Source organism: Pseudonaja textilis, chromosome 3 (genome assembly GCF_049901715.1).
Source record: "Pseudonaja textilis isolate UNSWEBS1 chromosome 3, rPseTex1.2, whole genome shotgun sequence".
NCBI classification, from domain to species: Eukaryota; Metazoa; Chordata; class Lepidosauria; order Squamata; family Elapidae; genus Pseudonaja; species Pseudonaja textilis.
Window position 1 is genome coordinate 39,210,628 of NC_141992.1, and position 72,089 is coordinate 39,282,716.

At 37.2% G+C, this 72,089-nt stretch overlaps 1 protein-coding gene across 1 annotated transcript; it reads right to left on the minus strand.

Annotated features, from left to right (window-relative positions):
* Positions 1–1,129: 1,129 nt before the first annotated feature.
* WNT2B (Wnt family member 2B) lies at positions 1,130–47,375 on the minus strand. The gene is made up of 5 exons (XM_026712967.2): positions 46,560–47,375; positions 10,631–10,851; positions 4,586–4,863; positions 3,210–3,474; positions 1,130–2,526 (listed from the first exon to the last, which is right to left on the minus strand). Exons 1-5 carry the CDS (start codon positions 46,715–46,717, stop codon positions 2,297–2,299), a joined length of 1,152 nt encoding a protein of 383 aa, XP_026568752.1. The 5' UTR covers positions 46,718–47,375; the 3' UTR covers positions 1,130–2,296.
* Positions 47,376–72,089: the final 24,714 nt, after the last annotated feature.

The following is a 72,089-nucleotide window of genomic DNA, read 5'->3' on the forward strand; positions in this document are numbered from 1 at the left end:
TGGAACTTGCTTCTTAACAGAAGTACACAGATTCATTTAGTCTGACTGTGGCTCTATTGTGTCCTGCCTGGGTAAATATATAACAAAACTTTTAACTAACTTCGATGTCCCTGTAAATGTTGAAGTAAGGAGGTTTAGCACATCTCCAGGACATTTGCATACACATGGGATTGGCAACAGAGGAGAAGCACTTTTACAAATATTTTGTATTGTCCTACTAAAATTGAGATGGGTAGTGCTTTAAAACAATTATTAGTAATGTGATGAAACAAATGGATTTTAAAATTCTGAGTTCTGTTACAGATTTGAAGTCAACATAGTACAGTTTCTTTCATAAATATTTTATAGCTAAAGGCTTTAATAATTTCCAAACAGATAATTTTTACCAGTGCATACCCTTATCTTACATGTTGGATGGGCAGAAGACTGGATAGAAACTCTTGTATCATCTGAATGATCAACATTTATAGGACATAAGTCAGTAGCTAGACCCAATGTAGTCAAATCCGGTCATAGAGTAGCATTTATTTATTTACAGGACTCATGTGCTTGCCCAGCTCATACAATGACTCTAGGTAACTTAAAACAATCCATAAGATGTAGTTAAAAAGAAAGATACCCTCCCTCATCAGTGGCAGACTAAATGTGTCAGCAGATCAACCCTATCCTACTACAATGACTGGAGGAAGAGCCGGGTCTTTGAAAGTCCTCCAGAAAGCTAAAAGGGAAGAGATCCCTCAGATCTCAAGTGGGAGGGTATTCCAAGGGGCTGGGGCAGCTTCTGAGAAGGTGCAGTTCCAAGGTCCCATCAAGTGGCAATATTTAAGGGAGGTGATCTGGATTGTGCCCACCTACCTAACTTAATAGAACAGGCAAATACCCTCAAGGAGACGTGGTCCCACAAATAACCTTTTCCTATGTCATGTAGGACTTTAAAAGCGATAACCAGAAAGCAACTAGAAGTCAGTGCATCTCATGCAGCGGTGGTGTTATTTGGATGAACTGTGGGACTGCATGCTGCTGAATTCTGGATCAATTGGTCCAAAGATAATCAGATTATATTTGGGTTTTTATGTGCTTTTGTGAGATATCCAAAGTAATAATGTTGGAGACTGATTTTTTTTTTTTTGTAGGATTCAACCTGGGATGGTCACCGGGATCGGAGGTTTAATCTTCTGAGCTGATTTTTTAAATTCCATTCCAAAGGTCCTAGAAGCAAAAGAAAGCTGAGGATATGATTATGGTTGTACATGATAAGCTTAGTGAAGGCCCAAACACAGCTTGTCAGGCTGTAGGAAAAGGTAGAATGGCCACAATGAGACATGGCGACAAAAAGAAAAGAGATTATAAAAACCATGATTGCAAATATTTGTCATTATCTTGAAGTTATCATGATGTCCTATTTCTCAAGAATGTTGCTTTGATTCAGTGGTTAAAAAAACACAGTTTACAGAGTTGAAACAATAATGAAGAACTAGTCGTATCTATCACTTACCCAATTAGCCATGAATGAACATAAGTGCAGAAATTCACCAAATCCAAGAGAATATTTTTCTCATAATACTTTTGTATGCTGTTTATCTGAAGTATTTAAAGCAATGCATATAATAAGATTTATTTTAAACAAATGTTATGTTAGCTTCTTTTAGAACCTACAACTTGTCCAGACACATACACATACTCTCAACTTTCTTTCACCCTTTTTATTCTGTCCTCTCTGAAGAATTGATTTTTTTTAAAAAAACAATTTTATATTTCCATAGTTTAATTTCAGTTAGAGAGGGAATATAATGAAAGTCCTTTTATACAAAGTTGCTCTTTTTCAGCTGGTGTCCATAATGGTGACCTCTGTTTGAAAGATGAAAATAATGTGTTTATTCCGGGTTGGATAAAATAACTGTGGTGGTTTTCTCCTACTTTTGGGTGCATATGGTATTTATAGTTTACTGTATAAACTTTTTTTAGAATGAGGCACTAAATCACAGCCTGATTCTTAGTGTCCTATGTTTATCATCAACTTCACTTTCCCATTTTGGAACAGTAATACCAAGTAGAGAAAGCTGCATAGTTCACTGTAATTTGCTAATTTGTTTTTTTTTTTAAATAGGGATATGAAAATCTGCTTGATGAGCAAAGTATCCCACTAATGCCCCTTGGGAAATATTATCTTCTCTTTGTTTTTCAGAATGAGTTAAATAAATGCAATGCAGTTGAACGATAACTCCCAGAATTCTCAGGCCCACAGGTGGCACAGCACCAGCTTTCCTTTCCTTTTCTGGATCTCTCCAGCACCGTCTCAAGTTTGATCAATCCATTCTGCACGCTTTGGTGCTTTACACGTATGAATGTCTATGGTGTCTTCACATTCTTTGCAGCGAACAGCGCAACACCAATGAAATTTGCACTCGCATTTAGTGACTCGAGTTACTTGAGTAGTATCATAACCTCTGCCACAACACATGACTTCACATCCATCAGTGCCACGTGATACCTTGTTGCACACACGACCAGCAGTTCCTAGTGAACCTGTAAGAGAAGAAGAATAGTTTTATTCAAGATTGCATGACATTGGATCTTGGGAAATATAGAGTTGAAGTCACTTTTTGAAATGAATTATGGAATTCATTTTTTATAAAATTTATAAGAGCAAATTCTAGAAATTCACTTAAATTAGTAGTAATACAATTAGGTTTGCTGAAAATCTGGCCTGAATAATTTCTAACTATTTCCAACTATAATTTCTAACAACAATTATACATACATAAGTGAATGTATAATTTTCTGCCTCAAGCAAGGTGTGAAATAAATATTGGTGAGTGATATTGGTAACATGATCATGTAGCAGGAGCAACAGAGTGATATCAATTCTCTTTCAACCACATTTTGAAAGTATAATTTTCCTCATAATTCAACGTTAACTGGAAGTAGAATTGGAATTTTTGGATATACACACTTCAGATACTAATTTCCATGGGGATTTTCATGTAGGTAGGAATTCTGAAGACAAGAAATCCTTCCTACTAGGTTAGTGTCCAAGTTATCCTTTCCTAAATGGGATAATCTCCAGATGTATGAATCTTAATTTCAAGAATTCCCCTACCATCATGATCAATGTTGAAAATTTGAGCAGTCGAAATCTGCCCTTCTGAAAGGTAAGTGCTAAAACTGGGGAAGACCAGTGTAAGCAAAATTACAAAATATTGTTTTACCTGCAGATTTATCCATCACACAATAATCAGGAGAGTTCTCAAAATATACAAGGTCAGTTTTTGTGGGCTTCCGGAAGTTCTTATTGGCCACAGTAAATCCAGAGCCATCTTGGTTCATAGTCACTTGAATGGCACCATTGTATTTTTTCCGAAGATAATCTCCCGTTTTGCGGAAATCTGACATTGCCAGCCAGCAAGTCCTTAAGGTGCAGGAACCACTGACACCATGACATTTGCATTCTAGTTTCAGGAAACGCTTCACAGCCTGAAATAGAAGGTTTAGTAGCAGATCTAAGGACAAAAATTGCTTTGATAATACTCAGAAAGGCTACTTCTGTTTCTGAGAGATACTGCTTTATTTCTTAGATTGGATATTTCTACTTAGATTTTGCTAGTTACAATAATGACCTTCCAGACCTATGAACAATACTTAAACCTGCTCTTTTGTGATATATCTTTATCTGGTCAATTAGAGCTGAGAATCATTCTAATTGAAAAAAAATAGAAGTGGCCTTTGGTAACCTCACAAAAATGCTTCTGCTGGAAGGTGTATCTATCAGTATTTGAATAAAAAGGGATTTTTTAAAAAAAATATAAGTGTCAGTATAAAATAAATACCTTATGTTGGTTTTACTGAAGTAGCAGCTATTGGTGCTACAAACTTCCTATTAGGTGTGTGCGTGTGTGAGAGACAGAGGGGGGAGATTAGAAAGCTGAATTATTGCCCTGAGCTGCCTCTTTCTCTTTCCCTGTTTTATTTATATTCTATTTAGACATTGATAGTACCAGACCTTTAATCAAAGATCTGAACATTTAATCAAAGTGAACTGCACATTCCTTGAATGTGGCTAAGAACCTGAGGAGGGTTCAAAGTCCCAGTTCCTAACAAATTCCTAGGCTTTTGTGAAGTTGATGCTGTTATTTCTTGTTGTCTAAAAAGTTTTCAGATTGATTATAAAATGCTACAAAGCATAAGATAATAATACGAATGGTTATATAACCCTAAGATTTCATTGGACAATTGGTTTATCTCTCAAAATATATTACCGTATTATCTCCACATTGTGCTAGTTGGTTTTAGCAGTAAAACTATTTTGGGGGCTTTCTTTTGTTTCGTTTTCACCTTTCCCACAAATTTCAGTGTTCCAATTATTCATTTTAAACCCATCAAATTAAAAAAAGTTCAGCCCAATCCATCTGCCAATGATGCTGACATGCCATCAGTCAAACCTTTTGTAGCTTTTAGGTGCCCCCCTCTTTCTATATTCATTCATTCATTCATTCATTCATTCATTCATTCATTCATTCATTCATTCATATTGTAGCCCTATCCTACAAAAATTGCTTCCTTGCAATCTAAGGTTGGCATTACTAACCGTTCTGCCACAACGATTGTTATGCAGATTCATTAAAGCACGGGCATCTTTCACGGTTTTCTCTTTGGCATCCACAAAGTCCTTTGCAAACTTTATGCCATAATTGATGTTGTCACTGCAGCCCCCCCAGTCAAAGTCCCCTCTGTCATCCTTTGAGCGGCCCCGCTTATGGGGGTCACAGTTGCAGGCTTTCAGCTCGCCTTGGCTGCAGGCCCGGGTGATGGCATATACAACTCCAGCTGAGGAGATTGCGTAGACAAAGGCTGCTTCTCTACTACCTGCCATATAGATAAAAGAAATAAACACGAGTGAGTCAGGAAATCGCTAGATGGTTTTGAAAAGAGCACATAGGTTTGTATATTGTTTGGGTATCTTATTGTATTTTTAATCCTCCTAATAACTTAATGGTTAGAAATCATTGGAACTATGGGTACATGCATGCTTTATCTTTACATGCCAAAATAAGAGATGTTAAGAGATGTGTTAAGAGAATAACAGATGATTCAATCAATCCTTTGGAAGATGTATCTAGCTCAACAATAGAATACATATTTGAAAAATAAAGCCTTTCCCATCCATGTTCAGTTCCTAACAGTTCCAAGTAAAAGGCTCTTGGGTAGCAAGAACAGAAAAAGATAATCTACTAACTGCAGAAAACATTTTTAAAGAACCTGAAAATATGACATAACAGTAACACTACAGATACTTATCTCATCCACTAAAGCACAATTGAGATAATGCTTGTATTGTCAATGAACAATCAGTTCATATTCTAGGAGAAGCTAAACTAAGGCATGCCAAGCAAATATTCTAAAATATTTTCTGGATCAAAAGAGGGATTAGAAGTGGATAAACCAAAGAAGAATTAAACTCAAGTTATTATAAAAATTCATCTGATGACAATGCCAGAAAAAATAGACTTCTTAGCTATGTACTATCTTACAAAAGTATAACATTCAAGGGTGTGAGTCCTAATTAGGAAAAAATGTTCTGGCCAAATAATTTAAAATATTATTTTCATTTTGTTTTTTATGCATTGGAATGGATAATTTAGATATTTCAGTTTGTACTGTCTCTATATCAGTGCCTTTGGTAGGATGGGAGGACTTTATAAATTCCAGAACTGTAATCTGAACACAGCTGAAGGACATTATATGGAAAAAAAACTATCGTGGGTTCTGTGTTACAGTTTTCAAGTTTTTCCCTTGCTTATCTATCATCACTGTAGAAGCTGCTTGATTTTAGACTATTCTTTGAATATAGTGAGCAACTATTATCCCAATTCATTCACATCTGGGACTGGGGAGGGGGGAGATGTTTGGTTGGAAAGACAGAGTTCTTCTTCCCAGAAACATTAAATTGTTTGGCAAGTCCCCATATACCACAGACTACTAACTAATATTTTATAGATCTTCTCTAAATTTGCACCTGGTTTTACAATGGTTGTAAAAGCAAGAGCAAATCAAAAACATACCACTGTATTCTACAAGAACAGCCTATATACAATCACTTTTATGCAAAGCAAACAATGCATTTTATTTGCCTTAAGGGAAACCAGGGAGGTCTCTTTGCAGAAGATTTGGCTATCTCCCCATTTCTCCAACCCAAGCATCCCGAATCCAGGTAGCTAATTTGGATGTTATGCCTGGGGAATTCTGGGAGTTGAAGTCCACATAAATTCAAGATGCCAAATTTGAGAAAAGCTGCCTTACAGAATATTCCCTGACCTTTGATACCGGTACACTCTAACTAAAGCAAAATTCTATGATTAGTAGCAGAAACACCAGAAAAACGTATATTAACATATATTCTTTCAAAGGCGGATCACTTGTTAAAACATATCTATGCTATTTTGTATTATGCAACATCCAAAAGCAGTTTACAATAATTCCAAAAGAGATTTCAGGCTTAAACAAAGTAAAACTAAATTAAAAACAAGTTGAAGAAAACCCCTTAAAATCAAAATTTCAGTGGGAATTATGGCTGGAGAAGGACTGCAATAAAAAGCAAGCTTTTGAAAGGGATATAAAATGTGTTGGCACTAAAGGGGAGGTTGCATTAGACATTACCATGGAAAAGCTCATTTGGTACTGCTGCTAGGATCCTAACTGCCTAAGAGACTTACATACTTGGAAAAATTGTAAGGTCCCAGAACTGTTTAGAGATTTATGTACTAACAGCAACACTTTTTACGTAACTCAATAAGCAGATTGACAGCCAGTGGAAGCTCTTTTAGCACAGATGAAATATTGATACCATAACAACTCTGTTCTGGAACCCAGTTTTTGTATTCTATATTATTGTAGGTTCCAGATAAGTCCAAAAAGCAGACCTTTTGCGATCTTTAAAATGCTAATGTATGAATAATCATAGCAAATTATTTATGTCCAGAAATAGTGCAGCTGATCTATAGCCTAAGCTTGAAAGGATTGTAGGAACACCTCCTAAAGCAGGGGTGTCAAACTCAAATTCATTGGGGGCTGCATCAGGGCTGTGGTTGACTTTGGGGGGGCGGGCATGACTGGGTAGGTGTGGTCAACTGGTTGGGTGTGGCCAGCTTGACACCACTTCCCAAACTCCTAGTGTCGGGATTCAAAGAGTTGACCGGTTTATCTCCTGAAGTGAATCCCGACACATTATCTTGATTGGGGAATGAAAGTCCGATCCTGCCGTTTACAATATATCAACTTGATCAGAAAACGTCTCTTACTTTTGAAGATCCCATCCCAGTTCGACTTATCTCGTATCAGTACGAACATGCAGACAAGATGGGGTGGGAGAAGATTTATTACTCCAACTCCTCTCATTACCCGAAACGAAACACAATCATTGGGGAAGTTGCGGCACAACCTGGGAATTGAACCCACATTCTGTTTGGTAATTAGTTGCATTTAAAGTTGTGGGGTGGAGGCATGTAGGACTAATGGGGAGGGCAGATGTTAGTTAGCTGCATAGGGTGGGGCTGCATGATAAATTGCACTGAGAGACGAATGATCTCAGTGCTGACTTTATCCAGTATATCTGTTGTTGCCATGTTTGAAGGAAAACGAGCAAAAATAAACATACCTATTCACAACAAAGCCTGTAAGTAATATAGTTTATTGCTAGAATTCCAATGTGTACAAATGAAGGCTTACACCTATCATGTTTCTTCTTTGCATTGGGTAAACTGGGCGGAAGTTACACTGGCTTGCTCTTTTCTCTTTATACTGGGTAGACTGGGCTGAAACTACACTGGCCTGATCTTTCTTCGCACTGGGTAGACTGGGCTGATCTTTCCTCTTTGCATTGGGTAGACCAGGATGGCCCCATGACCCAACCACATTGCAGGCCGGATCTGACCCGCGGGCCTTGAATTTGACACCCCTGCCCTAAAGTGTGAAATTCCAAGCATAGCAGGGAACACCTTTGTTTTTGGATTTAGAAACTTTCCTTCTTTCATCTTTTTATGCTTTCCACCCCTACCTCACCCAACCTGGTGTGTTCAAGTTGTTTTGATCTAGAGATATTTAGCTTGGTGTCATCCATACAAATGATGTGTTGCTTCAGATCCCCGCCATGACCACACTCAAGTGTGTCTTCGTACTAAGCCTGATAGAAAACAATTCTATGATTTTTCAATGCTATTCTCTCAGACAGGGGCAGAAGCTGTTTCACAGCTGCCATGATTGATGGTATTAGCAGCTGCTAAACTATCAAGCAAGTATTCCTTCTTCATCAGCACAGTCAAGTTGGATTCTATCCCATAACTCAGACTGGAGAAATAATCATCATTTTCCCCAAATGCTTAGAGTTGACTCAGTAGCTGCTTTTTTAATCACCTTGTGTCAAATGGGATGATTTTCATTGGTGCAAGTGTTATTCTGTTTTTAATTAAGCATTAAAAACAGATTTTTTTTAAAAAAAATTAAAAATATAAAGCAATGTTGTAAAAATACAAAAGATGAAGAGTTCCAAGATGGGGAGGTTAGCAGTTGTTAATACAGACGGGTGGGGATTTCTCATGGGACAGCCAGTCACACAGTTTTGTGAGCCCCTGTGTACCAAGAGATTGGGAGCATGTTTTCCATTGAAAAGTTGACTATATAAAAACATGTCTATGGAAATTCTCAGTAATCCAGATCATAGTTTTCTCAAAGGTGCTTTTTTTTTTTAAAGGCAACTGGACTGTTTTTGAGAAGTAAAAACTTCTTATCCAAGAAGTTTCATCAATTGAAAACATAAAGACATAAAAACACATATGCACACCTTTTCAGGCGTGAAAGAAGGATAATCTCAAGCTGTGAAAGAAGGATAATTCAAAGTATGCTCATTCTCCATGTTTTGAAGTGATTTTTTTCCCTGCACATGACCCCAATGTGTATTCTAAAATAAAAATAAGAAAACTATGTTAACACTGATTAAATTCCTCCATTACAGGGAGATCAACTCTGTGACATGGGCTTTTTGTTTGGTGGCAGTGCAGCAAGCCTTCATATTTCCACTTCTCTTAAATTTCTAATCAGGTTTTTATCTCTCTTCATTCTGGTTTTAATTCATTTTTAAAGTGAATTAGAATTTTAGTTGCCATTTTTGCCTGGTTTGTTTTCAATCATAAAGAAAATAGAATGGAAAATGTTCTCTGTTTTAAGACTAGCTCCTTTCTGGACTTTTAAATTTAATATTTGCATTTGTTTGTAGTTTTCATTTGTAGTCTATATTTTAATTACTGTCAGTTATCTTGGGGGCTGAGCTGAGTAGAAAGGTGGACCACCAATCAAAATAATGAATAAAAACCTATTTAATGAATTGGAACAAATTTGCACATACTACTTTTCTTCCCAAACCTGAGGCATTCCAGGTATCTTGGGATCAGAATTCAGAATTGAATTTGTCCAATTATTAAAATTGTCTTGATCTCAAATATTAAAATTTAGGTTCTTGCAATCAAATAATCAAATTTACTAAATAAAGAAAACACCGTATTTTAATTTTGAAGAACTACTCCAAGCTCTGTTGTTTACAATTTCAAGAGGGCAAACTTTAAACTCTGTAAGCTTGTAAACAAGTGATAAAACTTGGTGCCAATCCTGTATTTTATGCAGTGAGAAAAGCAATTTCTTCAAAAGGGTTGGGTCATTTCTGATTAAAAGAAGGTTACAGTTCTTCATGGAAATAAATCTCACTGAATATAACAGGACTTCTGAGTAAATAGAGTAAAGAATTCCTCATTACAACATTTCCACCATACTGCAAACTTTTCCTTAAAGTTCAAAAGCATGATAAAATGATAAAACATAATCAGCTCCAGTGAATTTATTTTCCATTTAAACCTAAATATGCCAGTTGTGCCTTAAGAACTGTAACAAGTCACCATCTGAATCTATCATTACCAACCTTTTCTAACTAGAAGCAACTGTAACTAAGTCTTACAGTTTGCTGATTTTAACTAATGGCTAAAGAGTTTGGAGTGAACAATCAGTATTTCAAAGCTGTTCTATAAAAGCTGTGATTAAGAGAGGCTTTCTCCTCTAATGATCACCAGCTTCGAGGGCTTTCTAAAAAGGTTAAAATTCAAAAGTACAAATTTATCAACAGATGAGAGCTACATCTTCTGCAGACATAGACCTTAACAGATGTTAAGAGAAGAAAGCAGGGAAGGGTAGTTCCCATCATAACATGTTTGTGAGGCTATCCACGGCATCTGGATGAACACTGATGGAAAAGAATTCTGAGAAAGTCTAGCTCAGAAAGCAATTTTATCAGTGGGAAAAAAACAGGAAGAGGAGGAAGAGGGACTAGTTGTTTTACTACAACACTTGATATTAAATTTTTGTGCCCAAGAACAAAATTAAAGCAATGCAGCATCCCCACATTTTTATTTCAAATGTAAAATCAAAGCAACATTGAAGAAAGATAATGATCTATTTATTTAGTATATAGCAGAAGAGAGAGAACGATAATGCATATACAAACAGAGAGGGGGGGAAGGGAAGGGAAGCGAAGGGAAGGGAAGAGAGGGAAATTCATACTGCCTTATCTCTCTAAACTGATAAAGGGACTTACTTCGAAGCATGACTCTGCCAAAAACGGTGTGGTCTCTGTCCAAAGTGCTGCAGTTCCAACGATGGTGACGGAATTGATGCTGGCATTCCCGAATCCACTCTTTAGCTCCTTCCCCTATGGATTGCATGATATCTGGGTAACTCTGGCACAGGTGCCGCTGTTTATTGACTAGTCCTGGTATGTTATCACAGATCACTCTTGTGCCCAGGGCCCCAATATACCTGTAGGGATATAAATAATGTCTGTGAAATTATCAGAACTCAATAAAACAGTTAATGCTATTAACGAATGAAATGAATAGGTAGCTACAGACTTCCTTAATACTTCCATTTTCTTTCTCAGTCTGGCACAAACTGCTCATAGTTTCCTGTCAAAACACATTTCTCTAATGCTATGTATCCCACTTTTTTTCACTGCATAAAGATAAATTTAAATATACCAACACTGAAGCAGTTAAAATTTTATGAATATAGTTGCATGTAGGAGACACATTTATCTAGTTAACAAGACAATAATCAACAACAAAATGTTTTGCAATGGCAATACAGAAAACTTTAAAAAGGTAATATTTTGAAATCCATTTGTAGGCTTATATCTTCAAATATTTGTTAACAAGATTATTCACGATTATGTCAATCTTTAATTCCACGTAATATTATCATTGCCAGGCTGAAAGTCTGATAGTACTGTCATAACATGGATCCATAAATAATTGGCTAACCAAATGCTCAGAAAGTCAACATTCATGGCTCTATATCAGGATGCAAAGCATTAATAGTGGGTTTCTGCTAGGATTTTTCTTTTTTTAAAAAAAAAAACAAGTTTTATTGATTTTACAAACAAACAAACAAACAAACAAAACAAAACATCATTAAACATTAAAAACATAAAACCTCTTTCTATTGTAGATCTTTACAAGGCAGGTAACATATTGCTTTATATCACGTACTTATAATTTATCCCATTTCCATATACACACGTAAATTCCCTTTACCAAATTCCACATTGTTTCTCTTTAATCATTATTCAATCATATTTCCTTTCTAATTTATCTGGTATTCAGTCATCACATTTATATTTTCCTCTGGCTTGTTTATAATTATTCTCATCTAGTCTTCCTCCGAGATTTTATTATTTAATTCTTAATTAAACACACACACATAATACATAAACATAAAAACATAAAACTTTCTTCTAGAAAGTAACTTGGCCCCAGATTACCTCTTTTTGTATGGACTTCAATTGAATTCATGCTCTTCTTATATACCATTACCCTTCTTATTTACCATTCTATATCTATTATATAACTCCTCTCCACTTTTGCCTCATCTTAATTCTGTTTTATATATTTAATCTTGCTTTAAAGAAAAATATTTTTATATCTTTTGTCCATTTCTCCATTTACATCTGTCTCATTTCCAATTTAAAAAAGAATAGTTTCCCCTGGAATCACTAATCAGAGTATGATGCCTTTCTATCATTCCCTGAATTAAAATTTAAAATAACACCTAAATCCCAATCAGATTCTGCTTAGTACATTCTACTATTTCAGAAACCAATACTACAATAATAAATCCATAACAGTCAACACATATTTAAACTATATTTAAACTAATATTTTAAACATTCCCTTTAGTATTTTATTAAAACTTAATATCATTCATTATTAAACCTTTTAAAGTTATACCTTGATATTTTAGTCTTTTATTAGATCTTAAAAAGTTCTGATTATCTACTTATAATACAAATACCACTATTACAATACTCATGTGTACTTTGCAGAATCCCCCTTTTTTTTAAAAAAAAAATCCCATATATTACCCATTATCCCTAAAAAAAATTTCCTTTTCTCTATCTTGTTTTATACCTTTGTAACTTTTTTCCCCCTTTTCCCTTTCCTTCTTAGCCCGCCTAAACTTTTTACCCCCTCCTCTCCAAACCTCTGCCTTCTTGATTTCCCCTTTCTGTTGCATTCCTCTTTCCTTTTGCTTTCTAGCATTCTGTTGTTTTTGCATCTTCTTTTTCTCTTTCATAAACATTTTTTTTATTTCTTAAGTCCTTCCTTTTCGCTCCTCTCTTTCTCCTTTCTTTCTTAGTCACACCGTTTAGTTAATTAAAAATGGCTTCTTCTTCCTCGGCTTCTTCCAGCTGTTGTTTAATTTGCTGACACATGACAAGCGCCATATCTAGGAAACAAAGGGCTTCTCCCATAACATCTTTGCCTTCTTTCTTTATTTTTAAATATTGTTTTTTTAGTTCATCAAGAGATAGAGCCATTTTAGACTGTTTCTTCTTCTCTTTCTGTATCCTCTTCTTATTATTAAACCAATCAGTTATTTCCAAACTTAAAACAGTTCCCAAAAGTCCCAAAATCCCACAGTTATCAAACAGTCCAGGCAGAGTACAAGCTTCTTCTTTTTACAATTTCTCTTCTAGGGGTGAAGTCAAATTAGGGAAAGAAAAAATGTCCAATCTGTGCTTTAAGTCTTTCTTAGAATTAATTTCTATTCTCTTTATCTTCAAGGCATCTCCTCCAGCAAAGTCTTAGAGTAAAAATTTATTTTCCCAAGCCTCTCCCTTCCCACTTATAACAAAGGAGTTTAGGTTTTACCTTCTATCAAAAGGCTGGTTTCCCTTGTCCATTTGTTAATTCCATAAGGGAGGGAGAGTAACTTCCCCTTTTCGTCACTTTTCTTCGCAGCTGAAAACATCAATCGGGAACATTATAACTTCCAAGCCAATAGTTCCTAGGTGTTAAATATGTCCTTAAGGTCCCAGTTCGACCAAGAAAAAACTTTCGTTTTAAAACTCCTTCTTCCTCCTGCGTATTCTTTATCCAGTTGCCGGCTTCTTTATGGTGGCCATAAAGACCACCGCTCCACCGTCTTGAGAGAAGGGGGTTATTGCCGGCTGGGGAGGGTTGCGATAGCCCACACCCCCTGTCCGGATCCCCCCTTTCTTCAGCTGCCCCAACAGGGCAGCCTTAGCCTCCAAATCCATCAGGATCGGAGGCACCAAGGCGGCTAGCACAGCAGGGATCGCAGAGAAGGCGAATCCCTGCTGTCACCGAAGCCGACAAACCGGAATTTTTGCTAGGATTTTTCTTGAGGGCAGTATTATTCAATAGTTTTAATAATGACCTGGAAACTGGAACTAATGAGCTGCTTCTCAAACTTGCAATTCTACAAAAAGATGGAGGAAATTGGTTTTCTGCACATTCCAGGTTGGGCAAGATGATCCTTGTAGTCTCTTCTCATTCTATGATTATGGGATTAAAAATTGAGGAAATAAACCTGAAGGAGAGTGGGAAAAATGTATCTGATCTTTAAAGAATTATGGCCTTACACTTAGATATAATTTTGTGGCAATGACAGCGGGGCACTTTCTGATACAATCACGATATTAAGTTTCACCAAGAACTCTTCTGAAGTATAATAACAAGAAGAAACATGCAAATAATTATTGGGCTCATTTTTAATGAAACAGTTAAATCTATTGATATTTGAAAAGGAAATGAGATCAATTATCTTAGACTTATCTTCTCTTCCCAGAGAATATATGGCTTTTGTCCTTAATAAGCAAATGTATTGTATTATGTTATGATGTTATATAGTGGTGAGATTCAATTTTTTTTACTACTGATTCTGTGGTCATGCTGGGTGATTATATGACTGAGTGGGCATGGCCAACTCAATGTCACTCACATCAAGGGGTGCCTCACCTGGCCTCTCCCTGCTCCTCCCTCTCCCCGCCACACCTTGCTTCATATTGCATGTTATGATGAGAGAGGAAGCTTTTTGAAAGTCTTCCCTTTGATACTAGCCAATAAGATGAGATCTTGCTATCAGAAGACTGATGTACATTTCCAAATAGTGTTTATCGCCATTCTCTTGGTAACACTAAGTGGAGATATTTATAAAGAATAACAGAGTTGGAAGGGACCTTGGAGTTTTTCTAGTCCAACCCCTGTTAAAGCATGAGACCCTATACTATTATGGACAAATTTCTTCTTAAAAACCTCCAGTGATGGTATACCCACAATTTCAGAGGAATTATTGAGTCTATCATCTGCACCTCTATTACTGTCTGGTTTGGTTCTACAACCCAACAGGACAGACATAGACTTCAGAGGATAATTAGGACTGCAGAAAAAACAATTACTACCAACCTGCCTTCAATCGAGGACCTGTATACTGCACAAGTCAAAAAGAAGGCTGTGAAAATATTTGCAGACCCCTCACATCCCGGACATAAACTGTTTCAACTCCTTTCCTCAAAACGACACTATAGAGCATTGCACACAGAAGAACTAGAAACAAGAACAGTTTTTTCCCAAAAGCTATCACTCTGCTAAACAAATAATTCCCTTAACATTGTTCAACTATTACAAAGTCTGCACTACTATTACTGTTAATCTTCTCATCACTCCTTATCACCCATCCCCTCCCACTTGTGACTGTATGACTGTAACTTTGCTGCTTGTATTCTTACGATTTATATTGACTGTTTCCTAGTATGATTTGATTGCTTATTGTATCCTATGACTATCATTAAGTGTTGTACCTTATGATTCTTGACAAATGTATCTTTTCTTTTATGTATACTGAGAGTATTTGCACCAAGACAAATTCCTTGTGTGACCAACCACTCTTGGCCAATAAAGAATTCTATAAAGAATTCTATTCTATTCTATTCTATTCTATTCTATTCTATTCTATTCTATTCTATTCTATTCTATTCTATTCTGGACAAATTTCATCTTAAAAACCTCCAGTGATGGTATACCCACAATTTCTGAAGGCATTCCATTTCTCTGATTAATTGTTCTCACTGTCAGGAAATTTCTTCTTGTTTCTAGATTGGATCTGTTTGATAAGTTTCCATCTCACAGATCCGTCTCACAGCTACTTCCACTTGAGCCAGGCACCAAATATTCTATACATTTTTTCTTGCCTGTGTAAAATCTTACTTTGCTCCCCATTAAATTGCATTTTTGGTGAGAAGTGATGTTCTCCAATGGTATTCCGTTTACCATAATGATTTTTGCAAAATGCATTACAGCTTGAAGAATACATCTCTGCTTATACTGATAAAGATTATTCTTTTTGAACATTAAAACATACAGTCAAGCAAATATTTCCAATCCTACAACTGAAAACACATTTGAAAGGCATTTTAGCGGGTCTCTTCTCCTTTAATTAAATCTGCTTTATAATCCTTTTTCTTGGACCTTATTGCAATATTCCAAAATTTTCACAGATCCTTCACGAAGAACCACTTCTAATTTAACTGGAATACATTGTTTTCATTCTCAGTTTTTCTGGTTACTGAAGTTACCATTTCTCCCTTTAATGATGTTTGTATGCACTTGCAAGAAAAGGAAGCATTTAACTTTGGAGCCTAGCTGCATCCCCTGAGCAGTGATCCTAGCACCGGCAGCCAAAGCTGCCTCATGAGACAGCCAAACCCGAGCCTACCAGGTGCTCCTTGACAGTCTCCCAAAGACAGTGCATGAAGGGATGATCGCGCTTGGCCCACGTTGCCCAGAAACGGCAGTGGGGTGATGGTAGAACTTCATCCTCTCCCTCTTTTGGGGAGATTTACAAACAAAGGGATGGGAGATTCCAGCCAGGATTGCCCTGCAGCCTTGCCCAGCCCCGCCAGCAGCTCTTGCCTGGGCAGAAGTTTGGCTTTACCTTGCCCTTACCTTCCTCCTGCTGCTGGTGGTAAAGGGGAAGGCCAGCCCCTTGAGCTTCAGCAATGCCCTGTGATACTTGCCAATGGCTTCCTGGTGCTTCTTCTCTTAATAGCACTGAGCTCCTTGGCTTTTGAAATCCAGCACTCTTGGATTTCAAGAGTGCTCTGGCTCTGCACCCAGAGAAATGGCACTGGATTTCAAAAGCCAAGCAGCTCAGTGCTACAAGGAGAAGAAGTGCCAGGAAGCCATTGGCAAGGTGGAGAGCATTCAAGGCTCAGAAGCAAGTGTCCAGTAAGTGCGGGAAGCAGTGCAGACAAGTGGCCTGCCTCCCGGACAGCGTGGAATGGTGGGAAACGGCATGGGTGAAGGAAAGTCCACGCACGGCTGGCCTTGCTTGGTGGCAGAAGAGAGTGTGACGTGATGGGGCTGTTTTGTTCCTCTTTACCTTGTGTTGGCCTCTCTGTTGCCCATTTCGCCTGCTATGTCCTGGGCCACACCATGGAACTTTCCCATGCACCATTGCCCAGATGCCCTCGTTTCTCCCAAGCAATTCTTTGCCTACCTGATGTCCAGCTCGTCCAGGGGTGGGATTCAAATTTTTTAACAACTGCTTCTGTGGACGTGGCTTAGTTGGTGGGTGTGGCTTGGTGGTCATGTAACTGGGTGGACATGTTATTGGCTGGGCGTGGCCAATTCAATGTCACTCATATCGAGGCACGCATATCCTCTCCTGGCCTCTCAAGACTGTGGAGATGCTGCAACAGTCATAACTGTGAAAAATGGTCATAAGTCACTTTTTTCAATGGTCACTCCACACAAGCAAAGTACCAGTAAAGGAGGGGGAAAAAACTCCAGAGAAGTTCCAGAGACAGGAAGTCTAGTCCTGCCAAGAATGTAATAAGGGTTAACGGAGAGGCAGTTTCTATAAGCAATATCAGAATGTTTCCTTCCTGCCTTCCTTGCAGGATTAGGCCAGTAATTTCTTCTAACAACTGGTTCTCCGAACTGCTTAGAATGTTAACAACCAGTTCTAGCAAATAGGTACGAACTGGTAGAATCCCACCCCTGAGCTCGTCCCGTTTCTCACCATCATGTACAGGGAAACGAAAGTCTGTGTGGGGCTAAAAAAAAAATCACTCAATCAATTCCAACTTCACAAGATCTTTTTTGTTTTGCAAGAAGTTATAATTGATTGATTAAACATTTTTTTAGCCCCACACAAACTTTCCTTTCTCTGCACATGATGGCAAGAAATGCGACAGAGCTGGACATCAGGTAGGCAAATAATTGCTTAGGGAATTTTGGGAAAACAAGGGCATCTCTGGGCAGTGGTAGGTGGGGAAAACTCTTCTGTCCACAAAGAGAAGAAGAGAAGGATGAAGAGAAGAGATGGCTGGAGGTGCTCTGTCTTGTTCCATGCACCCCAATGAAAGGCAGTGGCAGCCCAGTCACTTCCCTTCCCCACAAAGAAGGCAGGCAAGCATTGTGGGGCCACGGGCTATGTGGAAGGGAGTAGGGAAGTCAGGCAAGTGAGCCTGGCCAAGGGGACCACCAGGAAGGCTGTGGGGAAGGCAGGGAAGCATGGTGGGGCTGCGTGCTGTGTGGAGGGGAGTAGGGAAGGCAGGCAGCAATGAAAGTTGGGGCAGCTAGCTAGGCCATGACTCACAGGCTTACTTACCCAGACAGGCAGATCAGGGCCACTCAGTTGGGCCGAGGCATCCTGTGGGAGTACAGGCAAGCCGCAGAGACTGTGTGGTCAATGCAAACAAGGCAAGATGAGGAGTGACTGGGTGGGGTGGGGTAAGCAGGTGAGTGGGCAGGGTGAGCAGTGAGGATGCAAGTGGGCAAGTGGGGAGGCAGGGCGAGCAGGCAGAGCCAGCCAGAGGTGGTATTTGCCCATTCTCCAAATTACTCAGAATTTCTGCTACTGCTACGCCAGAACCAGTCCAATCCACCTCTGATGTTAGGTTATGTCATTTCTGTGATAAATTAATACTGTAAAATCTAACTCTCATATTCTGCATTTCTTAAAGAACAATATTTTAGTTTTTAGTTCCAGAGCATTATATGATCAACCTTGCTTCAGACCTCACTTTTTCTAGCTGACAGTGTAGCAAGTAGAACAGACAAATATTTTCATATGTTAAGTATCTGAATGATTCTTCCAACAGGAACAGAACCTTTGTGTGTGTCAAGATATGTTCTGATTTGGATTAAATTTGAATTGCTAACATGTTGATCTTATACCGAATGGTTAAAGAACAGGACATGGCTAATAATTTTGTACAGCTTAGACACAAAATTATCCTAGGTCAAAACAACATGTATCTTTTGATAAATTGATGTTGGAAATTAAAGGGCAACATTTCTCAACAGGATTAAAAAGCAAAGTATTCTGGACTATAACGGTGGGTTTTAAATGCATGATTTTGTTCTCTGTGCTTAAGATTCTGCAAATTCATTGTAGGTATCAGCTTAAGAAATTCCAAAATTATGAGCCAACCATACCAATATTAGATTTTTAAAACCCTTATGTATTTAATGGGTTGCTTCAATTTGAGTATTCTGGCTGCATTGCTGAAAATGTGGTTTTTATTTTACATAAAAATAAGATGAAATGTTCTTACATGTGACAGAAACGGGACCCCCAAATAAAATATAATAAGTCTCACAATGTATTATCACATTGCTCCATAAGTTTGTCTACACATGGAAAGGACTTGCTTACATCGCCTATTGCTTCATGGCATTGCATGGAAATTGCCTCAATGTTTCTTGCCAGCAATTCTGAAAGATACTCTACATTTCAGTTAGGGTTTGAAACTGAACCAAGAGTTTCTTGCCACTTTGCCAGATACGTATTTCATTCAGGGACTATCATCTTTCCAGTAGTTCTTAAGAAATTGTGACACATTGTACATGTATAACACAGTCTTAGGAAAAGTTATTTGGCATTAAAAACCTGATTTCATTAGGATTTTTTCCCAAGATATTGTACATATGATTCCTGCTTTAGATTAATAAATCTTCATTGTTTTGTTTATTGTATGTATTCTCTGGGCTTCCATAGAAAAGATGAGAATGTCTCCCGCTGAGGATTTAAAAATTGTTAATAAATAAATAAACAGTTGTGTCAAGTATGGAATTCTCCACATCGATCAAACAACTTCTTTTTTCACACCAGACAGAAAGTAATATTGTTATAATATTTTTTTAATGTGTAAGGCTATCATACACCATATCTCTAAAGCTGTGTTTCTGGCTGAAAAAAATGAAAGTCTTGGGTAGAGTTCAAATGTTTTGAGTTCCTAGACTGGAATTAAGACTCTCCCTTTAATGATAATAATAATATAAAGGGCTATATGGCTGTATTTCACTGTCTCCCACACCATCTGAAATCATTTGTATTAGTCATGAAGATAGCTCACATCCTTATGAAAGATCTGTGAATACAGACAAAGTCCCATTATTTTTCTCCTCTTAAAATATTTTGTTTCAACTCTTGATGAAACGTTGAGGTCATCTAGGGCTGGCATGGTGGATAATAAACATTGCTCCCCACATCCTTGGCAAATGAGATCTGTTTTGGCTAACATGTATTATTTTCACAAGCAGGCTGATCAATTGCTCAAGAGAAAAGACAGGACACAAGAGGCTTTAGAAGGCAGTCTGTTGTCAAATGTGAAGCAAAACTTTGGAGTGGGGACCATGGAATTCAGTCATGACCTTAGGAAAAGAAGCTTAATGCAACAACTCCATAGTTTCTTTGGACCAAGCTCTGTTGTGTAATGGTAGAAACCAAATGTTTTCTTGATTCTTTGGCTCCAGGTCAGTAAAAGCTAGACTGACCCTATTTTACCATGCACTTAGTGGGAGCTTACCACAAAGTGTGTATGAAAACCACTTGAAAAGAAGATTGCCTATGATATCCTGCCAAGTGATATGGAGAATTTTGTTATTCCCTAGCTTCTGGACTGCCTGTAAACGTGCGGTAAAATTCTCACCACTTAGAAGAATGTCAGACTCACATGGTTACATGTGTGCTATGGAAAACTATTCTGGTGAATGGATGTTTTCAGCCAAATGCAGCCATGGCTAAAATTGCAGAAACCCTTGTTCTTCTATGACTAGAAAAACCAGAATGGAACTCCTGATTCCATCCATAAACCAGAGTAAAGATTAGTTTTAATTTAAACAAGAGAGAAGAACCCTGGAAATTATGAGGCAATACTCTGCAAATAAAAGTGCTCTTCCTCTAATATTTCTAATTATTTTATAAATAATTAAGATATGGAATAAGTTGCTTCTTTACTAATACTTTTTTTCCCCAGCTATTCATTTTCAGAAATCCAGATGACATCATTAAGGAATACAAAACCATTGTCTTGAAATGATGGAACCAGCAATCTTTCCAATAATTTTCTAATGCAAAGAAAATAGATCTAGAAACTTGTAAAGTTCAAAACTGTCCCCTAGAAAGTAAGCTTAAACTCTGAAAATACAACCAGCAGTGCTGCTCCTACAGTTATTTATTTATTATTTGCTTCATTTTGCTTTACCTGTTTAGGTTTCTGTATTTTTAGAATTGTGTTTAAATATTGTTTAAATAATTTCATAATAAGGTGCATATACATGTAGCCATTTTTATTTTTAAAACTTTTTTTAAATTTTAACCTGAGGGAGAGAAACTATGTTTAACTTTGCAGGCCGCTTTTCATTCCCTTTGAAAATAAAAATGAAAAAAATCCATTGTTCTGGCATTAAAGGATGGCTATTCTTCTTCTTTTGAACGATTATCAAGCTATTGAAACAAGATTTTGGTTTGTCAGGTCCCTTTGCTCCGTGCAGTCTATAGATTTAGAAGCCTATGGGAAAAATGCATAGTTTAACCCAATATTTCTCAACTTTGGCAACCTTAAGATGTGGGAATTCCTGAGACAGCATGGCATGATGGCAGCTGTTTGTCATTTGGCAACTCTGAATTTTCTCTTGTGTGTAAGCACATTTTTCTCCTATCCAAGATTTCTTGATTTATCTTACAATAGATTTTACCAGCGTCTCCTCAGCGTCTTTTGTCCCTTCGATTTCTCAGTTCTTTGTTTACACTAATTTGTTTTATGCCTGGCATTTTTCAGTCATTCTGACTTTCATATCTATTTTTTTTTTCAGCTTTCTTCAGTTTCAGTTTGCTTTCCTTCTCCATCTTCACTTTTCCTTTTAATGACAAGGCATCTCAAAACAATAGTTCTTTAATTGTCTTCCTTCCCTTCTGTTCCCCTGCAGCCAAATATACTTTCCATGCTACAATATGCTGCAGCAGATACACGCAAAATCTAAAACCAAAGAATCCTTGCTCAATCATGTGCAAGTGAACACTTATTTCACTAATAATTTTACTGGTTTATTTAGAACCAATCTGACTGAATTCTTTAAGCAGGTAACAATTTTAAACTGTGAATGAAATTTCCAAGTACTGAAATAATTCATTTGGTAGATGCATTTGGACATTTTTTTCTCTTTATGCAATGTTCATTATAAATAACACTTGTAATATTTATTCTGCTCTTACTTGCAGAATATTAGAATATTCTGCCATATTTGTGTTCTTCAGCTAACTTTCTCCCTTGAAATAGATATTCCCACATCTAGAAGTATAGTACATATGTTTACATGTGACACACCTCTTAGAAATATTTAATTTGTGCCTTTGTAATAGTACATATGAACATATCTGTTCATATATCAGTTCAAAATGTCATATCCAGGAGAACAATATTTTCACCTAAGCTTGTGCTGAGGGACCCACAAATCTGAATTGATTCAGTCCTAGAAATGCTTAAAATTCTAGGTGTGTGGAATTCAAACATTTTGCTTTGTTTCTTCAATGAATCCAGAATCATTAAACACATGTCCTTTCTACCCATTCATCAGGTTGATCTTGGGATCATCAGGTTAATTTGACTGGAGTTTCTGGGGAAGCAGAGTAAACCAGTAGCAACCCTGAGTGTATCAGGTTTACTATAAAAATATGACGAAGCCATGATGGACACATCTTTTTCTCATTGAGAATATAAACAATTCAGGATCTTTCTCTTTGACTATAATAGTTCATTTCTGAATGCTAGATAATATTAACTGAGTAATTAATGCAGACTGCCACCAATAAAGCTCACTTTTTTTTTTTTGTCTAGTTCATGGTGTAATGCAGAGCTGTCAAACTTGATTTCAATTAAGGGCTGCATCAGGGTTGTATTTGACCTTGGGGGCCAGGGTGGGCATGGCCAGGACAGGTATGGCCAGCTTGATGTCACTCATGTTGGGGGTGTCTGTAGTGGCCCAACAGCTTTGCCAGAGAAAAAGGGTTCCCAAACTCTGTTTTCAGCTGTGATGGCCTCCTACTTCCCTCTGCCAGTGAAAACTGAGCTCAGGGAATACACGGGCCTCCTCCCAAGCTCCGTTTTCACTGCCAGAGGCATCATGGGCCAGTCCTTTCCTGTTTCTAGTGCGGTCCCGCAGGCCAGATTTAAGCATCCCATCTGGCCCCCAGGCCTTGAATTTGACACCCCCAATATAATGGATGTTACAGAGGTAATGTTAAATGCAATGTTAGAAGATCATATTAACAATCTCAGTCTGTCTAGCTGGCAAGAAAAAACAACAACAATGACCATCATTCCCTGTACCAAATGCTGATGGCTTAAATGACTTCTTCCAACTTGTATTATTCTTTGATCTTTTCAAGCTCTTTGTTTTATAATTGGCTATCTCTATAGCACCAATTCAACTCCTCATCTCATTCTGGATGGCTTGTTTATCAAGCAGAAATCTTGACACAGAAGCATCTGTGCCATTCAAAAACTGTTTGACACAAGTGGGTGAATGCCAACTTTGAAAGATATTTTAAAGTTTGGGAAATGACATCCACAGTTTATTGACAGTATGTTACAGGGAGAACTGTTTCCTTTGCTGAAACATGAGCATATGAGGTTCAGAGGCAGAACCTCCCAATGGCACAATTTTAAATCATACTATTATTATCATCATCTACATTGTACCTACAGAGCCAATGATTTAAACATTTGTTCGCTTTTCTTGCCAAGGGTCTCAATTGAGGCAAATATTATTTTAAGGATAAAGCTGAGAAAGAGAATACAGAAAGGTCATGGATTGCTTTCTTTTCCTCCAGTCCACTGTGCCAACAAAGCCCTACTTCCAAAGCGCCAGCTTCATGCTGTGTGAGATGATTACTGTCTGCAGTGACAGGCCAAAATAACTTAAAAGACCTGTTCAGGCATTGCTTTGTATTAGAAGACCTGTTCCATATCTGCCTGTATGTGGGCATAAAGACCCAATCAAGAATTAGAAACACTACCAGTTCCTTGCATATGGCACAGTGCATAAATGTACAAAAAGAGGAAATATAAAAACTACTGAATAATTTTTCCTGAGCTAAATAATATATATATATATATATATATATATAACACCAGACCCAAAACAACACAGGACATCACCACCAATCCCCTCATCAGACCCAGGCCCAAGCCCATATATATATGATGGGCTTGGGCCTGGGCTGAGGGGATTGGTGGTGATGTCCTGTGTTGTTTTGGGTCTGGTGTTGGTTTTCGTGGCTGGGACTCATTTGTTGGTGAGGGCTAGCTTCCAGATGTCTGGTAGGCGGGAGGTATCATCCTGTCTATTCAGGTTATGGGGGTGTTTCTCTATCTCAATGGCTTCCCTGAATATTCTCTTGCTGGAGTGTTCAGTGTTGAAGCCCAAGCCCATCCTATAAACGAAGAACAACTACCATCCAGAAAACAGATCACGGCTGCTTCACCAGCTGTCACACCCCCCAACCCCAAAACCAAATAAGCTGACACACGAATCACACGAAACAAGCTGACACATGAATCAAGACACAAAAAGAGCCACAAAAGAGACAGAAGATATTAGAAACACCAATCAAGCAGAACACAGAAAACTCCAAGACCAATAAACACAGACCAAGACTCCCAACCAATCAGGATGAAGAAAAAAGCTATTCTGGCACAGCAGTAGGCTAGACCTAAATTTAAAACTGAAACCACTGTAAAAGTCTGACTCACAGACGAACATAATACAGAAGACAGGCGGATGAACACAAAAATGCAGTCAAAAAGCTGGAACACACTTCCTCACTAGTCCAACACATGGAAGCCACAGGTCATAGCATCAACTTCAATGGCACCAAAACCCTAGCCACTATAGGAAACCCCAGCCACAGAATCATCAGAGAAGCCATAGAGATTGAAAAAAGACCAGAAAGCATGAATAGAAGAGATGATTCCACCAGACTGTCAATCATTTGGAAGCCTGCACTCACAAACAAAAAAATCTCCACACCACAAGCCAGACAAACACCTGGGCACAGACAGATCCCCCCTGATACCTCCAGCTCAAACACACCCCAACCAGGCACCCAGATGAAACCCAGCTTCCTAACTAATGATAGCCATCCATTTACCCGGAGCCAAGCTGCACTAAAGGCCTCCAATAAAGTAACACAATGTTGCCAGCCAATCAAGAGCCAAAAAGAGCCAAAAAACAGACAGAAGATATTAGAAACACCATTCAAGCAGAACACAGCAAACTCCAAGACCAATAAACACAGACCAAGACTCCCAACCAATCAGGGTGAAGAAAAAACCATTCTGGCACAGCAATAGGCTGCCTCAAATTTAAATCTGAAACCACTATAAAAGCCTGACTCACAGATGAACACTATACAGAAGCCTGATGATGGCAGATGAGATTCTTCTGAAACGTTGCTACAACTTTAAAAGCATAACTACAATGACATGGGAAAATACCTGAACAAAGCTGAATGCCATACATGTAAGTACCCGCAAAAACTTAAGAGAAAATATATATATTCTTAAGTTTTCGCTGGTATTTATATATATGGTATTCAGCTTTGTTCGGGTATTTTCCCACATCATTATAGTTGTGCTATAATTATAATGATGTGGGAAAATACCCAAACAAAGCTGAATACCATACATATAAATACCAGCGAAAACTTAAGAAAACAAATATATATATACATACATTTACATATATATGTATATATATATATATGTGTGTGTGTGTGTGTGTGTGTGTGTGTGTGTGTGTGTGTGTGTATATATATATATATATATATATATATATATATATATATATATATATATATATATATATATATATGTTATATATATATGTGTTTTATATATATATGTTATACATATATATATATGCACCAATAATAATTATATTTAAGTTATAATAAATATGCCCAATATAAGGCCTATAAATTGATCAAGGCCATTGGAGGAATTCTAGTATCCATGGATTATCAACGTTTTCAATTCCTGTGTGAGAAACCAAGTCAATCAAAAGCAGGAGTTGGAATGGAGAATATCATGTGCGTTCCTCACTTTCCGAGCCTTTTCCCTTGCATTCAGAAAGTTCTGATGGAGCTGGCTTCTCTTTGCCTTGCTGCTAATGCATCCAAACATCTCTCAGTATGTGATTGTTAGAGAAAGTAGGCGACCTGTACTCCTAATTTTGGCAAGAAAGAACAAATCTAAAAATGGAGACAGGAGGACAAAACAGACCAAATAGAAAGGGAACTGAAAGAATAGAAAGCATGCCTAATATTTTACAATTCCTGCTTTCTGGAATGATCTCCCCTCCCTCCCCGAAAAGATTTGTACAGCTCTGACACTTTCCTATTCAGGAAACTACTGAAGACTCTCCATTATGAGGGAAAACATAACTTTTCAGGCCAATTTTTGTTCTTTTGCTTGTTTTGTTTTGAATTCTCTCTCTGTCCCTCTTTTTGTTTTAATTCTCCCCATTCCACCCGCCATTCTGTCTATCATGCATCTAATAATCTCCTTCGCTATATATTTATATTCTTAATTGTAAGCTGCCCAGTCGTTTTGGAGTCAGGAGCCTTATAAATTAATAATTTAAGACAGTAAAATAAAACGTGAAATTTGAGGGGGTGAAGAATAATTGCGGTAGGAGCTGAAGAAAATGTGAAGAATTAGAGACAGCAACCATGTATAAGAATGAATAGAAAATGATAAATTGAAAAGTTCTTTTTTAATGATTACCATAATCCTCTGGGGTCAATTTATATAAAAAAGTGATCCCTTATGAATTTTCTGATTAAAGTCATCAGTGAAAACTTGTGGTTGATGATACTTACCCAAGGGTAAGAGTTTTAGAGAACTATAGAGCCCTTGCTCAAACACAGATTCAAGCACTCCTTTTGAAACTGCTCCAAACTCTGAAGACTTTTCCCAAACCAATCATGTAAGCAATGCTTGTATTGCATCAAAGAAAACCGCACCTCATAACTATAAGGAACTATGCTTATAGAACTATTTTATTTTATTTTAAAAAATAAAATAAGATAAGATAGGAAAAGCACAAAAGGCACAGCTTCTGGAATTTCTTTTCATCCCTCAATAGCTCTCCTCAGAATGATGAAACTGCTAAGAAAGGAATGGAGGCATAAGAACAGAGAAGACCACAATATTTAGAGGTCCTGCCAAACTGTCCCTCTTATAAGATGCATTTGGTCCCTTCCTGATTTCGAAGTGTAATTGATGGACAGAATTCTGGGTTCTGAGTTCTTCACACAATTCCTTTCCAACATTCTGTGCTCTGCAAACCCCAATGGAACAATAGGATCAGCATGTTTAGCTGAATTCCTGGTGCTCCAGCTAAATACTGTTTAAGCAGTGGGACATTCTTAATGAAGTTGAAATGGTTTGGGAGAAATTTCTATATCATACATGCATTTGACTTTGTTTTGTTACTATTTATACTAAATTTATACTAAATGTTGCAAAATACCTGTTTGCCAGGAATAAAATGGGATGGGAAAAGGGGAGGGAAGGGAAAACAGCTGGAATTATTGTCATTCATGGCTTTAATTAGTCAAATATTTTTTAAAAAATAATAATGCCCAGAAATGTTCTCTGTTCTTTATTACTATTTTTGTTTTTGGACTGGACTCATTACTGAGTGGTTTCAGGGTTGAATTCAAAATAAACATTACACACAAATCATGAATCTTGCATCTCAGCAAATAGCCTAGCATTTACAGCTTTCATTTGACAAAGATGTTGGCTATAGAATGGTTATTTAGCCAAACAGTCTGAACCAGCAAAGAAATTGATTGGTAGAACTCAGAATGGCTACATTCCTGTCAGATGCATCAATTCAAACTGACATGACGTGTGCATGATAAAGTTATCATAGAATATTGGACAAAAATTGCAACATTTGCATCATTACATTATTCATTTGCTTCCCCTTCTCTTCGTAGACTGTTATTTACATATTAGATTTGTATAGCCACACTTCTTATTTAGGAGACCCTGGGCAGCACAGAACAAGTAAAAACTACAGTCAGAATACAACTATAAATAAATGCAATAAATATACAACCATATTAAAACCATTACTAAAAGCTCAGTTAAACACAAAACATAGTCATAGCAGTGAATACAATCATACATCCCATTCAGTACAACTACTGAAAAGGCTCTACTACCAGAGTCCCCAGCATGATGACACTGTTATTCCTTAGAGGACAGGGCCCATAACATGCTTCTCCTTTTGGACCTGATGGGATGGGTAGATGTAAATGGAAAGAAATGAGGCCAGGATGTTCTTTAAAAATCCTGGCCTCATAGAATGTAGAGCTTTATAGATCATTACCAGCACTTTAATTGCATCTGGAAGCATGCTGGAAGTCAATACAACTCAAAGAGTGCATATAACTGCCCACATTGCTGAATTTTAGTCCAGATGCAGACTCTAAATTCTTATCAAGTCCAGTCCCATTAGTGCACATTAAGTGATCCATTCAGGAGGCAACCTACACATGAGGGACAGAAAGCAGAGCCTCCTGATCCAGGAAAGGGTGCAGCTGGTGCACAACATGAAATTGTACAAAGGCCCTCCTGGTCAGGGTTTTTGCCTACTCTTTAAGCAAGAGTCCCAGATTCCACACACAATCTATCTGAGGCAGAGCTACCCCATTCATAACCGAAAATGATAAATCCCTGGTAGTCCCCAAACCTAAACCCACTCAATTTTGCTAGAATTGGACTTCCGGTTTGGGTTTCTTCAGCAACACACCGGAATCCGCAATCGTGTGCATTTCCGATCTGTGCTTGCCCCTGGAGTGCCCCGATCCTTTCAATTTGGGGCTGAAGCTACCCTGTAGAGGTGGTGAAGCGGGGGCAGATTGCTAGCTGAGTAGAGGGGAGCTGCATCTCTCCTCCTTGCTTGGTCTAAACTCCCTTTCCTGAAGGCCATTGCAGCAGTGGTCAGAAATGGCCACCTCAAAGAAGAACCTGACTGGATAAGGTTATGCAGGAGGAAGACAAAGAGGAAAGCAGGACAGACTTGGCTAAACAACAGAGAACATCTAAGCAAGGTACCCTGAATCTAAAAGTACCTAGAGGGATACTTCTGAAAGAAGATTTGTAAGCGGCGAAGGAGAGAGAAAAGGAGGTTAAAACCCCTTTTTAAATCTTTATATTGACAATTACAAATGGTATGGAAAGAAATTTATATTAATCTATTTTGACACTAATAGGCAACCTTAGGCTGAAATCTAAGTGTCAAAAGGAGAATAAAGATTTTTTCTTCGTCATTTTAAAGCTCTAAAAAGGAGAAGAGTGGAGGCAACAGGGTGGGACTTGGAAGAATGGAAAAATGGAGAGCCACCTGGAAAGATAAAGAAGATTAACAGTGAAACTTTGAAAAGACTCCCGAGGATACATTGTAACTGAAATCTTATTAGAAGATACAGTAACCCACGGAAAGGAAAAGTAAAGGAAAGAAACAAGAAGGAACAGTCTGGGATCATTTGGTGATTTTTTTAAAAAAAGGTTTTGGCATTGTTTTTTTCTTTCTTTTTCTGTTTTTACTTAAAGTCAATCAGGTGGTTGTTCAAAAGTGTTTAAAATGGCATCACTCCTGGAGGAACTGAAGATGAGTCTTAGAAAACAGAAAGAAGATGCGGAAAGGGGAGGAAGATCCTTTGGCTTCGTATTTCAATTTTTTTGAAATGGAGATCCTGAAACTATGAAAAGCAAAAGGAAAAGCTTCAAGAGCAAGAAGAAGGTCAGGACAAAGAAGAAGCCATTTTCAATGATCAAATAATACAAAATATGGTAAAAAGGGGGAAAGGGGGGAAAGGAGTTAAAAGTTTGAGATCAAAGGGAACAGCCAAAAAGAAAAATAGTCTGAAAAAGAAGTATAACAGCAAGGAGAAGCAGAAAAGAAAACTACAGAAGGGAAAATTAGAGAGAGAAGGGTATAAAAAAGGGGATGAGAAAAAGGGGGAAAGATAGAAAGGGAAAGAACTTATGAGGGACAAAAGCAAGAAATAAAGAAAAAGGGGAAACGTACTAGGATTAAAGGTATTTGCTCAATTAGAAAACACAGAGACAATGGCTAAATTAAGTTAAAAGTGAGGATTCTGCAAAGGTACAAAAGATAGTGTTGTGACAGTAGAATATTGTAATGAGTTAGAAATGAAATAAGTAAATAATCTATGAGATAAAACTGTATTGTTATGTAATGGTATGTTTATTTATAATTATTGCAATAATAAAGAAGGGAGGGAAACATTGTAATTGTTTCTAAAGATTGATAAAATATTGAAAAGAAATGTGAAAGATTTATAAGGAAATTTTTACCAGTTATTAGAATGAATTTGAATAATTATTTTGCTTATTAATAGTAAATAATTTATAAGAAAAAACTGTATGACTATCCAATAGTATGTTTATTAATAATTAATGTAATAATGAAGAAGGGAGGGAAACATTTCAATTGTTCTCAAAGATAGATAAATATTAAAAAGAAATGTGAAAGATTTACAAAGCTCATACCAGTACTAGAATGAATTTGAATAACTATTTTGTTTACCTATATAGATATAGATATAGATATATAGACATATAGATATTATTTTTGCTATGTTTTTAGAATTTTTCTTTTTACATTTTCAAGGGGAAGTACCAAGCAGAGTCTGAATGATGAGATTTACGTGATGTAAAATAGATATTAGAAATTTGAATGTTATAATTTTAGAATGCACAAATTTAATGTTTAATGAGATTTCATATGATAATAACAATAAGACTTAAAGGTATTGCACTCCGATTGGCAATCATAGGGGGAATTTTGCTTTTTAAGAATGCTGGAAGAGAACATATGAAATTATAATCAAGACAGACAAAAGTATAAGTATAATGAATAAAAAGATATAGAAATTTAGGTAAAAGAAATACAATTGAATAAGAAGAAAATGAGATAACCCTAGAAGAAAATTAAGAGAAGTAAAGGGAGAATAGTGAGAATTTAGAAAAAATAATAAGATATGAAGTTGAATACATAAGTTGAATATGCATATGAAATTGTGTCTGTATGGAAATGTGATAACCCAGAACCATGCTCTCAAATAAGATGTTTTATTTGTTTTGTTAAAACTCTTTGTTAAAAAAGAAAAATTCCCAGAGTTGAGCTGAAGTCTGTTGTTCCCTATCCAACACTCTACAGCTTTCAGAGACCAAGACAGAATACAGCAACATTGCTTAGTTTGCTGGGGATGTAGATGTAAAGCTAGGAAACATCAATGTTGATGTTATCTTGCTCAGTGATGATAGAAGGTCTCACCCAGCACCTTCATGTAGATATTAAACAGTGACTGAAGTAATTGCTCTATAAGCTTGCTTGTTTTCATTTTGATGTTTCATTATCCAAACTAAGTAACATCATCATTGCTAGACAGCACACAAATGGAAAAAATTGCCTGCTGTCACACTTCCAGCAAAGAACAACTTTTCTTCCTGTATGAATGCTTACAACAGCATGTCCTACCTACCAGTGTCAAATACAAATCTCCAATCAACTGTACAACTGGATGGAAAATAGCTCAAGAAAGTGGGTGAAAAAGGATTAACACTGATGATGTTACCTAGTTTGGGTAATGAAACATCTGCAAGGAAACAAGCAAGCTAAGAGAGCACAAAGGATCCCTCGTTTTAACCTTGAGCTACAAATATTCTCCTTTATTGGATTAAACAGGAGTGGAGAGAGTACCAAACCGTGCAGAACCCTGAAAAGCATTCTCACCTTCCCATTAACACCTATTGGAACTGGCCTCAGAGCAAGAAGGAGTACTAGAAAATTAGAGTTGCCACACACTCTCAACTCCAAGCCGATTCAGAAGGATATCATGGTTGATGATACCAGAGACAGCTGAAAAATTAAGAACAAGGATGGATGCATTGCCTACTTGTCATCCTGCTTCCATCAGAAGTCAAAGCATGACCAATGTTGTTTCAGTCCTAGGCCCAGAGTTGAAACTGAATTGAAAGGGATCCACATAATCCTCTTCATTGAGAGGAAAGCATAAAAATTGTTTAGTAATTTCTTGAGAAGGAAACAAACCCTATTTCCCTAAGAGGTGGAGGGATCATTCCCTCTTTCAAGGAAGAATTCACCACTGTCAGAATCCAGCCACATGGGAAACCTTCACCAGCCATGAGGGGTATATTGTATATCTAATACTGTTCACATAGATGAGCTCCATTTTGATAGAGAGTCAGTTTATGCTTTTACATGTCTATAAATGTCAAAGGTATATGCAAGAAACAAGATTACAAGGGTAAGTTTTGTCTGGCCCATTTGGTTCAACATGTAGTTTGTGCTTCAACTAAGCCCAAAAAGTACTTTTTACTCATTTCATGTGAAATTTCTAACTTACTATATCCCAAACTCAAAATATTTTGTAAAATCCCACCTCTGATGCATAGATGTACTGTCAAAGATGGAACCAATATGGCGGGGAAATTAAAAGTGTTTAGTTAAGTAGGGCCAGTGTAGTGTTTAAGGCACCAGGGTAGAAACTGAGAGACTACATGTCATCCTCAGCCAGCCACTTTTTTTCAGCCCTAGGAAGGAGGATCTCAGTCTCTACTGGACTTTCTACTTGAATGCATCTGTGTGAGGCAGAATTCTCTCTTATGAATGACTAACTCAGTCTTCCTATTCTTACATCATTTGTTTCCCAGTGAACCTTCTTTCCTTCTACCAGAGTTACTGAAATCTTTTGTTTAAAGACAAGGTTTTAATTACAGATAGTCCTCGACTTATGACCACAAGTGAGCCCAAAATTTCTGTTGCTGAGTGAGACATTTGTGATTTTTTCCCCATTTTATGAACTTTCTTGTCACAGCTATTAAGTAAATCACTGCAGTTGTTAAGTTAGTAACATACCATAGTTGTTAAGTGAATCTGACTTCCCCATTGACTTTGCTTGTCAGAAGGTCGCAAAAGGGGATCGCATGACCCTGGGACACCGTAATGGTCATAAGTATGAGTCAGTTGCCAAGCGTCTGAATTTTGATCACGTAACCATGGGGATGCTGCAATGGTTGTGTGAAAAATGGTCATAAGGCACTTCTTTTTTAGTGCTGTTGTAACTTTTAATGGTCGCTAAATGAATGGTTGTAAGTCAAGGACTACCTGCGTACTTTTACTTAGTCCTTTTATTTATTTATCTCTCATGGAACAACAATGACAGGGCAAGCTACTATTAGAACATAAACAGAGAGCAAACCCCACTCCTTACTAGCACTGATGATGTTACCTAGTTTGGGTAATGAAATATCTGTAAGAAAACAAGCAAGCTCAGAGAACAGCAAGGAGCCCTCATTTCAAACCTGAACTACAAATATTCTCCTTTATTGCTATCTCTTGGAAATACTTCACTATTTTTTTTAAAAAAAAATACGATCATGTTAGTCTTTTTCTTATTTTTGTCCTCTTAAGCAAAGTCACATACCATGTGCAGGTCTAGCCCTAATGATAGAAATACCTCTTGTACATCTCCCTCCCTCTTTTTCTCCCCCAATATTCACCTTTTGTTTTTCATGTACTCAAACATTAATTGGGTGGCATAAGGAGTTGTTGGAGAAAGTGAGAAAAAATGGGACTGTAACTCAGCAAAGCATTTCTGGGAACTTTGAGAACTGTGATTTTTTTTTCTGATGAGAATAGAGCTGAGTTTTTCTGAAATGGAAATACAGAATAAAACTTTGAGTTGGACCATTTCCAGTTTGAAACAAGTTGGGTAGTTGGAGAGTTAACACAGACCAGGGAGCCAAAAGATATACTGTGGACCCTTCCTTCCTTCCTTCCTTCCTTCCTTCCTTCCTTCCTTCCTTCCTTCCCTCCCTCCCTCAATCCCTCTCAAAGTAATAAGATAGAAAGTTGATATTCTACCATGTATCAGGTTTCAAGTTGCCTCCCTTTTTAATAGAACAAACAGTACTCTACAAAAGAAATAATAATTGTTGGCAGTTACAGATTATAAAGAACAAAAGAGCTGCCTTTAGGAAAAAACTGTGATGGAAAAAACTCTCTGGGTAGCAATCTTACCACACCTGCCACAGCAACCATTTTATGACTGCATAATACACTTTTATAACAGCTGTAAACTGAAAAACTTGAATATGCTCACTGGTGATGCCCACTTGTTTATCCCTGCTAAATATAAATCTTTTTTTTTGTATACTCAAATTAGAATCTAACACATTGTTATGAATTAATTGTTTGCCCTTTAACAACCAGTAAGAGGTAGAAATCAGCAGGTAGGTTCCAGGTTGGTTCTCTCCTTGATTAGTTTCCACCCATTGTTTTTTGTCTTGCTTTCTGGTGCTTTGGAAAAGAGGTTGCCCACACTCCTTCTTCTTAGAGGCAATCCCTCAAATATTGAAATATTGCTATCATGTCATCCACAGTCCTTCTTTTCACTAGACTAGACATACCCAATTGCTTCTATTTTGTCCATATGGTTTAACCTCCAGCTAAATTAAATGGCTGAAAGTAGAGAAAGAAGAAATATTATTTCATATAATCGTTGTTGTTCTTTTTATTTCATATAATCTTTGTTGTTCTTTTCTGCAGTCTTTCCAAAGTCTCAACATATTTTTTATAATATGGTGATAATATTATTATCTGAATCCTGTTCCTGATGTTTTCATTCTATATGATATCCCATTCCCATTCCATACCACTGGCAAGGAATTAAATAGCTGAAAGTATAGAAAGAAGACCTGATATGGAAAAAACATTATTAGAGGTAACTCAGTTTTATAATACTGTAGTACATTCTTCACTTAATCTAAATATAATGTATGAAACCCAGAGGTACAAAAAATATAGAAAACATATCCAGCATTATACAGGAATGATTATTTGCAGCTGAATAACAGAACTGGGGCTTTATACATGGTTTTGAATGCCGAATTAGACATGAAATACTGTTTGCATTTAACCTATCTAATTTCTCTGCTCTATATAGCAGCCATGGGGGAAAAGGATAAGAATTCAGATTCTAATGCACAGGAAAGATTGGTTAAACTTCATCCCAAATGAAAATTGTGCCTCTTTCCAGTGAAAATTCTAGTTGCGATTTTAAACAGGATTGCTACAGGATTGCTACGTGCATGAAAGGGTTAATTTGCATACCAGAGTCTGAGTTGTAATCTTCTCCCTGCCATGATTTCTATTTTAAATCAATAAAAATAGATGTTTAACACAACACATTTATTACATTGTGAAGTTTGATTTTGAGATTACAGGAAAGCACTTAAAAGTTATTTCAAAACAATTGCTCTTCTTTTTCCCTGTCTGCTTAGCACTTCATAAAGGAATCTACATTAGATAGATCTAGATATGGGAAATGCTTCATTTTTCCTTTCCTTTCCTTTTTCCATGAGTGAAGCTATTATCAATACAAATCTGGATAGACTGGATAGCCAAGAACTTTTGTATGGTCCCTTAATGCAGGCTGCCCCTAATGCAACCCTTAAGATAACAGGAGAAAATTGTTACATGTCACCACAGTTGTTGGGTTTTTAAAGAAATTTTTTGTTGTAAGAATCTTCTGGGTCTTCTTCCAATAAACAGAGGGAATCCTAAATTGCCTCTTACATAAACAAAACAATCAGCCATAGCCACATCTATTTACTCAGCAACATACGTTTCATTTTAAACCTCAGCAAGCATAGATTCCTGGAAAGCACACATGTTCTTATGAGATGAGTAGTCAGAATCTCAAAAGATTTCAGCCATTCAACCACCCAAAGTACTTGTTATCCATTCCAGTTTATGGGACAGTAAGGAGTTTTGGGATCCTCCTCATCTCAAAACTTTGTAATATCATTTATGCAGTTCTGCTGGTTTAAGAATGAACAACAGAATGAAAGGAAGTAAGTCAAATATGCTTCAATGAAAGTGGCAGTAAGAAAGCAGATAATTCATATGCTGCATTTTTCTACACTCAGGAAGTTCTTGTTCTTTGTCCCAGAGAACAGCAGAGTTAATGGCATACTCTTGGATAGAGATGCATCAGTCAGGTTGAGGGCCACCCTTGGTTTTTCAGAGAAGGCTTCACTCCAAAGAGGGAAAATAAATGTGATTACATTCAAGTCTAATTAAAATTAGAATAGTTTTTTAAAATGACTATGTTTGCTTCACATAGGTTTAACTTTTATTCTACTTAAGTTTAATAATGTACCTCTTATGACACATCAACAATTACAATAGGAACCTTTGGAAGGTAAGGCTATTAGGGCCACATGCACTCTTGAGTCTATATTCACCTATACTACAGCAAAAAGCGACACTTGTGGCAGGGATCTTCCACAATTCAGACTTCCATTCCATACATGTTATTTCTGAGTAATTGTGAATTGAACATTTTAATACTATGCCGTTCTCTGTTCTTTTCATAGAACAAAACCAGAAGTCTATGGTTATGGTAAGAAATCATGGCAGAAAGTTTCAGAACAAGCTTAGATTCAAAGCCATCTCCAGGAATATATAGCAGTGCAGTCCACTGTATTCAGAAGCCAAGGACAATGTAGTATCTCATCCTTCTTCACATGAAGAAGCAAATTTAATTTCCATTTTGATCTTACTTCAATATTGGTATTGAAGGATGTTAACTTCCCTCATACTTGAGAGTAAAAATTGAGTTTAGATTATCATGATAAACCAGTAGTGCACACAGCATTGCTATCATAGTGAAGGTCTCAAGGTTTTGGAAGAATAGTCAAAATATTGTTAGTTACTAATGACTTCTATCTAGAGTTAGAGTCAGATCTGACAGTTGGAGTTAGCTCATTGAATCTACAAAAAAAGAAAAAAATATAATTCTGGAGAAGGTATTTGTCATAAGCTTAGCACTGAACCATTAAGAAACCATTAATCATCACAGAATGATCTCTTTGGCCCCGTAAAAGGCATGTCTAAGTTGCCAGCTATGCGCAGCTAGATACAATTAAAGAAATATTCTTAAACTTGGAGTCAGAAGATTATTTATGATTCTTGTTGCATTTTCAGAATCTTGCTGAAACCTCAATGAAAACAAATGCAGCTAAGTCGATTTTCAGTGTAAACATTTTAAAAATGGAAAACAAAACTTTTCAATTTGGATATGGGAGGAAATCTTTTTCTAAGCTGTCAACTTCTGGTTGGTGGTAATGATCATGATGGTTTGTCTTCCTGAATTACAAATAGATTATTGCACTTGGAAGACCTATATGGTTTATTAAATATAAAATAATATCTTTAATGGGGTATCTATCTCTTTTGTGAATTGTTTTGTTTCTGGTTGTAGAACTAAGTGTGTTTGCCAATGCAGGATGGTCAGTATGTGATGTGGAATGGTGTGATTGCACAATCCTGTTACAGTACTATCATAGCTGAAATCAGCCTACACTGAGTCAATCCTGTTTTAAGTAACCTTTCAGTAAAATCAAGAATGCCTTACTGATACAATGAATTGCTTCCATGTACCAAAATTCCTTTCTTCTTATCCTCCCACATTCTGCTAATCTAGTGTTGGATAAGACTAATTTTACATATACATACTTTTTAAAATGTCAGTGGTATTGCTCTTTGCCAGAGTTAGAACAGAGAATGACTGCCTGTGGTATTTTGTGATCTATATTCTGACCCACCACTCATAGTGTTCTGTAGCAGAAATGTTAAACATATAATCACATCATAGTGAAATGTTGATACATTTCAGCTTTATCCACTGATTTAGTATTAGTAAAGTCCAAGAGGATATATAGGATTTTTTCTAATGGGTGGTTAAACAGGTTGGCAGGAAGTTATTTAGAGGCTTAAAGTTAGTTAAATATCTCACATATGAAATGAGTTATTTTTTTAATGCATTATGCTAAGAAGATCACATCTGCAAAACTCAGAAACCCCTTGTAATTTTTAGCTATCAAGCCAAATTCATGGCTTTGCTGTTGACATAGAAGGCATTAAACGATTTGGAACCAGAATTCCTACAAGACCACTTTGCATTACTTGGTTGATCATTAAGACCCTCAAATGCAGATTGTGTATGTTGAGATTAATAGTGTTACTTTGGGCTCAAGACCACAAGATTAGAAGCAGGATAATTCTCCCTTCCCAGAATTTGTCACCTGAAGCACAATGGTTTCATCTTGCTTCTAATAATTTTGCTATGTTGTCTGATCATGTCACTTTGATACCAAACACATTGGCTGGGTTCACACATCATACCACAGTTGTTTAACCATACTGAATAAATCACAAGCAGCTGGCTTCACTCAATACATGAAATCAAAACCAAGGAAACTCTATTATGGTTTAGTTTGACTTGTGAAGTGATCCACTATCTATACTGAAATCCCCATAAAGTAAGTGCTTGAAATGGTAATCTTATAGTAATCAAGGCATTTTCAAGGGAAAATAATTGTCTTGGCAAAGGAAGGGACCCCATTCAGAATTTGCCTCAGTACTTCAAATGATTAACTTGATATTGTAAACCATACCAAGTTCCTTGTGGTAAAATGGGCAGTCAATACATTTAATAAAATAAAGAAATGGATTGATATTTTTCATGAGATACAGAAAAGTTAATTACAATATGATCCCAAATGTCTTTTTCCAAGACTTTCTCCACATATTTTTGTTTATTGGGCCATTTTAATCTTTTGTTTATTTATTTATTTGTATCCTGCCTGTATTATTTTTATGAACAACTCAAGGCAATGAATATATTCAGACCCCTTCCTTCTCCTATTTTCCTTACAACAACAATCCTGTGAGGTGAGTTGGGTTTAGAGAGGGTGACTGACCCAAAGTCACTCAGCTGTCTTTCATGCCTAAGGTGGAGCTATAACCCACAGCCTTCCAGTTTCTAGCCTGATGCCTTAACCATTAGACCAAACTGGATAACAACATGTTGTGGGAAGAAAATAGTCATGGTGGTGAAACTGAAATCATTCTGCCTCTGAACCCTGGTAATAGAATGCTCAGGAAATCTTAAAGTGCTTTTCCTCACATTGCACAATAAACATGAGTAAGAAATGTGTTAATAAATAGTTATTTTAAAATAACACATTTCATTTACTCAATTTAGTAAAAGCTTCTTTGGGTTTTTTTTAAATGTCCAAATTCATGTTGGTTTTGACTGTTTTTTAGCCCCTTGGCAGATGACCAAAGTTGACATGGGGACCATAGAACTGGAGAAAACACTCATCAATTGCTAGGCAATGGGTCACATTTTTCTTAGTTTCCCTGTCCATTGACTTGGAAAGGGCAACATGTTAATATTATAGCAGTGGAGTTCTGGGTAACTGAATCATTCAGTTGCTTATAGCTGCTAGTCCTAGACTAACTGGAGAAAAGACACAATGTATTCTGCAATCTGCATGAGAAACCCTGCAAAGCAACTAAATGCTTTCTGAGCTTTCAATGTCCATTTTAAATAGCATTCTGAAATACAAAGTATTCTATAAAAGCAGTAGTAGTCTACTGCATCAAACTCTTACTATTTTGTTAAGCCTTTATAGAAATGGGGCTATTTTAGCCTGCTACTATTTGGAATGTTAATTTACTCATGAATAGTTACAGTTCAGAAGTGATGCTGCTGCAGGGTCACATACTGGAATCACCTGGTTTAATTTCAGTGAGGGGTACATTTGTTTCTTCTTCCTTCATTCTATAACAGTTTTAAACATACTTAGAATTAGTTATTTTTATAAGACTGAAAGCATTCCCAAATCATCCTGTCAAAGTAATCCCCGAAGCCAGAATTGTTTGTGAATTTTCTATAACAATATGCCTACATAGGAAAAGAAGATATTCACAGTTAGCTAATTTCTAAATGACTCCAAATGAACTCTGCACCTGGAGGTGATTTTAAAACTATTTCAAATAATTCCAAGAAAACACAAATGTAATATATCTCTCCTTGTGCTCTGGAGGCCTGCAATTTATTGTATATGAAAATTTAAAAGCACGATAGCTGCTGCTAGACTGTTATATAGGATTCATCACATATACAGGATTATCTATAAATTTTATTCAGTCTACATTGTCTGCAACCTGCTACTAGGACCAGGATCTCTAAATGACTCTTGCATTTTAAAATCAAGAATAATAAAGGTAAAGACAACCTAAGGCATTGAGTAACTACCCTATGACAAAGTTTGGGAGAATATTCATGTTTTCAAAGACTTTTCAGAACATCACCATAAAAAAAGAATCTAATTCAGTTTATATCAAGAATATATCCTCCTATTCCACCTGTCCTTTCTTTTGTAGTTAGGTAAATCAGATGGGAAAATGTAAGGGACAGGAGGAACCTCTTAAATTTCAACAACAGAATCCAGGAACTCAGGAAGGGTTGGTGATGAGTAACAGGGACTGTACCAGCAACCTCACTTTCAACTTTCAACTGGTTACCAGCAGAGCAGAGGCTCTGAAAGCCGATAATGACTCATGAATGACAACTACCACCCCACCTCCCCTGCCCTCCTTTGATCTCTTGGCTGGTACCAGATCCAAAATGCACAGGTCTTGGAATTCAAGCCAAGTTGGCCACCTCATCCACAATTGTGGTTAAAGGCATATTTATTGCAGGCTGACCTGACATTCAATAGCAGCAACTGGACTTCAATGCTACTAACAAACTGATAAGTTGGACCCAAGGGAGGATCACTCTAAACCAGAGAATCCAATGTCCCCAATTACAGCCATATAATCTTCAGATTCTGCCATATATACCTGTCGTAATTGTGATGCTCCTGCCCACCTCCTCTGTTTGCCACCAGAATTGTTAATAGTTCTAGGGATTAGATGGATGGATGGACAGACAGAGATAAATGATTTGAAGTTATCAAGAACTTTGAAATTCCAAATAAACTTTATAATTTAGGGAATTCACTTATCTTTTCGAAACAACTTTTTTTAAATAAAGCAATCAGAAAACTAAAACAATAAAGATAATAAACTGTAACCATACGCTCTTTTGGTCGTAACTTTTCTCTTCCATTTAGCATAAAAGTAGGGTGTCTTATCTGTCCCTGGGTATCTTCCTCTGATAGGTGTGGCAATATCAGTAGCCAAGAGCAGCCTTCTCCAGTCCTAAAGAATGAAGGGCATGCTAGCGTAGAGAAAGCTAGCCAAAAGCATAGCAGGTTTGTTCCCTTTTTCTATCTGTCTTTGTTACCCCTTCAGACTGTGAATCTTATTAGTTCTCTCTTCCGTTTTGTGATGATCACTGGACATGATTTCCTTCCTGTAAATAACAACCCTATATTTTTTACCACACTTCATCTGAGCCTTTTTATTTTATTTATATTTTAATTTACTTATATTTATATTTACTTTACTTATATTCTTATTATAAACAACTTAAGGTGGTGAACATACACAATACTTCCTCTTCCTATTTTCCCCATAACATCCCTGTAAGATAGGTTGGGCTAAGAAAGATGACTGGTTCAAAGTCATCCAGTTGGCTTTCATGCCTAAGGTGGGACTAAAACTCACATTTCCTTGGTTTCTAACCAGGTGCCTTAAGAATTAAACTAAATTATCTCTCTGAGTCTGCTTGATACTTGGCCTTTCCATTTGCTCTTCCTGATTATTTATCCTAATATCCTTCTGGTTGGAATATAATATATTAATCTGGAAGGATGCCAATTTAAATCTTATTTTGCTTACAAAGTGGACAGCATTAGATAGCCAATTTTTTTGCAACTCAATTATAACCCTAGCTCATTGTCATAATAAAGATAATAATACTAATTTGTGGTTTAATCACATCATCATTACCATGGATCTTGGCAATTCTGTACATGTCATAGTGATTGTAATTATACAACTTTATGCACTTTTATGGAAAGTTGAACACTGTAAAATATATATTCAAGAAAATTTGATCTTTGTTTTCATGCAGGCTGGGAAAATGTGGATACGTTAGGAGCAGTGGTTTCAGTTAAAATGCTGAGTGAAAGAGAGTTTATGTGAGGTGGGGAAATGTATTTGCATTTCTGTTGGTGTGTGATGTTTGTACAGTCTCAAACATATGTGTTTGTATGAGGCTCAAGACTTTCAGCTTTAAAATGGTCTCCTAGTTTGTAATTGCTCATTTTACTTTTGGCTACAAGTAAACTCTACTTAGTTATTTACACCATGCTTGTTTATTGTACAGATTATGTTTGGAAGCCACATAGTGTAGCTCTAATTTACTCCAAAGAGTCCTAAAACAGTGCTTGTGGCCAATGTTTAGGCAGATCTTTAAAATGTTTATTGCCTGCCTTGAATATATGATGTTGTTTTAGTAAAATTCTGATCCTTTGCTTATCTCTCTATTATTTAGTCTAAGTAATAATGCCTGACAACAAGTTATTTATCAGTTTTGATTCTAGAAATTTTTTAACTAGAGCAGAAGCTCTGGTACCTTCCAGTTGCCTGCATGCTTCTTTTTATTTACTAAATAGGCATGAAATATTAAAAACATGTTGCTAATTTCAGAACTGTTTAAATAATTATGCAATTTTAATATATTAATAGTACAAGCTGATGAAGGTAGATTTTGAAGTAATACCAAGAGGTTTAGACACACCTATGTACATGGTAAATCTTGACATAACAATGAAGATTTCTTTGATTTGCTAATTTGTTCTTTTCATTTAATCAATCTATATGATCTTCCTGACCAATCATTCTGGTATTTAATAATTAAGGTTGCAATATTTTTCCAACTTACACAGGATTCATATTAAGTAAATTCAATGAAATTATTCACATAAACCTGCATTTTTATGTTCCACCAAAAGAAAATGCCAGAAAGAGATTCTATTTTAAGATTATTATTTTTATTAATTAGTTTTTAATGTATTCTAAAATACTTTCTATAAATCACCATTCTCTTCCTGTTTGCATAACCATTTCAAAACATAAAGCACTATATAACAAGATAGCATTTCCAGTTAAGTCTTCTGTAACTAACCCATAGAATTTATCTACCACACGTTTTTTTAAAACTGAGATACATAACTATTCATTTAGAATTATTAGTATTTTCCTCAAAGTTTTGACAAATCAAATGAAACTATATTCTGCCTACTGTTGGTACTGTAATGTTAGTGATACTGCCACTTTGGGCCTGCTGAATAAAGTTTAAGCACAAAACTGAAGAAGCAAACTCCCTAGATTTCAACATGGCAGAAGGATGCAACCTTTTTTGCTCTGTGAAGACTTTACAATACAAGAACTTATAAATACAAGAGCAACATGTCACCATCTAATAAAATAATACTTAAGGCACTACAGTTCAACTCTTGCCCTCCCCCTTGCTCTTTATACGGAAGGAATTTGGAATTCTAAGTTAGATTTTGCCCTCTCCTTTTCTCCAGACCCATGACTAATTGATAAAAATGAAGTTCTTCAGATTCTCTGACTTAACATCATCTGCTTTTCAGAATGCAGGCAACAACTAAGCACACATAGATGGATTTGATTAGGAATGGATTTCTAAAATTGAAAGCTTGTATGTAAGCAAAATGCTTCCCCTCCTCTGTAAAGATGGAAATTGAAAAGGGAAAAGAAACCTCTTTATGAACTCTGATCCAACTTACTTGGGAAGATATATCATTGCATGCAATGAGATTAAACTGCAATGTTTACTGGGAATAAACCAGAGTAAATTTTTGAGAGAAAACAATGAAACACAGGTACTGAATAGGTTTGACTCACTTTTTCATGGTTGACTTCAGCATAATTTACTTATGATTTTGGTGTTCACGTGAGTAACAAAATAATTACATTCAATTTTCTACCATGCCCTAAGCTAACATGTATCACCATCCTTCTCCCTTTTGGATGCATTACCATACAGCTATCCATCTATGCAATCAATGGTAGCTGAACATATATAGTAGTTCAAGTGTTATTTACAATCCAGTTGGAATAAGCTCCCATCTTAAGCTTTTAAAAAATTGAACTCCCACTTTCAATTATTGCTAAATATGCGCTAAATGCTTCTATCCCAAGGAAGCAAACAGAGGTCTTCTTTGCCTTCCATCATCCAGCCCCCTTATCTGGTATTTGGTAAGTCAAAAAGAAGAGTGTTATTCCATCTCTCCCACCATTCCACTCAAGCCTTTTACCTGTTCAGGACAGCTAAGCCTAACATCTTGACAGTTGCAGTTACAATGTCTAGCAAGTTCCACAGAACTTTCTTTATCTACAGTTGATTTGCAGATAAGTTGCTGCACGTTTGAATGTACTGTTCAGTTGTCCAAACTAAGCAGCCAAAATTACGGTACATTTAAACATTAGCCGAATGTGAAATGTGAACTTTTTTTTTAAAGGCCTCCTGGCTAGGGAGATTGGACGAAGGAACATGAAGGAACATGAAGGTTCAGCCCGTCTGACCATATAGAGAATGACCAATGTCAGCGCAAGAAGCCTTAGGAATGGATGGCAAAAGAGCGCTGGTCGGCCCAGGTGATTCCATGCTAAGGTCTGAGTGGGGAGGAAGGGAGAAGAGAAGCTCCCAGCTAGCCCTGGGAGAAGAGGCCGTCCTGCACACAAGTTGCCGCTTCTGCCATAGTCCTCCAACGGGGAGCTTGCACTTATGCCCTCAGCCAGTATTGCCGATTCATTTCCTCAGCTAAGGCAACTCCCGCGCCTCTCATCCAGGCAGCAGAGAAGCCGGGTGAGGCAGACTGACAGCCGTGAGCGCCCGCTCAGCTCCCGAGGAACCAATCGCAAGACTTTTCAGATTCTGCCCCGAAGCGCTCTTTCTGCCGCCAACCCGTGACGGGCCGAGGTGTGGCATTTGGGCAGCCCCGCGAATTGGACAGAGGGGCCTGGAGCGCCTGTTCCGCCCCTTCGAAGGGGATGCCCTCTTCGTCGAAAGCGACCCTGGGTATAGCCGAAGCTGCCCGGCCCGGAGGTCCAGGAGGGCTGAGAAAAACGATGTTTCGGGAGCCACCCTTCCCTGAACACGGGAAAGGGAATATACCTAGGCAGAAAAGAGAGCGGAAAAGCCCAGGTGTGCTACACACCCCATCCCCCTTGACCACAACAGGCAGGCTGGGGCAGCGAGAAGAAAGTTCGAAGCAGAAAACCGCCTCAGGAAGAAAAAGGCCAAAGAGAGCCACGCTCGCCTGCCTCAGCTTGGCAGCCTATTGCTGTCAATTGCGCTGCCTTCGTCCCGCGCTTGAACCTCTTGGCCTATTCCCCGGTGATTTTTCCCGCGAAAAGTCTGTGCTCCTCAGGTGGGCAACCGCATTTTTAGCCAAACGTCTTATTCACGGATAGGCCCTGACTTCGATTATGGTTCAGGGTGTGGAGTGCACCCAGAGCCCTGCTGGATAAAGCAGGATTAGGTTAACCGTTAACCGGACGGTCAGTGCGACTTTCCGTGGCTGTGTGGAATGGATTCGCCGCAAAGCCAGTAAGCCAGTGTTTCTCAACCTTGGCATCTTTGAAAATGTGTGGACTTCAACTCCCAGAATTCAGGATTCTTAGAGTTGAAGTCCACACGTCTTTAAAGTTGCTAAAGTTGAGAAACACTGAACCAAGCCACCTTCCCGGCTTAGCGCGAAGTGGAAGCCACTCGATCTCTCTCTTTCTCTGCCTCGAGCAGGTGGCTCTGAGGAAAAGTGGCGGGAAAAAAAACCAATTGGCAAGTTAGAAATTGATCCCCGGATGAAGGAATTGGGGTTGTTTTTCCCTTGAATCCGTCTGGAAGGATCGTAAGAGGAATGTTCTCTGGTAAGGAAAACCTGAGATGCGATCCGGCGAGAGTAAAAGGATTTTTTTTCGGGGGTACAGATGCTGCCGACTCGGGGTCCATGTTGAAAGCCGCTCGGGGCCTTCGGGCCTTTTCACAGGTGAGGACCCATGCGGGGTTCTTGCGGGGCTCCATCACTCAGGGGCTGACCTGGACTTTGCTGTCAAGCAGAGGCTTTGGAGCGCGGGAGGCGACCCAGAAGAGAAGGCACTGGGTCCCATCCTCCCGATAATAATCACCCACTGCTGTGGAGTCCCAACAGTTTTGTGTGCCGAAGAAACGGTGAACTTGTAGCTTGTTATAACCGAGTTTAGGTCTTGTGTGTTTACTGAGACCCCCCCGAAGCCTATCCTTTTGGTTAATTTCTAATTCAGAGCATTGCGCGAGTCCCCAACTCCAACTCAGGTATAATGGAAGAGGAAGGGACCGCAGCCCATGTCCGGGAGGCACGACTCCTGAACGTTTGACAGCCCTCCGCTGGCATCCCCTTTTCCGAGATCTCTGATCTGGTCCATTTCCTAATTCCCAGCCCGCTTTCTACGCCAAGTTCTCCAGGTTTTATAGACAGCTTCTCTTGGATCGAAGCATTTCGGAAAAGAAGCGTGTCCACGTATCTCCCGAGGACTTTGGAAGCTGCCAAGTCCCATCAGCAACAGTGCCAGGGAGAGGAACCTCCTGCCTCTTAAGGGGTTAGGTCTCCGGAGCTTACAGCCCCATAGATTGATCTGGACCAATTGAGAATCCTTCCCATCTTCCGAATCCATCCCAGAAAACAGGCGCTCTGCATATGATCAGGCGCAACCTTTTTAAAATAAATAAATAAATAAATAAATAAATAAATAAATAAATAAATAAATAAATAAATCGCCAGCTGTGACATCTCAAAAACACCCTGGATCTGAGCCCACTTGAGAACCACCAGTCAGCTGCCGCATCTCACTTTCTAGCCAGACGCGAGAGAAAGTTTCCGGGCAGACGTCCCTTCTCGCTCCCCCACCCCCGCCCCACAGCGGACTTACCACCACGATGAGTCCACCCGCGGCGTGAGAATCAACAGAGTCAGCAGCAAAGGCAAAGCGAGGCGAGAGCGGACGGGTCTGCTCTGGGACGCTCGTCTGGTGGCTTCGGGAGCGCTGGCAGTCCTAGCGGAGCTTGCCAGACGGTTTGAGCCAAACATAATTCTCTTTCGCGGGAAGCGGAGAAGGAGAGAACAAGCCCCAGATCGCAAAGAGGAGAAGACGGATTCCTGGGCCTCCAATTGGGTGGGGTGGGGTTGGGGGGAGGTTGTAGCGAAGAGCAAACGGAGGCGGCTCCTTAGGTTATCCCTGAAGTCGGGAGTCACGACTCTTCTCCCAGGGCTGCTGCGTTAGGCATGGCTTCGGAAGGAGGCCAAGTCAAACTAACCTAAACCCCAGGGCGGGCGGCCGCTTGCTGGGCTGGCCGTGCTGATTGCCTCCTGAGATGGACTGGCCGTCGCCTGGACTGGCAGCAGCGTCTGCGGAGCAGCCCCAAGGACCGGTATCTGCTGGGAATGAAGATGAGGAGGACACGCTGGAGGGGTGGGCTTGGGGAGATGGACACCTCCTTGGACTCTCATTGGGCAAAACTCCCAGGCACAAAGACAGGGCTGTGGGTGGAGGGTGGGGGGGGGAGAGAATCAAGCCCAGCCAAGGGGTTGGGACCGTGCTCTCTCTATCGCTGGCGTTTTCTCCACCGGGGTTTATTTTCCCCTCCCTTCCTAGCTGAACAGTCTCACCTTTTCCCTCCCAGGCACCACCTGCTGCCTGAGAAAGATAGAAAGAAAGCCAGAAGAGATCAGAGACGGTGCTGAAGTCTCCCTTGCTGGCAAAAGACAACTTCAGGCAGCCTCCCCCGACAATCCTATTCCTCCTCTGGTCCTAGTGCCTCCTATAGCTGTCCATTCTTTCAGCACGCAACTGAGGGCTAACTCCAAACCCACATCCGACACTTAATTGGATGTGTTGAGTGCTAAGCCAATATATGGTTTGTGTCTTAATGGGTTGTGTGAATCTAGACAATAAGTCATGTTTAAGGAAATCCTGGCTTAGTGTAGTATGAGTTTACCTCCAAAGTTCTATCCTCTTGTTTCCCTTGTGGCAGAGTCCAGTTGTTTATTATATTTATATTCCACTCCCCACCGCCCCACATGAGTTTGAGACAGATTAATCCTGGAATTCAACAGCATTTGAAGATGTGCAAATCTCTCCTCTCTCTTGCTATAGATAAGGCAATATGAGAGGCCTAAAGTCACCCATTGAATTTAATGGCTGCATTGGTATCCATCCAGGGGTGGTCTTCAAAAATTTTAGCAACAGGTTCTCTGCCTGGTTGCTGGGTGGGCATGGCCATGGCCATGGTGGGCGTGGTTAGTTGCCCTCCCTGGTCTCCGGAGGCTCTCGAGCCTCTGGAAGGGTGAAAACAGCCTCCATGGGCTCCTGAGGCTCTCTGGAAGCTGGAAACAGGCCCATTTCTGGCCTTCCCAAACTTCCGGGAGGCCTGTTTTTTGAGCCTCTGTGTGCGCCCTACACTTACCTGCATCCAAAATGAGCTGCATGGGGACTCCTGGGAGGGACAGGGTGGGGTGAGCAGGCCAGCCAGGAGTGGGATTTGGGGGTTCTCCAAACTGCACAGAATCTTACCTAGGGGCTTTCCCAAACCCCTGTGAACCCCCAGCAGCCCACCCCTGTATCTATCCTGTTGGCGGAGCAAAAAATTGAAGCTCAGGTGGCATTTTAGATTCACCCTTCCCAAATCTTCAAAATATTTGAAGATGTCTTCCTACCATGGATTATCTTCATATGTTGTGTGAATATGTTTATTGGAGAACAGGGTTTTTGGGTGGTAGCTTTTACCTTTGGAATGTTCATTCTGGGAATGCCAGGCACCATTTTTAGTTTTTCAGCACTAGTTTTCTATTGCATTCTTGCAGGACTAACACTGCTGCAATATTTTAACTTGCTGCTTGCAGCTTTTCATTTTTTATGTAATTGACAATTTGTCTTGTATACTCTATATAATGTTTGATTTTTTTTAAAAAAAATGTTTCTTTCTTAATTATTTGAATTTTAATGTAAATCACTTTGAAATTTTAAGAGGAAGTGGTATATTAAGATTATATATAAAATAATGCCCTAAGCTGGAGTGGGATGGCTATGATTTATGACAATAAAGAACTTTGCACAGTGGGTAAGACACAATGTAGTTATCATGACAAGCACCAGGGCAAGCCAGGAGATGCATTTGGATGGCCTTTTCCCAAAATATTGCAAAAACCAATGGAAACATATAAGCAAAATAATGCAGCTGTTTCACTTAGAAGTAAAATGTTTGTGTTACTTCAAATACAATCATTTGGGAGAGGATGCTTTGCAGGATCTTTTGTTGAAATGAAGCCAAAGATTGTATACCCCTGTTAAACATTTTCTCTCTTCCATACTTATCTTCTAATCCTTTATTTATTATTCTTTAATGGATTATTTTCCACATTACTGCTGCACTGCTTAAATTCCAAGAATAACCTGTTCCTAATTTCAAATATTTGTCTGGCTCCTAAATATTTTGTGCAATTTATGAATTTTGGAATTCTACCAAAGACAAATTAGACTCTATATGCTTAAATTTTCCTTCCTGGTGTCCTAATTTATTTTAGATATTATGTATGCTAAACATGCTAGATACTAGTTGGATTCACACAATATGCCAAGACATACTATGGTTTTTTTGGATGTGATTTGGAATATTAAGTGAATTCAGTCAGAGTGATTTATGACTTAGGTTTTGTAAACTTAGCCAATACAAAATTAAATGTTTGTATATACACTCAGAACTTATTCTCTGAGGAACCTAGATCTACTGCTTGTCTCTTGACATTATCATATTTTCATACCATGTCTTTCCATTTTTATCCATCTAAGCCAGGTTACGTTCTCTCTCTTTCTCTTTCTCTCTCTCTCCCTCTCTCTCTCTCTTTCCCTCCCTCCCTCTCTCCCCCCTCCCCCTCTTTCCATTTCCACCTCCATCTCCACCTCCATCCCTTTCTTCTCCTACTTTTACAACTTCTAATCTAGGCAAGTGGCGATATCTCTTGAGCTGGGTTGAAAATGCTACATGTCTAATTCCTTCATGAGATTATTTTCTCTTTTCAAAACTTCCCTTAACTGCTCTGCCTTCCATTTGAAGTCTTGGGATTGATCAACAAACTTTGCTAAGTCTCTGGGAGATAAGCAGGTGCTTTTCTAGCTTTTGTGACTCTACTGTTCCACTAAATAACAATATGTTTAGTGATTAATTAATATCTCAGGATTGCAAACTTCAGTATCAGCAAGTGTTCTGGCATATGTGGCTTCTTCCTTTGCCAAACCTGCTTCTTCCAAGTCCAATAGTTACAATAGAATAATAACTTTATTTGGACCCAGAGAAATTGAGACCATCAACCAACACTTCTCATAATCCATTTAGCTTTCTTCAATTTACTATGCCTGAAAGCAATTTTTTTGGGACTTTGTGCTTTTGTTGGAGATCCAACTGAATGATTGTGTAACAACTTATTTATAAAACAATTTAAGGCTGTGGATATGATAGGAAAGAGACTGATATTTATAGACTAAAGCCTGGACATTTGTTTGGAAGCTAACATAATGTGCAATGACCCTCTGGATGACTTTAGATTATTACACTATTGATCATTGATTTAGACCACCAATGTTGAAAATTCTGCTACATAGATGTTAGAAGTGAAAGTGCTGCTTATAAAAAAATCTAAAGTCTAAATGAAACAGGAAAGAGAAAGAAGAACAGCTAGGCTTAACATATTCTTCTCCGGAATCTGTTCTGATTTCCAGGCTTAATGCCACCCTTAATAAATCCAGATGATCACTATCTGAAATCACTGTCAACTATTTCTGAGTAGCTGCATCATTCAAAGAAGGAACTTTTGTCTCATATCAGTTAAGAATTCTGATTTCTTAGAGTTATGAGAAAGCTATATTGCCAAATACAATGGAATGTGTAAAGCATATATTATTGCATATATGTGGGCAGAAGATTAGAGTTCTAAGAAAGCAGCAGCAAGAACAATTTATCAAGAATTGGAAAATAATAAAAAAAGAAGCAACATTTTCAAGTGTTGTACAGCGAGTTCAGTTACCATCCTTTCAGTCCAGTCCATTATTTTGTCACCTATTTTGTTGGAAATTTGATTTGCAGCCTGATTTGTAGCAGGAGGTCAATATGCATATAATGAATTTTTTGTATCATTTTAATATTAAAATATGAAATACTAAGCAAAAGAACAGCATAAGAACTACTACCACCTACTACTTACTTTTCCTCTGCCATCATTAATTAGATAGCAAAACTTGAGCAGGAAGTGGCCAACATACTTTGGGTGTTAGGGCTTAGGCCTGGTCCTGCTAGAGTAAAGACAAGAAGGAGAATGTGACTTTTCTCTTCCTTTTTCCTGTTCATCTTCAGGTGCCATGGCTTTGGGAGTGGTGGAACTCAGCATCATGTTGTCTTATTATTGGAGCCCAGAAACTTTACTTGCTCTCCTAGGATATTCACCAGTTCCCTCCATCATTGTTACCTGTCCTCTCCTTTTAATGGAGCGTTCAGATTACTTTAAGCTGAGAAATTCCTCCTTTCCCTCTCCTCCTCCCCCCTCCTCTCCCTTCCCCCCTCCTCCAGACAGGATGGATGGAATAGGGTACTTTATTGCCAAGTGGGTTTAAAGAACATTTAACGATGTTCCTTTAAGTTTTGCTTTGGCTAAAAAGGGGGGGAAAAAAAAGGGGGGGGGAGTCACGACCTAAAAGGAGAATTTTACCATTTCATTTTTTAAACATTAGCAATACATTATTAAATTTAGTCCCATGCTGTAGGAAATATTAGGTAAATATATCAAAAGTTTGGTTAATTCAGTAAGGTTCTGCTATCCTACAGAGAAAATTATAGAACATAAATATGAAAAAACTAATATACATACATACATATACATATACATATACATATACATATACATATACATACACACACACACACACACACACACACACACACACACACACACACATATATATATATATAAAGTTTTCGCAGGTACTTACATGTATGGTATTCAGCTTTGTTTGGGTATTTTCCCATGTCATTGTAGTTGTGCTTTTAAAGTTGTAGCAGCGTTTTGGCAGAATCTCATCTGCCATCATCAGGCTTCTGTATTGTGTTTGTCTGTGAACAGACGAACACAATACAGAAGCCTGATGATGGCAGTTGAGATTCTGCCAAAACGTTGCTACAACTTTAAAAGCACAACTACAATGATGTGGGAAAATACCCAAACAAAGCCGAATACAATATATATATATGTATATGTATATGTATATGTACATGTACATGTATACGTATATAAATTAAAATAATGATCTTATGTCCCGAGACATACAGGAACATAAAAATTGTTGGCTTGAAGGTTGGCTTTTTATGCCAAGACGGTGATTATTATCATTATTATATTATCATGACAATGATAACAATGATGATGTTCATTGCAAGGATTATTTTTTTCCATAGAACCAAATAGCAACAATATTCAAATGGAAACTCAAAGATGTACTGAAACTCCTACATCTAGTTCAAGTGAAAAGATCAAGGTAATGAGTTTATAGGATTTGGAAGAAGAATAAGTTTCAGACAACTACATAGAGACTGAGGGAAGAGGTGGTGCATTCAGTATGACACTGATCCCTTTCTGTCAGCAAACCGATAAACTTCAGAAAAATGCAACATAGAAAAATGGCTCCTTTTTATCGATCCTTTCCAGAAGATATTCATTCACAGTATGTCGAGCTTTTTCTGACAGTCTGGTCTATGCTGTGTCTTGTACAAGACTTTGTAGTCAAAGAAGAACCTCCTACTGAGACTGAAAGCACGTTTTCACTTGTTTGGCATCATTACTAAGAAGACCATTACCGACTCCAGTGATGCTTGACATGATTCAGAATCTGGCCCAAATTCTTATAAGCAGAGGCCACAGGAGACAGAACATTGCCTTTCCAATGGCCTCACATGATTCTACTTGTTTCAGTTTCATCTTTCATTCAAATTAGTGGTATGTGCCAAATAGGATCCTATTTGCTCCACATGAACAGCAAGCCTGTGTAAATAAACAAGGCTCACTTTCAAATGTTTCATGATTCATTAACTTTAAAAGTCCCTGTTGTCATAAAAGGTCAGCTTCTTCAGAGTTTCTCCACATTCCATCAACACCGAAGGCAAGGACTTGATTTGGCTGAGGTTTTGGGACAGTGGCTCTGCTGCTGTGATTATGTTTTGTTCTTCTGGGCAACCCCAGAAACACAATACATTATTTTGTTTAAGGAAAATACTTTAACTTGTACACTAAACCAAGGTCAGCATTCTACAATAACTGTATGGTCAGTGTAATATCAGATTTTCTTTTAATGTGGCATTTTGAAATATAACACCTTAGGATCACATTAGAGATAGAAATCATTGGTGGTCAGGATCTAACTGCTGGCAGTCAGCAGAATTAGCCTGCAATAGAATATAATTCTTTATTGGCCAAGTGTGATTGGACACACAAGGAATTTGTCTTGGTGCAAATGCTCTCAGTGTATATAAAAGAAAATATACATTCATCAAGAGTCGAGAATCATAAGGTACAACACTTAATGATAGTCATAGGGTACAATAATCAAATCATACTAGGAAACAGTCAATATAGATTGTAAGGATTCAAGTGACAAAGTTACAGTCATACAGTCACAAATGGGAGGGGATGGGTGATAAGGAGTGATGCGAAGATTAATAGTAATAGTAGTGCAGATTTTGTAAATAGTTGGACAGTGTTGAGGGAATTATTTAGCAAAGTGATGACATTTGGGGAAAAAACTGTCCTTGTGTCTAGTTGTTCTGGTGTGCAGTACTCTATAGCATCATTTTGAGGGAAGGAGTTGAAACAGTATAAGTCCGGGATGTAAGGGGTCTAAATATTTTCACAGACCTCTTTTTGACTCATGCAGTATACAGGTCTTTGACTGAATTGTTTTTTCTGCAGTCCTAATTATCTTCTGAAGTCTGTGTCTGTCTTGTTGGGTTGCAAAACCAAACCAGACAGTTATAGAGGTGCAGATGGCAGACTCAATAATTCCTCTATAGAACTGAATCAGCAGCTCCTTGGGCAGTTTGAGCTTTCTGAGTTGGCCCGGAAAGAACATTCTTTGTTGTGCTTTTTTGATGATGATTTTGATGTTAGGTGTCCATTTTAGGTCTTGTGATATGATAGAACCTAGAAATTTGAAGGTCTCTACTGTTGATATTGTGTTATATCAACTGTATTGCACAATACTGTATTCTAATCACTGCACCACCACGAAATGTAATTGATGAGGTGAGAGGAAAGCAATCTTCTTTATTATCACATCTGAACTGTTAAAATCTTTGTCTCAGGGCTGATTTGGCATGTTCTCTTAAGTTATTTAAATGATAAAAAAGTCCTAATTCATCAGGTGTATGTTTAATCTAGTTTTTAATGATTCATTACATATATTGTTACACCACAATGTTTAAGAACCAGGTTAGAAAATATAATTTTATATGTATAATAAAAAATGTTTAAAAAGAACTTCATCAAGTCTTTTGGGAAGGAAGGGGTTGAAGGGAATGTTATTTGATACTAGGAACCAAATAGAAATAGGTTTGTGTATTTATATTACATGGAAAGAGATTGTGCATTTTTATCTCAAAGTGAAGAATATATAAACATGGCTATTATCCCTTGTAATCCTTTGTTGCAATAGTTATGAAGTCAGAAGAGAAAAGATATACTATACTGCAGAGGTGGGCTGCACTTACGTTACCAATCGGTTTGCTGGTTGTGAGTGTGCCCGTACACATGTGCTCACTTCGCTTGCACATGCCCCTTTGGGACTGAAACACAGCTTCAAACATACAGCTAATCAACTCAGGCAGCTCCTGTGAGTACAGTATGGGCAGCGTGGAACTCAGCTGGGCAGCCTGGCTGGGGGAATGAGACAGAAAGTTAGTTATATATGGTTGTAATCAGTCAGTGATCACAACTATTGGTTCGCCCGAACTGGTGCGACTAGGCAGCAGCCTACCACTGCTGTACTGCAGTGGTCCCCAACCTTTCTGGCACCAAGGACCAGTTTTGTAGAAGACAATGTTTCCACAGACTCAGGGGCGGGGGAATGGTTTCTTGTGCAACCTAGATCCTGCACATCTTCAGACAAAGCTTCACTTGCCCAAAGCTTGCATGGCCAAGTTGCTTGGCCAGGAGCTGAAGGCCCCTGCTATACTCTATAATATAATCATAACTCAGTCCACCTAGCTAAGGAAGTACCTTTAATATTCAGATATTCATAATAAGATTCATTTGAGTCTTGATACATTTATTCTCCCTCTGTCTCTCATGAAATCTCATTTACATAAATACTCATTTATTTTATTTATTGATTCCCTTTAATCAACACAAACAAAACAAGGAAACAAAGCAAAACATTACAAAAGGCTTATCATGTAAAAAGACAGGAAGGGAAAGAAAAAAGAAGCCTGGGTATTATTTCTTAAATCATGATTATTATATTATGATTATCTGGATGCTGTCCAGGTAGTGGAAGTGCTTAGTAGAGTGGATGAAATAGCCTTGCAAGGCCGTAACCCATTTTGATGGGTTGAAAAAGTTTGTTAAGTAAGAATTTAGCTTAAGAGATTTGGGGCTAAATTTAGGAAAAACTGCACCTTGAATGCAACCTATAGAAGAGAAGTTTTTGCAGCTGGCCAGAAGAATTGACCTTGGAGCATTCCATTCACAAAGTGATTAGGTTCATTGCCGAAAACCATATTTTTAAAATAATGATGTATTGAATGTTTCAGCATACACCATGCGAAGCCATCAGTTATAGATGGAAAACCATCATGACCAGGTTTGTGCAACATTCTAAGAGAAAATTAAATGCATTTCATGATAATGAATCCAGCTATTGGTATATGTCCATGAAAGCTTGCATCATTTTACTTGAAAAAATCTAACAAAGATATCACTATTAAAGATGAAAAAAATGTTTTAGGAGGGAAAAACAAACAATACAATTTCCTGCAGTTTTAAACATCTCAAACTTTCTGAAACAAAATATTCTTATCTGGTCACATGTATGACTATCCCCAAGCCAAGTTCTTATTATAGATTTAATGCAAGTACTTATCAAACAGTGCTAGGCCATACTTTTTTTTTCTTATTTATAGACCATTGCTATATTCAGCCAGCTAAGGTTACTTTAATCTTCTAGATATGACTTTCCCAGAGATGCTTCTTTTTCCAGGTTTGCACATTAGTTATCAAGCAGTGTTTAGAAACTGCTGTGTATTCCAGAAAGGGTGGTAGTGTATTATCAGCAGCTGGCTACTAGATTTTGCAAAAATATCTACCATGCTTAGATATACAAGTATCTGTGAAGGTTGGTTCATTGGACTTCAAGGGAATTGAGTAGGTTGAATAGGAATAGTTGCTTTCAAATGGGTAAAAAATTATTTGAACACAAGGGTAGGGAACCTGCAGATCAGGAGGTTATCTCAGGCTGGGATCTGCCTTGTAACCAAACTCAATTATAATTCTATAATCAGATTCTGGAGGTTGAGGAACAGATTGTCCTAGAAGGCAGCTAATGAATAAATCACTTTTCTTACTGTAAGGTATGCAGCAGCATTATACAGCTTTTGGCTAGTTATACTTTACATATTGCTAGTAGCATTGTTATTATCTGAAAACTATTATTGAAGGGAGGTTTCTGTACTAAATGACTGAACATATAAAAATCAATGCATTGTTTATTCATTCAATTCAATTCAATTCAGTTTCTTACAGTCATAGGCCAAAGACTAGAACAAATAAAAACACTCAGGAAATATACAATTAAAAATTCTATTATAAAATAATAAATAACACTATTCATTCAAATATTGAGTTTTCACTCAAAGTGAGCATAATGTACATCAATGCCTCTACTGCTGTTTTTATTATAGATTTATACCATTGAATTAATTTATTTAAGAAATTTATGATATATTCTATTGCATTGTTTTCATTGTAGTTCACAAAAGGAATGGTAGGAAAATACTTCCCTACTCATGCATTCTCTGGTGAGGAAGCCCTATGTGGAAAATAAGCTGGAAAAATACAAACATGAATTTTAGCAAAAAAAGCAGCACATTTTGAATCTTCTCCCCCCAGTTATTTTTTTAAAATAAAGTTTTATTTGGGTTTTCACACACAAAATACAAGTAAAACATCTTTTTTGAAAATAGCATGGTCCCGGGTTGAACTTCTTTATACAGACACAAAACTCAATTTCATGCTCCTTTTTGTATTCTATTCCATATCTTATACTATTTTACATTTTCTATATAGTTTTTCCTCTCTTTTAATTTTCTCAATTTTATTTTGATTATCTCATCTCAATTCAAATCATTATATTTATACTTTTGTCTGCTCTGTTTCAATTTCATGTTATCTTTTCTCATTAAACAAATTTTCTCCTGTAGTTACTAATTGGAGTATGACACCTTTATATCTTTTAATTACATCCATTCAACTCTTATTTAAACTTCAATATATACCTTAAGTTTATGACCTTCAATATAATACATAATACATAACTTCCAATCGAATTCTGCTTGGTACATTCTTATAATACACACTATATTCTTTAAAAAAAAAAGAGATTGTAAATATATGTAATTATAAACCCTCATTCCATTCCAATTCAGTTCTATCATTAATAATCATTAAAACCATAACATCTTTAACACTTCTTTTCAATTAAATATCATACTTCCTTAAAAGCACATATAATCATAATTAATTTTTCCCTTATCTCTCTTCACATATGTTTTATAAATCATTAAATATACCTTTTGTTACATTTATTTGTTGACAAGCATTCCACTGAATTACAATAGCTATTTTATCAGACATTTTAATCATACATTGTTTCATATTTTCTAAAATTATTTCTGCTTCTAATATAACCATACTATCTTATGTACCTTTGCAGAATCCCTTTTTCCATTAAGTTTTCACCTATTATTTCTAAATAGGCCCTGTTTCTCTATATTTTGCTTCTGTCCTTTATAACTTCTTTTCCTTTCTTTCTTCCCTCTCATCCTCTCCCTCCCTTTTTTACCCCCTTGTCTCTCTAGTTCTAATTCTCTCTTCTGCATTTCCCTCTTCTGTTGCTTTCTGATTTTATACTTATTTTTCACTCTATTTTTTGAGGGGAGTTGTTTTTCCCAATCTTAAACTTTCCATTCTCTTTCTCCCCTTTCCTTTTTTCCCCCCATCTAAGATTACTTGTTCATTAAAGATGGCTTCTTCTTTGTCGCAATCTTCTTGTTTCTCATAATTCCAAATCTCCATTTCTAAAAACTGAAATACGAAGCCAAAAGAACCTCTCCCTTCTTGTGCATCTTCTTTGTACTTTTTAAGTTCCATTTGCAGTTCTTCTAAAAGTGGAGCCATTTTAAACAGTTTTAAACAACCACCCAATTGATTTTAGTCATTCAAAACAATAACCCAGAATCCAGAAATCATCAAGTAATCCAGATAGTCCCGAGTTATATCTTCTTATTTCTTTTTCAACTTTCTCTTCCTGGGGTTTTTGTTGCGATATTTCAGTTAAAATGTATCTTTTGGAAGTCTTGTTGAGATTTTGCTGTAAGTTCTTTTTTAATTCCAGGCAGTCTCCTCCCTTCCAGGTCCTACCCTTTTATTCTTTTTCTCTCCTTTCTTGTTTTCAAAAGCTTTTAATTATCCAGAAATCTTTATTATCCCTTTGACTTTTTATTTTCAGCATTAAATGCCTATTGATGTCAAAGTGGTTTTTTTTCCAGTTTCTCGCTCTCCAGTTTCTTCAAGTCTCTTAGCTGTCAGTATAGGAAAAGGAGAAAACCAAATCTTTTCCCTTTTCTCTCTCCTTCACAGCTTAAAAATCTTCTTAGGGAACAATGTTATTGTTTTTAAACACTTTCAATTCCAGGGTACCTTATTTGTTGCTTTTGCTGTTTGACTCGGTCAACCAAAACTTTCTCTTCTTATCTTCCTCCTGCACATTCTTTTCCGGTCGAGTTCTTCTTTGTGGTGGCCAATTTTCCCTCCCCCCAGTTATTGTGGTGTAGCCATCCTCTGTTAGAAGCCACTTATGATAAGTCCCAATGCACTTGTGCAAGGATGCTCAATTCAAGATCCTTCCTGAGATGCATTGTGTGGTAAGGTAGCCTCCAATGGAGTACATATAGCTTTGGGGCAAAAACAAAACAGGAAAACCTGTATAAAGCAAGGAAGAAATCTGGGAAGAAAGCAATTTTAAATGAATTTTTAGTTACGCTGATACTTTTATACCAATGCTTTTCATGATGTCAGGAGAATTCCAAAGATCTTAAGGTTACCAAGTTTGAAAAACACTGTTCTGCATACACACAAACACCTAAAAATTAGGTTTCCTTTAAGCTGAGCTGAGGTTCTGAAGATTTCACAGACATATCAATGTAGTGTTTTTGATAACAAGATAAAAGTGATGTCCTATTGCTCTCTTGTAGATACTTTGTTTTCAGTTCCTCAACCTTGTACCCTGGTCTGTGATTTCTTGATAATCATGAACTAAAGAGGCCTGTCCCAGCTTAGATTTTCAAAAGCAATCTAGGTGGTACCTTATTAAGTGGGCTAATAAATTAACCTGAAACTTCCTACTTCACATTTTTCTCTCTCCTTTCATTTGTCCTTCATTTGCACCTCAGCTTGTTGAAAGTTTTCTTTAGAAAATAACAGAATAACAGGAGTTGGAAAGGACCTTGGAGGTCTTCTAATTCAAATCCCTGCTCAAACAGGAAATTCTATAATATTTCTGACAAAATGTTTGGCACAACCCAGGGTGACTGAATGAAGAAAAATCTTAGTACTAAGATATTGACAACATAAAATATGTTTTTGATATTTAATGCAGGGATTCTGTAATGCTGCTTTCTTAATCTTCCAAATCCTTCAGATTATATTTCTTATCCCTGACTATTCCAATACTGGCTGGGGCTGATGGACAGTGGTGGGCTTCAAAAAATTTAGCAATGGGTTCTCTGCCTGGTTGCTGGGTGGGCGTGGCCATGGTGGGCATGGCCAAATTAGCCTCCTGCACCATGGTGGCGGGGGGAGCTTTTTGCCCTTCCTGTGCTCCGGAGCTGCTGACGGAATTTGAATTATAAAACCAAGGAATTCCAAAATTTGCAATGGAAGACATTTGTGATCTATATTAAGCAAGAGTTGGATGTGTCAGGCCAATGTCAGATCTTGGAATAACATAATATATGGACTTTTCTGTCTAACACCAATATGATGGTGGGGGGAATACCATATTTGGGCTACAGATGTCTGGACAACCACTGGATGGTGTAGTAGAGAAACACATGTAATACCAAATCTTTGCTTCCATAAGGACTTTTGAATCCTGGGTATGATAGCATTTTTCTAACCAATGTGGCTATTGTTGAAATTCGGGGAATTTAATTCCATTTATTTGGTGGACATTCAAGTGGCAAAGGTTGAGATAAAACATAGACAACAACTCACTTTTCAACAATTCATAAATTCATTCTACAGGACCAAGCCTTGGGCTTAATTTGCAGTCCCCTAAACTTCATTGTGGTTTCTTTAATTTTAATTTAATTTATTATGTGAAACAGCACATGTAATTGGTAAGTCCTTTTGACTGAATATACTCTGTATCACCTCCCATTGTTTGAGCATGGCTTTACAAGGAAACTAGAAGCATTAATTTCCTGATTTGAAATGATTAAAGTGTTTCATTATAGTCAAACGAGGAACTCACAATAGTTGTGGACATAAGCCAGGATAGACAATACAGTGCCCATAGGCAACAATGCACTTTCAGGCTTCTCCCTGGGTGCTCATCCAGTTTTCTGCTCCACTTAACTTTAATTATGTTTCTGATTCTTTTACTGAAACAGACAAAAGGAAAGTTAGCATGAAGTAAGCCATAAAGCCAAGTCCCTGGCTCCAAAATCATCTTTATTTACAAGAATGCATTTCCTGTATTGTTGAACTGTGATTTAGCAGCGCTATGTGTAAATAGAAGTTGTCATAATGTAGCTGTGGATGAATTGTTAATTTTGTAAGAAAAAAATGAAACTTTAGCAAGCATAACTATGTAAAAACAACCAAGTATATTGTCTAATCCTCTTTTGCACTTTCAGAGTTCTCTTACTTATTAGGGTGATTTTTATAGTTGTAGGTGAAAAATCAAATCAAGACACTTTTCTGGACAAAACAGGTTCTGTAGAACACTTCTGCTACGTAGAGGTGTGGGAGATTTTCTACAGCTTTTCTACATGAAATCCTTTTCACTGGTTGTGTTCAAATACAGGATAGATTGTCATCTGCTAGAGATGCATTATTCTAGAGTTCTACTTCAAGTAAAAGATTGGACCAAATGGACTAATTGACCCCTTAATATGCAAAGTTTCTAGGATCCTGAGATCTCTTTGTTTGGATCACAAAGCTAGGCATGGTGATGCTTATTTGTACCCAAATCAAGTGCTGTCTCTCATAATTTGCAAAACAGTGGTTGCTTCTGGCCCTGCTGCTTTCTTTCTGGCTCTGGAAGATATAGCTTTAGAAACTAGATAGGCATGAATGGTTGAGGACTGTCTCACTGGGAGCCTCAGAATGATGCTGTTTGAGGATGGATCATAACAACTTCAGAAATTAAAATTGTGGAATAGGGATAATGGCCTCTCTAATTAATTTGGTCTCCCATTCTTAAAGTGATAGTGTCTTAGTGTGATGCCATAGCAATGATTGGAATGCAGCATAATGATTTTCAATCTTTGCAATGCCTTCTTGACAGCAGGAGGGAGAGAAAGCTGAGACTGGAACATTTACTGGGATGTGGCAGTTCTTTTTTTAATTGCAAAGAAGACTGGTCAAGATAATATCAAGGGCTGAGTGTAACGTTGTGGGTCTTTCCTTCTCAGTAGGCAGGGTGAACTCATGTGGTGAGCTCTTGAGATTAAATGAATATATGCTTTATTGTAAACATTTGTTTTAGAAAGGGAAAAGGCTAGGGTGATACAAGAAGATTATGGAACTATCAGACAACTTCTGAATGTCATGGGATACAATTTGTGTGGGGCCAGGACAAGAATATTGTCATGTGCTGCTTTCAAGAGCTATCTTCCTAGAACTCAGAAAAGTTTAATAAACTGTTGTCCTTCATTACTTGTATAAGCAGAGCAGTTCATTTCCAGAAGACCTAGTGATGGCTGCCAATTTGGATGCCTTCAAATGGTTTTAGACAAATCCTGGAGAATAAAACTTCCCAGCAGTTATATTGGCTATGTATGGAGGCAACAGGCTTCTTAAAATTCAAGCTGTTGGATGATATCCACCAGAGCATACTATTTTGTTCCTGTACAACTTATGAGCTTGTTCCAATAAGCTTCTGGTTGGCTCTTGCAGAAGCAAACTGCTCAACAATTTTTTTTAAATCAGATTCAAAATGTCTCTCACTCTCTTGTAACAACTCAGAGTTAAATTTTCATTTGTAGATATAAAAGAATAAGCAAATGTAATTTTATAAATTACTAGATGTTTGTACTTTAAGGTTAACAAACATTCTTCCTATTACTTTTGATTAATTATATTTATTTTCTTCCTTTTTAATCTAAATTGAATACAGTAGTCTTTGACTTATGGCCACAATATAGAATACAGAATACACACTACTGTAGAACTTAAAATTTCTGTTGCTAAGTGAGACAGCTGTTAAATAAATTTTGCCTCATTTTACAATCTTTCTTGCCACAGTTGTTAAATGAATCATTGCAATTTTTAAGCCAGTAACATAGTTGTTAAGTAAATCTGGTTTCCCTATAGACTTTGCTTGTCAGAAGGTCACAAAGGTAATCTCATAGCCCCAGGACCAGCAACTGTCTTAAATATGAGTCAGATGCCAAACAACTGAATTTTGATCACATAACCATGGTGATGTTAGAGCAGTCATAAGTATAAAAAAAGATCATAGGTCACTTTTTTCAATGTTTTTGTAACTTTGAATGGTCACTAAATGAACTGTTGTAAGTCAAGGACTACCAGTATATGCAAAATATCTAATTCAAATTAAGAATTCTGCTAAGAACCATACTAATTGTGCTTTCAGAATCAATAAAGCAAAGTATATCCAACTTGGTATCACCAGGAATGTTGGAGTATGGCTCCTATCATATCTGGATCCAGGGGGCAAGTGATCTAAAGCTTTTTAAAAAAAACATAGATCTGATTTTTTATTGTGATGTTTATGTAAATGTTGTCAAACTTCTGTCCTTTAACTGCACATAGAGAGATTAGGGAAGAGGGACAGTAATGACATCTTGCTAATTGCCTCCCATCTCTACTCATGGAAATGAAATGAATCCCTCAAGAAGCTTTGTCTTGTCTCTACATATCATGAATCCATTGTTTTTCATCTCAGAATAGTCCATTAGGATTAACCTAATAAAACTCAAATATCAAAACAAAACTCTCCTTGACCACCTAGACAAAATGAGAAGGGAGTGAGATTAGAGACCTATTCAATGGTAGGACTCTCTCTCTCTTTTTTGCATGAAAGATTACATCAATTATCTACCCATAAATAAGTTATTTTATTAAGTATCCTATGCCATTTTTCCTTCTAAAATATCTGATTTATATGCAAGAAATACAGTAATCTATACCATAACAATTAGGAAAAATAATATTATAAACCTTTCTAGTTTTAGAAGGCAGATTTGCAGAGAGTAGAAAGTATACAAGGTTCCTTCTAAGTCAGAAATGTCGGCTGTTTGATGCATTCTCATTCTAATGGTGAGCCCTATGTATCTGAGAAGTTTAAGTTATAACTTATTGTAAGTTATAATAATATATAATTATTACCAGAGATTTGGATACCCTGAAAGGTAACTACGTCTGCTACCTGTGAAGTCTCTTTAACCAGTGTCAGTGTATAATCTGCAAAGATGTCTCAAGAGGTTTAAAATACAGATTGGGCACACATAGGATGTGAAGCCATACATTGTTTTACATCATTATGGCTGAGTTTATATAATTAATCAAATTGGAATAAATGATATTATAGTAATATACTGGATAAGAATCAACTCTAGGTATACTAATCGGGAAGATATTCCATCTTATAAATTCCTTGTTGTTAAGAAAGTATCAGGGTCATATCCTACAGAAAGAAGAGGCTAATGTCCCACAGAAAGAAGAAAAATATGATTTTTAGGGCTTGATTACTCATTAAGTAAGCAGTGGCATGTTGAATAAAATGCAGCAGATTGGTTTACAGGAGATGCTAAGCTATAAAATCACATTAGCACCACATGGGAATCCAGACTTATTCACTAGCAAGAATGTCATTTTAAAGTTCCACAATTTATTATAATTTGACTCACAAAGTTATTTCCTCAGTTGGACTAGTGCTCTACTAAATCCATGATTTTTTTAATTAGATCTGGGCTGTAAAAATCACAGATCACTAAATATCAGCCAAGGGTTCCATTTTGTTACCAGTTACCCTTCACCAGATTTGGTAGCGGTACTTTTTTTTCAAATTGAGTAATTTTTTTCATGAAGTAGTCATGAAATGTCCAGATAAAGCAGCATATTTTTTTTCAGCTTCTCCATGTCAAGATCTCAACTATTTGCTCTGGTCTAGAAATTCAACTAACTGGAAATGTCATTATCATCATTATTAAATCCAATGCAGAATACATTAGGCAGCAAGTGTTTCCCACCATTTTCAATCATTCGCAGCATCTCTGGCATTGTCCCAGAGTCTTAAGATCTTCCTTAAGCATTTGGCACCAAGTTTTCTGAAACTGGCCTCATTTCCTCTTTCCTCCAGGAGGTATCCAATGTAGTGCAATTTTTGGATGCTGGTATTTGGGCATATATAAGATATTGCCAACAAATCACATTCAATGCTCATTCACAATTCTTGCTAGGTGTTCTACATCTGATTTTTGTATTAACTGGAAGCACGGGGTAGTGATGGGTCAAACACGACTTTGCAACTAACAACAACGACAACATAGATAATGTTAAAAACTCATTTTTCTATGGTAGAAGTGGAAAAACCATGTTATAGTCTGCTAGACATAGAAGTCTTTGATTAAGATCTTGGTGAGACATTCTGACCAAGTTATAGCTTTGAGCCATCAAATATTTTTTAGAGAATGACTCATTCTTTGATTTCAATTGCCAACTATTAGTCAATTAGACATATGCTATTGATTGCAATTTTTGGTGTAGAGTATACTATTTGGAAACACTAATGTAAAAAGGGATGTTAACAATAGCTTGTGGAGCCTATAATTAACATGCATATTTATTAAGTTTGGTTCAATTCAATTTTCTGAACTAGTTCAGGAAGGAGAGACATTCAGTTTACAAAAGCGACATCCAATTCTATTTAAGAATCCAACTCAAGTCCTTGTAGAATTAATGGCATTACAAACAAACCCAAAATTTTCTTTGCAACATACCCTGATATGGAAAATTATTTCTCATGTACGTTATAAAGATATATGGCTATAATTCATTGAAATGTTTGTATATAGGTATTTATAAATATGTTTTGTGTGTTTTATTTCTTTTTTGCCTTTTAAAAATAATTTTGTCTCTGAATCAAGGCTTTGCAATAGCTCTCCTTCACACACACACGCCTATACATTCATATGCCCACCTCTCTCACACACATTCACACTGACAAATTTACTGTTCAAAGATATCAGACCTATTAATACAAATGCATTAAACTTTACTATTCATACTATTGAGATATATTTATTGAGATTTCTTCCTTTCCCTCTGCCTCTCCTTTTGTAAGCTGCTACTATAAATCTACTAGTTTGTGACACTGGAGCTCTGCTGTATGAACAAAACCAGGTGGAGAATGCTCCTTTTCAATACCCCATTAATTTTAAAGCTGTATCAGTATTTAAATTTGGGGGGAAATTGAGGAATTGATGGGGGAAGGGAGAAGGAAGCCAATAAAATACTAGGAAAAAACCCACAACCATTCTAAAAATTTTGTTCATTCAAAATGCAGTCTGCCATTTTTCACTATGTAACTGGTGTGATATATTTTGAATAAGCAAGATCCCCAAAATCTTTTTACATAGTGCCTGCAAAAATCCACCACCCTTTTTGAAATTGAGAAGGGCAGTCAATTTGCCAGGCTTGGGACTAGAAAAATGGGATGCTAGTCATGTATGTCTCTTGAAAAAAAAATTTGAGATAATGATGTTCACATTTTGCCTGGTGTGATTTTTGATTGAAATACAGAATATCAACAAAGTGAAATGGGCTCAGTTCATCTCAATCATCTCCCCACAAGCTCATGTATTTAGGGTCTCATTTGCAAAGGAGCAGGAGAGATGTTTCATGTTGCTTGTGCACAGAAAGATGGATTTAATCCACCAAAACACAATAGGAGATCAAACTGCTCTTGCTGCTCCCTGCCAGCATATCCAAACCAAATGCTCATCAAATCCCCTTTTGTTATGACATTTGCAATTGAAAGCGACTGTGTCTCATGTTTGGGGAAGTTTTCAGTATCCCAGTCAGCAAAGAGAGATGCTTTGCTGGTGAGCATTGAGCTGATTGGAGTTCCCAAGTGAGTAATCCTATTAAGGTTGGAGTATCTGATTTAGTGGTCCGGTATAGCAGCTAATCCTAGCAGCAGGGGTACATATCCTCACACTTTTAAAGATATTTTTCTTTTTTCTGGGAGACTGCTGAATCACTCCAGGCACAGAACCAGAAACAAGGAGGCATTCTTATACTTCCCTGTCACCTTTTATATGAGGAAAAATAAGACCAACTCAAGTGTGTAAGCAATGAAACACAGACCAAAAGCAGGACATCCTTTGATGTTTTGAAAATAATGAAAATGTGTGGGCTACTTTCATATTTTAGAGATGGCAATTAGTCAGATATTTTCATAACTAGAGTTAATTACACAAAGAATAGGCATGGACTGAGATGCATTCTAGAATGATTGTATATTATTTTCAGTCACAAGCAATGTTTCAGTCCTTTCATGGAAAAGATCTCTAGGTCACTGGTTTAAATAGGAGACTTTAAATAGAGTTTAAGTAACCAAACATTGATAGGTGGGCTGTACTTGGACACTAGATTTTGATTTTGCCAACCTCAAAGCCTTCCCTTCAAAATTCAGTTGCAAAAAATATAAAATCATGTGTAGAAAATCCCTCAATGAGAAAATAAAAATATTACTTTGACATTCCTATTTAAAATTGTCACTTAATCACTGCTGTCAAAACTTTTACAGATTCTTTCTTTTCCTTAGGGTGTCCTTCAAATCTTAAAATAAAGAAAAAGTTCTCACCAAACTGGCACACTTTCTCTTTCTGTTCTCTTTCGTTTCAGAGCTGTCCCAACTTCAGCAGCTTTAATGGCTGCCTCTTTGCCACTGGCAAAAAGAGCTTCTCCTGGATCTACCAGGGACTTTGTGGTATCCCTGGGATCAACAGGATGTGCTCTTTATATTCACCATCTCTTCGGGATGGTTTAGATCCGATTGGACTGTCCAGGAGCAAAGATATCGGCAGTGATCTCAGACCTCCAAGATCGCATGCCGTATCGTTGCGACGCCAGCTCTGCCTTCTCATTATATTTTGTTTGGAAAAGGAGGGGGAAAGTGAAAGCAAAAGAAACTTTGTAACACTGCCAACTAGAGGCTTGGAAATATTTTATTTATTTTTTCTTGACCAGACAAAGCTGAGAAACAACTGAGACTTTTTTTCAAGGACATTACCTGTTTGATAAAGATAGAGGGAAGAGCATGGGAGAGTATTATTGCAGGTGCTCTTCTGGGTTTCTATCAACAGCTGGAGTCTGATGTTGAAGCTTATAGGAAAAGAAAAGGTGATAAGACTCTGGAGAGTAGAGTTATAAATTTTAGCAAAAGCCTTGGACAATCAAACAAGGTGCAGTGTGCTCTTTTTATTTTTTTTTAAGTTGCGCTATTTCCTACTTTAACAAACCACTCCTTACTAGTTTACTTTTCGTAATATCTATTTGGATTTTTGGCCTTTGGAACTTGATTTTTGTCTTTCTTTTTGTCTTTTAAAGTCAAATTTTTATGTTTGCATTTTATTTTGAAGGAAAAGCTTTAGTATTAATGATTTTTTTTTAAGGGAGTAGTCTCTTTTCTTTTCTCTCTCTCCCTCCCCTGTACTTTTTTCTCTCTATTTATCTTACATACTGGGTTGTTTTTTTAATTTTTGTGGCTTTCTTTTTTCTCTTATGCATCCTTTTATACCTGAGACCACTTAATTGGATTAAGGTGTTGAAGAACCTGAAGAACTCCCCCCCCCTTTAGTTTTTTACCTTTTACTTTTCTGCCCTGTTCAGGATTTAACAATTTTTTCTTTTTTATGTGTGTTTATGCTTTTTTCTTCCATTTTTGAGTTTTTACTGCTATCTAGCCAATCGATTTGATTAAGGTATATAAGAACCTGAAGAAATTTTTCTATTATTATCACTACTATTTAGTTTCTTTTTTCCTACTATTTTTATTTGGAATTGCAATTGGTTATTTCACAAGTGGATTAAGGTCTAGGAGAACCTGAAGATTTTGAATTGTTTGAAATGAGTAGGAAACTAACAGCCCCTGGTTTCTCAACTTCTGCTTCTTCCTCTTCACCATCTGGAGGACAATGTTACAGCAAGAAAAGGAACAAGAAAAAGTGACCCTGCAGATGATTATGCAAGGAATTCAAAATATTCAAATAAGAAAAGGGAATATTGAAAAGAGAACAGAGAACACTGAACAAAGAACAGGGAAAACTGATGAAAAGGTGGAGAGCATTCAATGAATGATGATGAAATATGACGAGAGATTCCAAAAAATTGAAGAAGATAAACAAAGAGATAGGAAGATTGGAGACACTGATAGCAGATTAACTGTGGTTGAACAAGATAAAAGTGGGATGCTCAGATGGGAGATGGACAGATCAGAATTTTATCTCAGATTCCAAAAGATAGAGGAAGAAAAGGGACAAAACCTAACTGAGATAATGATAGGAATCTTGGCTGAAGCTCTGGAAATAACCAAAGAGAAGATGATGGATGGAATAGATGAGGTTTTTTGAATCTTCACAAGACATGCAATGAGAAATAGCTTACCAAGAGAAGTTCACATCAGATTTACAAAGAAAGCCATTAAAATGCAAATATTGCAAGTGGCAAGAGAGTAAACATTGAAATATAAAGACAAGGAGATTGTGTTCCTGAAACAAGTACCCAGAAGAGTGAGAGAGATGAGAAGAGAATACCGATTTCTGACCAAAATGCTACTTAAAAAAGAGGTGAATTATAGATGGCTGGTTCCAGAAGGTTTAATGTTCACATGGCAAGAACAGAGACATAGAATTGACTCAATTGAGAAAGTGGAATCATTTAACACAGAATTTTTTGGAGGGAAAGAGGAAGAGGCAGAAAAAGAAATCTCACTAATTGAATTCCAAGAGGACTGCCAACTGGTGACTGAAAAAGAAGAAGGTGTAGTAGGTGGAATGGTGGAAGCCAAAGAACAACGTGAACCAAGTTTTCATCCTCTCCTCCCTAGTGTTGTTCAACAATACAGGAAACTGATAAGGGAGGACATCCAGACCTTTGAAGTGAGGTAACATCATCACAGAATTGAGATATTCACTCTACAATACTGCTTTTTACAATTGGTATCCTCAAACATTGCCCACTTTAATAATAGATTGGTTGAAGGAGAAGAAAGTAGAAGTGCTGATAGTGAATAGAAAACTGGGCTCAAAGACTGAAGTTTAGTTCTTTAGAGCAGAAAACTTTATGATTGAAAGAGCAGGTCCAATTTGGAATTTTGTTATTTGATTTGCTGAGTAGCTGGTGGTTGTGACAAATATAGCTTTCATATGGATATGCCTAGTCCACTAGCTGGGACATTTCTGAGCCAATCAGTTTTGGCAATAATAATCCACACAATAACTCAATAACTCATATTGACTAATATATATTATTTTAAACTAACATGGAAAAAGGCTAAAAACTAGAAATTCAAAATGAGATTACTAACCATTATAAAGTACAGGGATTACTTGATGCTGGTGTTGATACTCAGACATCAACACTGTTGGTCTATTGTAAATTGGGAACAATTCTAAGTGAAAATTTTAAAATCTTAATTTGCCCATTTGCTCATCTCTAAAGCAGGGGCAAGCTGTATTTAAAGGATCAGGGAGGCTATCAAACTTTCCAAACCCTTAGAACAGCAATGGAGGACATTTATTAATACAGTGGCATAACATTGGAAGAATCAGAAATAACATTTGGTTGCTGTTTTGTTTGGGATGTTTTCTGAAAAGTTTTAAGGCTGTCAATGGCAGTAGTTTAATTCCAGAGACTTCCCCTCTCATCTTATCCTTAAACCCTGCTACAATGCAAAGAAAGGGGGAAAAATTGACCATGAAGACATGATTTGGGATCTTCCTTAATTTCTTTTTGAAATGCCAACCAAGTTCAGTCACTTTGGTGCCATGATTTTGGGTTCTGAGAGTCTACAGATGGTGTGCTCTTGTGTTGCCTATCCTGATATGAATTTTATTAGCTGCTTTGAGAACTTGCTGGTGATGAAACAACTTGCTGGTATGACCTAGCTAAATTAACAAACAAGCAAATGGTAGTGGTACGGTAAGTCCTAGTTTGAACTGAAACCCTTGAGACACTCTCTCTCTGGAAGTGCTGAATGGATTGAATATTTCTTCCTTGTCTACTACAGTGATAACCACTCACTTCGGAGGCTTTTTAAAAAGTATGCCTTCAAACTACAAAAAGTCTCTTCTCCCTGCAGTAGATAATAAATAGGTCATTTGAATAGCTTGGTCTTAATATAAATGGGAACCTTTCCAAAATTTAGACTTCAGCATTTACAATTCCCCTGCTTGAATGACTGTTGCTGAGAATTATGGGGATTGAAGTTCACACAGCTGGAGGACACCCAGTTTGGGAAAGGCTGGAATAGGTCTGAGTGATCCATCCATCTTATAATTCCAAGCATGAATGGTTAGGAAACAAACTGTAGGGTAGACATGATACTTTTTTTTAATTTTTTTTTTTAATAACAAGCATAACAAAATAAACATAAACATAACACAAAAAACATAAAAATATCCCTCTTCATAAATTTACATACAGTGCATCGATTGGTTTACCACTTTTTTTTGTGCATCCATTTCCTAGTCACTAGTATAATTATATTACATAATAGCTCATATTATCAATCAATAATTGTATAACCTAATATCATCACTAAAAAAAAATCATTTATAATTTTGTTAGTTCATATTTTAACGAGATAACTATAATTTGCTTAATTTATTTTGCAATAAATCATAAGATCATACCAAATCTACCTTGATAATGTTTTATAAAGATAATATCAAGAAAAAAAATTTTTTTTTATGCTAAATCGAATATTCTATCATTATGTTTTATTATCTAACCATTGATAAAAAAGATCCCAAACTTCATAAAATTGTTTATCTTCTTGTTCTCTGATTTCAAATGTCAATTTACTCATTTCAGCACAATCCAATATTTTCTTAATAATTTCTTCTTCTGATGGAGTTTTCTCACTCTTCCAGTTCTTAGCAAATACAATCCTAGCCGCTGTTAATATATTTACAATCAAATACTTCAAATTAGGGTAGACATGATACTTTCATGCCCTGTAATGTGTTGGCTGGAGGAATCTGCCTGGCTGATGGAGGAAACAGAATGTTGGGCTAGAAAAACCACTCATTTTGATCTGATTGAGTTCCTTTTATTTTCTTATGCTCACTTTAACATAAAGTTGCAGATCCACTTGAGCAAGACTAACACATATTGCTGCACAGCTTATGAAATCAGTCTGAGCATGCTCCTCTTTATTGGACTCACTGGAGGAAGAAAAGTCAGCAGCATCAAAGATAGCTATAATTGGTACCATTCTTTAAAAGGGCAGAGGGGAGGGGGCTTGTCTTTCAACAGAGCTGTCCATAGCAGTAAATCTTCACTATTGGATGGTTTTATGGAAAGGAGGCCTATATTTTCCTCTCAACTGAATCCCTTAAAAAAGCTCCAACAGCTGTCTTCCTTGATGAATCAGAAACAAACATCTGATTTTTTTAAGGATATATATTTTAAGATCTGTGCTTTTAAATGGGTGCCAATATGTGACTGCTAATTCATAGCAGCATATGCATTAGGACAAAAGGAGAAATGTGTAGTTACATTCTCAAATATTCTCCATTACAATTTAATCACATGCATGTCTTTCTTTGTGGGGGGAGGGCTTCTGATTAAGAAGAGTCACAAAATAAACTATTAACAGAAAACACCTGTATAC

What these genes read in the sequence shown, in the direction of transcription:
- WNT2B (XM_026712967.2), bottom strand. Translation starts at nt 46,717, where the DNA reads ATGTTTGGCTCAAACCGTCTGGCAAGCTCCGCTAGGACTGCCAGCGCT. An exon ending in TGGCAGAGTCATGCTTCGAA is followed by an intron (nt 4,864 to 10,630) that starts GTAAGTCCCTTT and finishes TCTATATGGCAG; the next exon opens with GTAGTAGAGAAGCAGCCTTT. An exon ending in TGTGATGGATAAATCTGCAG is followed by an intron (nt 2,527 to 3,209) that starts GTAAAACAATAT and finishes CTTCTCTTACAG; the next exon opens with GTTCACTAGGAACTGCTGGT.